Source organism: Prionailurus bengalensis, chromosome B4 (assembly GCF_016509475.1).
Source record: "Prionailurus bengalensis isolate Pbe53 chromosome B4, Fcat_Pben_1.1_paternal_pri, whole genome shotgun sequence".
NCBI lineage: Eukaryota > Metazoa > Chordata > Mammalia > Carnivora > Felidae > Prionailurus > Prionailurus bengalensis.
The window spans coordinates 92,230,854-92,302,942 of NC_057358.1; the positions used below are offsets into that span (position 1 = coordinate 92,230,854).

The window sequence follows — 72,089 nt, forward strand, 5'->3', positions numbered from 1 at the left end:
ATAGGACACCCACCTTCTCCCCCTATGTGCAATTGACCAGAATCTTCAATTTAACCAAAATAGTCTGACAGTAACACTTTCAGAGAAAAAGATAGATGATAAGAAAAGGATGTCAACCTAAATATTTTGTGAAAATAATCCCTAAATGTCAAACGTTTTTTGAGGTCCATATAGACATTTATTCTCCTACTGCTATAATTCTAGAGGTTGAAAGTTGGTATAAGGAATGGGAATCCTTGGTCTTACAAAATGCTTTATCAGAAAAAAAGACAGATTTAGTTCAGTTTATTAAAATGAAGTACAGTATAACATCTGGAAGTCATTAAAATTTTTTTAATGTTTTTTTTTGAGACAGAGAGAGAGGGGGGTGGGAGGGGCAGAGAGAGAGAGGGAGACCCAGACTCTGAAACAGACTCCAGGCTCTTAGCTGTCAGCACAGAGCCTGATAAAGGGCATGAACTCACGAACCATGAGCCGAAGTCCGATATTTAACTGAGTGAGCCACCCAGGTGCTCCTCTGAAGTCATTTTCAACATGAGCATTGGTTAAAAATCATTTTTATATTAATCAAAATGTATTCAGGGAACAAAAAACTGACTAGAGAATCCTTCATTCCCCTAATTGAGAGTATCTCTGATTAACAACCTTTGTGTGTGTGTGTGTGTGCGCGCGTGTGTGCATGGTAGGGAAGGAAAGGGGTGGTGGTGAAGGGGGCTTCCCATAAGAAAAGTTAACAAGTAGTTTTTGTGTTTGATATTAAAATCCTCCCCTTCTGGAGTCAATGCAGGTGAGAGAAGCCCGTTCCCATTTTACCCATTATATTTTCTGTGAGGTCCAAAATTATTCAATAAATGATAGCACTGTGGCAATTATGAAGTTACTGCTAATTATTTGCTATTGCCAATCTCAAGCTGATAAATAGAACAGCACACTGATACTTACTGAAGCCGGGGGCCAAGCAATATGGAGTGCTTCTGTTTTTGTTGTTGTTTAAGAAAAAAATAAAATAAAAAACACCTACAATGGTGAATCAAGCATAAACGTCCAAATGTAGCTCATAAACCCATCTATTCTCTGCCAGAAGATATGCTAAATGACACTGAAGGTTCGGGTTATTTCTGTTGTGTGACCAACCCCAACTTAGTCCCCGGAGCATAAGATTCAGAGGGTGCTAACTCTTATGCAGTGCATCAGTGTTTGCAATTGCACATCCCTAACGTTTAAAAACAACTGAGCACGTTCCTCCCAACTTATCTAAATGCTTTTTTTGTTTTGTACAAATTGGATACATATGTTATGATGGTAACCAAGTATGCGCAGGATGAAACAACGTATACAAGGAGAATGTAAAAAACATGTATGTAAACATAAGTTCTCATATTTTCGAGCTGTATCTCGGTGGTTTTGAGCATGCCTGCATGCACAAACCTCCCCCCACCCCCCACTTGGTGCACTGCTAGTCTGAACTAGACAAGTACAGGCTGGCCTGTCCTTTCTTTGGAATCCACAAGTCCCCTGATTAGCAACTATCTTAATGTATTTAACTTTCAGGAACAAGATTAGGGAACATTAAAAAAAAAACAAAAAACAGCGCATTCATTTAGGAACAACATTTCTAGAGAGATTGTGTGCAATAGTGAAAAAACAATTTCCCTACCGTCTAAGCTATTTGTCACGTGGTGAAGCGTTCTGCTTAAAACAGAGTTGCACCCAGTTTGAGAGAAGCCAGGAAAATAGATTTTGGGCTGTGCAAGGTTTTAACACAAGGTTAGTAATAAAGACCCCACTGGATAAAGGTGGGACTAATGTACAGAATTCCTTAATTATTTACTTTAAAGATCATTTTTGGTTAACTATATACGATAGTAGGTCAAAAAGTGGTATATGCTTTGGGTTTTATCAGATTATAACATTTTCAAAGCATATTCACTTGGATGTGTCATAAAATATAAACAACAAAGTAGCACATTTATGTACAGTGGTAAAACAACATGTATGCTCATTATGTATAGTTAATTATTACATTTATATTATATAATTAATATAATATAATTAATTATAGCATTTAGAACCCTTATATTAATTAAATGGATAGGGCAAATAAGAAGACACAAATACTTTTAAACTTTGGGTGTTTTATTTATAAACCAAGGAGTATTCTTTTTCTCCTGGCCCTGCCTTAGTTTCACCCTCTGCAGTCCTACTCATGTTTGAAAGTTTCCCTCTAATTCCATTTCTTTGTCAAATATTTTGAAATTCATCCTTACTAATCTCAGAACTAGTCACTTCCCTTCAGTGCACACGCTGAACATTGTGGTACTTTTCATCAGCAGCCTGAATAATAATAATAATAATAGCTATTTTGCCCAATATCACAGTTTGTAAATGGCAGATCAAAGAAGAGCTGAAATCGATCTGACTTCCAAGTCCATGCCCTTCTGCCATACTGTATCTTGTGAATTATAATAACCAGATTGGGGTTGTTAAAGGGTTGGTGTGGTATTGCAACAGCTAACACAGCACCTTGTACAAAATGTGGAATCACAAACGTTTGGTAATTTGAGTCAATAAATGCAAAACAGCTACCTTGAATGTATACATTCAAATTATATATATTCATATAATTTAATAAGTCCTTAAATTGACATTTAAAATTCATATTGTTTGGGGCGCCTGGGTGGCGCAGTCGGTTAAGCGTCCGACTTCAGCCAGGTCACGATCTCTCGGTCCGTGAGTTCGAGCCCCGTGTCAGGCTCTGGGCTGATGGCTCGGAGCCTGGAGCCTGTTTCCGATTCTGTGTCTCCCTCTCTCTCTGCCCCTCCCCCGTTCATGCTCTGTCTCTCTCTGTCCCAAAAATAAATAAACGTTGAAAAAAAAATAAATAAAATTCATATTGTTCTTTAAATATATTTTTGTCATCTTTTGAAAGAAAAGAATGTTGAAAGGAATGTGGGAAGAGAATCAGTGGACTACAATAATGTACTGTTCTAAAGAAAAGTACTAGGAGCACCTGGGTGGCTTAGTTGAGTGCCCAATTCTTGATTTCGGCTCAGGTCATGATCTCACAGTTTGTGAGATGGAGCCCCCGTGATGGGCTCTGTGCTGACAGCACAGAGCCTGCTCATGCTCACTCTCTCTTTCTCCCTCAAAATAAATAAGAAAACATTAAAGAAACAAAGAAAAGTACTAGGAAATAAAAGAACACAATTTAAGTGGGAAAATACTGAAAAATTCATCACTTGAGAGAATGGGCTACTTTTGTGATCTACATTGAAAATTTTTGTTCTTTTTTGGCTTTTCTCAATTCACAGTATATGGTTAATGATACATATTAAAAATATAGAAGAATTTGACAGGAAATTCACTGCCACATAGTAGTATTTGCACACCCTTGTCAACAATTCTGGATGTCAGAATAGGCCATCAGAAATCCTCTTTGACTGGAGCTTCCCAGGAGAAACCATGAAGATACCTTTGTTGAGACCCTTGGGAATGCCGGTGTAGGGGATTACAGGATACTAGCAGATGCCTAGGGAGACAGAAATTCCTTCCAGAGATAGGAGAGAATTATGTCATGGAAGATGAGTCTGGCCTTGGGAATTTCAGCTTGGATACAAGAGAGCTTTTTTGAGAATAAACTCTGGAGGGTTTCTGAATGCCCTCCAGGGCAGCTCTTGAGAAATTGTTCTAAATGTCCCGCAGAGAAGCTTCTAAAGCTAAAAGAGTATGGCTAACTCATCAGAGCCCCAAATAGCTGTATTCATCATGTAAAGTCAATTCAAGGTCTTCTAAGAGAAGTAAAGACAAAACAAAACAACTCTTTGCACTTAAAAGACACAAAGCTCAACACGTTAGGAAAGCTCTCAAAAAAAAAAAATTAAGTTCTGATAATAAAGTTATGAATGACTCTGTTGTAGAACTATTTTGAAATGTCTTCTGGTGTATTTTCCTTTTTCAAGAACTCGTCTTTACCATCCATGGTCCTTCTGCCAGGTAGAGTTGGCTTACCTGTGGGCATCTTATCTCTGGGAAAAGGAAACAAGTAGAGTTTTGAAAGAAAAAGTCATTGATCAGCCTTTAGTTCCAAATTTGACTTGTAAAAATTTATAGGAAGACAACAGTCTTGAAAGATGGTTTTTAACAGAGAAAAAAGGATTGTCTCACCATCATCAAAGTTTAAATTTTATTCTAGAACAAAAGTTTAAAGGATTGACCAGAGGGGTGCTTGGTGGCTCAATTGGTTAAGTGTCTGACTCTTGATTTCAGCTCAGGTTATGATCTCACAATTCATGGGATCGAGCCCTGTGTTGGGCTTTGAGCTGGTGGCTCAGAGTCTACTGGGGACTCTCTCTTTCCCTCTCTCTCTGCCCCTCCCCTGTGCTTGCTCTCTTTCCCTCAAAATAAATAAACGTTAAAGAAAAAGGACTGACCATAACTTGGATATACAGAAGAAACAATGAGAATGTAATGTGGAAAAGTTCTTGCCACCCTGTAAGGGAAAGAAATAGTCTGCCTGCTGCTGAGGGGTGGAAACAGGAGAGCTGTGGCTTTCTCCCTCCCTAGCCCAGAGGTGAATTTCAGAGGAGAACACAACAGTAGAAGCAACCAGATATGTTTAGGAGAATTCCAGGTCAGAAGTCTGTAGCTGGCTTCCTCAGGTGAAGACTGAAAACACTTTCAATGCCTCCCAAAGAAAGCCGTGGTTAATATAGCATCACAGACTTTAGGCTATAGAAATGGTAGAGTAGAAGGCTGAGGGAGGGCCCTAGATTTGTGGGTCGGAAGGCAGCCTCCCAGTGTCCAGCACCGTCTGACTTCATGCAAAGAAAGTATCTCACTGAGAGGTCCTGAGCCTACAAGAAGATAGCATAAATAGAGAAGAGACAATGATAACCAAACAGGCTTCATTTGGGGCAGGCCATAGAGAACAGGCACTTTGGAATAAGAGTCAGGGGAAAGGTCATGTTCATCATCAATGGCTGCCAGTGTATGACCCCAAACACTAGGTAGGACCAACTATACCTCAGTCAGGAAGACAAAGCTGTACCATAGTGAAGGAAGTGAGATTGGACACAAGGGTATAGAGACCCTGGGTTAAGAAATCTCAGTTGGAAAAAAAAAAGTCTCAGTTGGGTTAAGAAGTCACAATTGACATCAACCATAGGTCATAGAAGACCAGGCCCTCCATCCCAAATACAGCCATGACATATAAATGTTCCTTGTATGGCCTGATGCCATTTTGGAAAGCAAGACAGCATAGAAGAGAAGAGAGAGAACCCCTGAGGAAATAAACAAATATCCAGAAGAGACCTTTACGAACCTTGAGGCTGAGATACCATCATTTGCAAGGTGAATTTGTATGTGTTTCTATTTTCATTTCCTATGGCTGTTGTAACAAAGTAAAACTAACTGTGTGGTTCAAAACAACAGTAATTTATTCTCCCATGGCTGGCTAGAAGTTCAAAATCAAGGTGTTGGTAGTACCATGTTCTCTCTGAAGGCTCTGGGGAAGAATCTGTTCTATGCCATTCTCTTAGCTTCTACTGCTGCCGATAACCCTGCAGGTAATGCTCTGCTTCTTTACAGAAAAAAATCTTGTACCTCTGATCTACATTGATGGGGGAGAAAAAGGGAGAAAGATAAAGTGATGGATATGAATGCATGGAGAAATCTCCAGGAAGTTCATATTTAAAGGACTCTTGAAAAAAATGAAAAAAGAAATACGATCCAAAGGCAGAAGGAGGAGGAGGAGGACAAGAAGAAGAGGAGGAGGAGGAGGGGAAGGAAGAGGTAGAGGTGAAAGGAGGAGGGGGAGGAGGGGAATTTGTGGAGGAGGAAGAAGGGGAAATAATTGGGAGGAATAGCAAGGAATATATGGAAATGTCAGTGAAGCTGAAAGTTCACAAGATACTGAGGCTTGTGAAAATTATGAATAGCAAAAAAAAAAGACTTGTAAGTTAAGGAAACAAGAATGGGGTACAAGGCTACACCTGGGGGTGAATGGCACAATGCTACTGAATAGAAAAAAATTAAATTCAGCTACAGAACTCTCTTTACTAACTTTACTTTTACTAACTTTAAAGGCGTTTCCATTTTTTTTTTTTCTGTGAAGATTTATCATTGCTTGGAAAGGACAAAATAAATAGTAACAAGAAGCAAGGGAGATCAAGAGAGTAAAGTAGCAAAGAAATACCCATCTGGTCAAGTTTATCTCAAGGCCTGGGTGAACAATATCTCAAAAAGATACCATCATATCTATCCATCAAAGAGCTGTGGATGATTACTAAGTGGCTATTGATAATCTTCAGGAATTTTGAGAGAACTGAAGGGTGCTTAAAATATTGGAAAATAAAGTCTCAAATTAAAAAGAAAAAAAAAGAATCTGCAAGCTATTGAGTTGAGAGCGTGCTATAACTCCCAGTGAGACTCTAGGATGAACTGTTGAGTCTTTACCAACTGAGAAAGGAAACTTGTGATCAGGAGGAGAGCAGGTGTACTAGAAAAATCAGGCCATACAAACTTCATATCATTTTTAGATAGGATCATGATATATATATTGCTTTTAGAGAGTCCTTAACAAGGTCTCTTATAGTACCCTTAGTAGGAAAAGATTTAGAAGGAATGATGTTTGCACATCAAGAAATATTGTCAGTGTAGTTATGTGGATTTATAATTAGAGTAATCGATTAATGATATTCCCCAAAGTGCTGACTAATGAGTTGATGCCAAGTTATGGAGAATTCTCCAGGAGTATGTTAGGGTCTTATTCTCGAATTTTTATGAATGATTTGGTTAAGGACGTTGCTGACATAATGCCTAAATTTGCAGAAACTGGGTAGTACAAGGGGTAGGTAGCATGTCTTACGGTAAAACCAAGATCCAAAAATATCTTCAGAAATGGACGCAAAATTCTACAAGTAGGTCCCAAACAAAACCAAGCAAACATGAACCCAAACCAGCAAAACAAAGTTGCGGTTCTCAATGCCAACACTGCATGTTAGAATTGACGTAGAGAGATTTTTATTTAATTGGTCTGAGTGTGGCCTGAGCATCAGTATTTTTAGGGGCATTCCAGTTCATTCTCAGTTGAGCCAGCTGAGAATCACTAACTATGCAAGGAGAGGAAGACGGTATGTAGAATAACCAAAGCCCAGTGTGTGTAGGGAAATGTTTGGAGGCTTTGTGGACTGTAAAATCAGCAAAGCAACAGTGAGACGTGGTGACTGAAAAAGCTAACATGATCTTAAGTTGTAAATATTGAACAGAGAATTAGAAAATGGTAAAAGTAACCCCCCGTTTGTCAGATAATTACTCTTGTACGAGCACCGTAAAAAGGATTTTTAGTCCTCGCATAACTCTACGAGGTCGATATTACCACCCCCCACCCTGCATTTGTAGTGGAGACACTGAAGCTTGCTGAGGCTAAGTAACCCAGCTAATGCCTCAATCACCCAGCTAGTGTCTACTGTGGTTATGGTTTGCTGAACAACTGTATAGCAGAGTTCAAGAGGGTCTGGAGAGACCAATTGTACTGGGAGTTGATTAGAAAAGAAAAATCCAAGTAACGTTCTCATGAAAACTTGGTGTTCCAGTGAATGAAGATAATGAAGGGAACACAAAATTCAAATATTTTCCCAAGATTTTCAGTCTAAAAGATGCGAATATTTGCGGGAGCTACAAAAAGAAATATGGTGATAGGGAAGGAGGGTTAAATTTTTAGAGAAAACTAATTTTGTTCTTAAATAAGAATGGGTAATATTGATTGATTGATTGATTGATTTGTTTATTTTAACAAATTGTCAATGTAATTTTATTTTTTTCTTTTTTTTAAGTATATGAAATTTATTGCCAAATTGGTTTCCATACAACACCCAGTGCTCATCCCAAAAGATGCCCTCCTCAATGCCCATCACCCACCCTCCCCTCCTTCCCACCCCCCATCAACCCTCAGTTTGTTCTCAGTTTTTTTTTAAATATATGAAATTTATTGTCAAATTGGTTTCCAGACAACACCTAGTGCTCATCCCAAAAGGTGCCCTCCTCAATACCCCTCCCCGCCCCCATCAACCCTCAGTTTGTTCTCAGTTTTTAAGAGTCTTTTATGCTTTGGCTCTCTCCCACTCTGACCTCTTTTTTTTCCCCCTTTCCCTCCCCCCATGGGTTCCTGGTAAGTTTCTCAGGATCCACATAAGAGTGAACACATATGGTATCTGTCTTTCTCTGTAGGTAATATTTATTAAGTACCTGTGCCAGGCATTTTATATAGATCTAGTTTAAGCCTCATACAATCCTAGGTACTATCAGTAGTATTCTCGTTTTAGAGACCTTGCCCAAGATTACAGGATAAGTGGTATAGCCAGGCTTTGAATCCAGGTTTCTGTGAGGTCGAGTCTGCTCTCTGAATCACCTGGCTATACAATATGGCAACTTGGGTTTAAGGTGAATGTGCAATTTGTAAGCAGAAACATGCCAGAACACTTGGACCTATGGGGATGGAGCACAGGCGGAATGGTTTATGTTTGAGTAGTGAATAGTTTTTAAATAAATGTATATACTAAGTTATTTCAAATGAGGCATTAGCACATAAATATTTTTAAGTGTCATAAATATAGTATCACTAGTTTCTAAAATTTTTTTATCAAGACTGTAAATGTATTTTGTTTGTGTTTGAGAGAGAGAGAGAGTAGGAGGGGCAGAGAGGAAGAGAGAGAATCTTAAGCAGGTTCCACGCCCAATGTAGAACTCTATCCCACCACCCTGGGATTATAACTTGAGCCGAAATCAACAGTTGACGCTTAACCAACTGAGCCACCCAGGCACCCCAAGACTGTAAATAGGTATATGGTCAATATATACTCTTTTTTCTACAATTCCTGGTTCCTCCTTTGTAGTAAGTATCTCTTGCTCTCCAGGGGTGACAATACTGAATTATTCTTCTAATGTCTTGGAGTAAATGCTCTCTTTGAGGGAAAATCCATGAAAGAAACTGAAGTTATTCTGACGCTTGTATTTTTAAAAAGTTTGTTTATTTTTAGGTAACTCGCTTCTATTTTAATCATTATTTTGGCATCTTTGTTGAGGTATAATTGACATCCAATAAACAGCACACATTTAAAGTGCACACGTTAATGGATTTTGACATATGTATACACTTGCAAAATCATCACTACAGTTAAAATAACACACATTTCCATCAATTCCAAAACCGTCCTGGAGTCTTAATCTGTCCTCCACCCTCATCCCTTGGCCACCCATTGATCTGCTTTGTGTCTTTACAGATGAGTTTGCAGTTTCTAAAATTACATATCAATAGACTCAGAGTCTGTACTCTTTTTTTCCTCTGATTTCTCTCACGTAAAATGATGCTTTTGAGATTCATCCATGCTGGTGGGTTTATCAGTGGTTCGTTCCACTTTGCTGCTAGGAAGTAATCCACTGTGTACATATATCACAGGTTGTCTTTCTGTTCGCCTGTCGGCAGACATTTGGGTTGTTTCCAGTTTGCACTACTACAAATAAATCTGATATTAACATTCATGTTCTTCTCTTTGTGGTAGACACCCAGGAATGGAGTGGCTGGGATATATGGTAGATGTGTGTTTAGCTTTTGGAGAAACTGCCAAATTGATATCCAAGAGCAGTGTCTTAATGTTCCAGTTGTGCTGTATCCTTACCAACACATAGTATGAGCAGCCTTTTTGATGTTAATATTCTAAAAACTTTGTAGCAGCATCTCTTTGTAGCTTTGATTTGTCCTTTGATGCTAATGATATTGGGCACGTTTTCATGTGTTTATTTGTCATCCTGTAACTTCTTTTGTGAAGAGTTTGGTCAAATCTTTTGTCCATTTCTTTAATAGGAATTTCTGTCTTCTTATTGAGCTCTATAAGTTCTGAGTACAAGTCCTTTCTCAAATGTATCTTCTGTAAGTATTTTCTCCTGTTTTAAGCCTTATTTGGACTATTAAAAGTAATAGTTTGCCCCAAACAAGAAACATTTTCCTTAAACCAATTCTAGATTGTGACATATGTTAAGAGTTAACAACTGCTTCCATTATAATAAAGCTCTCACACTTGTTAGGAAATGATGCAATTTTTTTTGTAGCATTCTCCACGAAATGTAAAATGAATTTGAGGTTTTTTTGCTTAGATCATACAGAAAATTTTGTATTTTCCAAAGTGATATAAATACAATAAAAAAGTATTTTATATAATCAGCCTTTTCTTTCTAGAATGTGTTATTTCTATCACTTCACCTATTAGTACATATAATAATGGTGGACTAATTTCACTGTATAAATACCCACTGTTGAAAGAATCCCAGTACCATTTCATTTAATTTATTTTTATTAAAATTGCCATTTTTTCCAACCTCATTTGACTGTACCTTTTTTTTCAATCTCTGATCCTGTGGACTCATTATTTCCCTTTAATTACTTTTTCACACTTTTTCTCAAAAGTCAAAACTTGCATCTGGTGGTAAGCAGAATACCATTTTAAACAACGGGATCAGACCTCATCAGTACAACATCCGTATTTAAAGCAAAATGCAGCGTTTGCTGAATTCTAGCACTTTCTTCTGCATCCTTCTGTAAAAACTGATAACCAGATTTACATTTGTAAAGTTATATTTTTAGTTGTCTGAAAATCCTGGACAGTGTTCTTATAAATTTAAATCAGAGGGTGTTATGATTTTAAAATGCCAGACTTATGAGTCAAAAGTAATAATGCAATGGTAGATGTTCCAAAGGAAACACCTCTGTGATATAAATAATCTTTGTAATGTTCTCTAATACGCTACAAATGTATTTCTAACTCTAAAAGAATAATCCCTTCATAGAATAACAATTCAGTTTGATTTAGAGTGCCACTAAAAATTAACCAAGAGCGTCTAGCAGTTGTTTAGAAGAGAGTAGATCATAGAAAAAACTCTAGCTGTGGAACTGTTTCCAAACAATTGGAAATAAATCTTCTTAAGATCAGTCTTCTACAGCATTTACTTCCTTTTGCATCTAAGGTGAATTCATTATTAATGAATGATCTGTTACAGGTGCATTTTGTGTTTATTTGTGTGCAAAGCTGTCTATGCTGACACACAATGACAACCACGCTTTTCCTCCACTATTAACACATCAGCTTTGACATTTTACGAAGAATTATATTTCAGAAATTAGTAACTGGTTGAATAAGTATAGTTCTGTTCTCTTTATTTCCTTTAACTCAGTTTACAGCAAATCTATGAATTAAGCACAATCCACATTTATTTGGCAGAAGGCTGTTTTAAAATGAATGTCAAATAAACTTATTTTCTGCCAAGATTGTCTTTTTCCCCATCACCCATGCAGCATTCAATTCAGAATAAAATTCACCAATGAAACAAGATTTTCAATGTTTCATGGTACTCATTCCTTGAAATGGTAATAGGTAGGACTCTAAAAAAACCTCTATGCTCAAATGTGTAAAGTACCTGCATACTTGTATTAGTCAGCTTAAGCTGCTATAAGAAAATACCATAGACTGGGGTGGCTTAAAACAACAGAAATGTATTTCCCACAATTCTGGAGGCTGGAAGTCCTAGATTAGGGTGTCAGCATGGTTGAGTACCAGTGAGAGCTCTCCCCCTGGCTTGTAGTTGACTGCCTTCTTTCTGACATGACCCAGAGAGAGAAAGAACTCTTGGTGTTTCTTCTTAAGGGCATTACTCTCATCATGAGGGCCCCATCCTTATGACCTCATCTAAACCAAAACACCTCCCAAAGGTCCTGTCTCCAAATACCATACCACTGGAAGCTGGCCCTTCAGCATCTGAACCTGTCACCCCTGTAAGGGTGGGGAGTGAATGAAACACACAGGTCAGTCCATAGGGATTCTATATATTCTTCTTGGGTATTCACATCACATTAGCATATGGAATGTCCTGAGATTTGTCTGGATTTAATAAAACTGTTTCCTAAACTTTTTTTTTAAACCAAAATGCTACCCGCCATAACACACACCCCCCAATAATATCTGCTTCTATTGACATCTTATGGAACTAGTATTTGGGACCAGTACATGGTTTGGGAAATGCTATGTTATAGCCCCCTTGTAATAATGGGGAGCCTCCTTGTAGTAATGGAAACTGATGTAAAGCCCTGAAGCATCTTTTGGAAAATTAACCTGAACTGAATAGCATTCCTCTCAAATCACTGGGAAATTGTACGGTACTTATTAAGGCTTCAATAGTCATAAAACAGAAAAAGAAAGTTTCATTCTTTGTCATATCACTCCAGTCCTATAATTTCCCTATAGAAGAGTCATTGTCATTTTAAACTTGTCTTTGTTGCCCTTCCACATTCTCAGATGTCTCTTTCCACACATTCCCTCCACATATGTATAAAATGAGACACTTCTATTTTCTTAGAAGCCCTTAGGTTGAAAATGTTAGGCATAAAATATCCCATTTTTAAAGAGACCCACCAAGCCATCCCTCTTAGAAGTGACTTTGTTACCATCATCCTAGCAACATCCTCTCAGTCCATAGAAGAGGGCTACCATGGGATAAGAGAACATTCTAAGAGAAATGTGGAAATCATCAGTTGACAGAAAGTGCTCGGTGCTGGGTCTTTCATCCCCTTCCCGTTCTAAAAAACCAACCAACCAACAAAATATCCCCACCACACAGAAGAAATGAGAATCTCTGAAGGAAGAGAAAGTTCTGGAGAGCTTTGAGGTCTGCCCAAGATGTGTTCTTAAGGGTAAAGGAAAGTATTTGACGGAGTGTATTTGAGAGCAGTGATGAAAAAAACCAAAACAATAAATAAATTTCATGTTGGTACCCCCCCAACTCCCCCTTGGGTGGTCGCCTACTGATTTGTGCCCTTTTGAGGAGAGCAGAAGAAAAATGGTGAGAAATGGCAGTACAGGAAGAGGTCTTGCGGTGCAGCAGCCTGAACCCCCTCCATAGTGGTGAGGATGCCTGAGTTTCAGCAGGCGAAGTAAGCAACTCCCTTCAAAATAAGATAGGCAGGAGCCTTCGTGAGGGACTCCATCTGTGAGTGCTATTTGCCACCTGGAGGACTAGGGAATGCTCAGATGTGTTAAGTCATGGAAGTGTGCAGAAGGAAGACCTCTGAAAGACACGTTAAAGAACTTACAACCTTGACCCTCATGAGCCAGTCGGTCTTTGGGTATCTGCGATCAACAGTCAAGAGAGAGGTAGAACTATAGGCATGTAAATAAAGAAAAATTTCCTCTTTCCCCTTATCTTCTCCCTTGTCATTCCCTTTAGCTGTAAGGGGTATAGAAGCAGGAAGTGGTGTCAGGATGGACATTGAACAAAACTAGACTGAACTTTGAAGACTTCAAAGGTAAAGTTCTGGGATCTGCCCAATATGTCATTAAGAGTCATGTAAAAGAATTAACAGCGTTTGTTTGAAAAACAAAACACAAAACATTTCATGCTTGTACCCCAACAACTTCATATGACTTCCTAAGTCAATTGTATTGTTTCCATTGCCTTCTCTTTACTGATATTTATCTTTTAATAGTTATTTACATTTTACCATATTTACCTTTCATCATATTTACATCTTAAAGGCAATTTCAGGATCCATTCCTTTAGACAAAATACAAAAAAAAAATTGTATGAAATTTAAGATTTGGTCAACATGAATGCCTCTCCCAAACGAAGGAAAATGTCTTCTTGCTCATCTTTGCATCCCCAGTATCTAGTACACTGCCTAGAACAGTGTAGTCACTCAATAAATGTTTGTGAATTAAGCCAACCTACTGGTTGATATTTGAAGAAGCTTCGAAGAGCTGAAGGACACCATTTTTCTTCTTTTCTTGTCTCACTTTTCCATCATGACCATTGACTAGAAAGACAACTCTTGGACGACAGCCTTGTCTAGGTTTATTTATTTCCTTTTGCACTTAAAATTAATTTAGCATTTACAGATCCTTAAAGGAAAGCATTTTCCCACTGTTTAATTACAAGCTATATTCAACAATACACAGATCAAATCTCTAAGAGGTCAAGAATACAAAATAGAATTAAGTATTTTTTGTGTGTGTGAAAAAGAAAGAGAGCGTGAGCAGGGGAAAGGGGGAGAGAGAGGGAGAGAGAGAGAGACAGAGAGAGAGAGAGAGAGAGAGAGAGAGAGAATCTTAAGAAGGCTCCATGCCTGGTGTGGAACCCAACACAGGGATCTATCTCATGATCATGAGCTCATGATCTGAGCTGAAATCAAGAGTCTAATGCTTAGCTGACTGAGGCACCCCCAAATTAAATACTTTTGAGTGTCTCTTATGAATTTGGCATGGGCTAAGTACTTGAAAGAAGCAGTAGTTGTTTAAAGTTGGTATACGCTCTTAAGAAACTTACGCTCTTGTTGGAGGCTAGAATATAAACACTATTATAGTGGTTCAAGATCCTAGAAAGAAACAGGGGAGATGAATAGCATTCCAGGTGGGGACAAGCGTTTTAGTACCGAGATTTGGAGCATAGGCTCTGAAACCACATTGCCTGGATTTTAATCCCAACTGTACCTTATTGGTGACCTTTAGCAAGTTACTTCAGCTGTTTGTGCCTCTCATACTTAAAATGTGGATTAAATGAATTTAGCACCTGACCTATAAGTAAGGGCTTATTTTTATAGTGATGATTGTACAAAAACTTGGAGTTGGGTCTTTGAGGGACTCCAAAAATTGATGGGAGCAATTCCTATATTAGAATAGTGGGAGAAAGTTCAGGAAAAAAAGGGTTAGGGACAGATGAAGGGGGCCACTGATTGCCAAAACATTTGGACTTCATTCAGTAGTAGAGAGCCACTGAACTTTTTAAATTGCTGAGTGGCACTCTAAAAACAATGTTTTAAAACACTCTAAACTGGCTACGCAGAATGGTTTGGGATAGGACAAGTAAACGACCGAGAGAATATACTACTAATAATAGCTGACTTTTATTAGATGCTTTCCACGACCTTTGTAATGCCAGAAATATTATTTACAAATATTATTACGTTCCAAGTACTGTGCTGAACAGTTTATATGGGATATCTGTTATAGACTGAACTGTGTGCCCCCCAAAATTCAAATGTTGAAGCCCTAACTTCCAGTGTGACTGTATTTGAAGACAGAACCGCTAAAGAGATCTCTGAGGTTAAATGAGGACACAATTACAACTGAATGAAGTTAAAAGGGAGGGACCCTAATGCAATAGGATTGGTGTCCTTAAAAGAAGAGAAGGAGATACTAGGGGTGTGGGTGCACACAGGAAAGACTACATGAGGACACAATGAGAAGGCCACCATCTGCAAGCTAAGCCCTTAGGATAAACTGACCTTGCTATTACCTTGGACTTGGATTTCTAGCCTCCAAAACTATGAGAAATCAAGTTCTTGTTGTTTGAGCCACCCAATCTATGGCATTTAGTTATGGCAACACTAGCTGGCTCAGACAATGGCTCCTTTTACTTTTTTTTTTAATGTTTTAACTTTATCTTAGAGAGAGAGAGAGAGAGAGAGCATGAGAAGGGGAGGGGCAGAGAGAGAGGGAGACACAGAATCTGAGGCAGGCTCCAGGCTCTGAGCTCTCGGCACAAAACCCCAACCGGGTCTCGAACCCACAAACCGTGAGATCATGACCTGAGCTGAAGATGGTCGCTTAACCTGCTGAGCCACCCTGACTCTTAAAACAGCCAGATTGGATAATACTGTACTCTGATGATTGTAGTGTTAGCCATAAAGAAACGAGGCTCAGAGACCTTAAAATGAATTGCCTAAGACAGCTAATAAGTGTCAGCAGAATTTATATCCAAGCTGTCTGGCAACAAATATCATAGTTCAGTTGGAAACTGAAAAATGAAAGGATTTAATACACAAATGGAGAAAACGTGAGTTGGTGTCTGACTAGATTCAGGCTAAAAAAAAAATGTTATCACCAGATGATTGAGATTTTAAGCCTTGGGGTCCACCCGAGGTAAATGACCAGCTTGTTTGTGTGTGATGTGCAAAGCATAGTTTGTATAAATATTGTGGAAAGGTTGTTCAGAAGGGAGTTAACTGTGGCTGAAACTCTTAGAGAATGATGGTTGACTTGGGTAAAATGAGTGAAAAGATACGGTGCTACTAGGGAGGAACACAGCATTAAAGCAAAAGGACATGTGGGGGTAAACGAGGGGAAAATTTAGGTATGAATTATGAGGCCAGATCACATTTCATCGGTTTTAACCGTTATTGATTATAACAGTGCCTGACTTTTAGAAAAGACAGCTACAGGAAAGAACAGTAGGGAAGCGTCAGATTTTATAGTTGGAAGGAAGGAGCTTTTTCTTTTTCTTAACAAGAGCAGTAAGAGAGACCATTTTTGTTGTCGCCTGACTGGGCTTTCCCATTCTTCTTTTAGAAAGGCCTGTCAGCTAGCTCCAATTCCAATTAAACAGATAAAAACGTGGGTACTAAAGCAAAAGATTTGGTATCTGATCTCCCACTGCTGTGTGTGTGTATGTGTGTGTCTGGAAACAATAAAATACACAACTGCAGGATTATTAAATCCGTAAGAGCTGACTACAGAGGATAGTCCTTTAGGTAATCTGAATAAAACGAGTAGGCCTGAATACAATCGTTGGTCGTTGACCTTCCTTGCTTTAGGGAGCTAGCTAGCTCTTTCATGCACTGAGGGAGCTAGCAGAGACTCCGCTGCCTTCAGAGGATGAGACTACCATCATTCTCAAGGATTAGCGCTAGGAAATCTCTATTACATCTCTGCCAAGAACACTAACTGATCCGCAATGCGCCTGCCCAAACCGCAGCAGCCAAGCTCTGCAGACACCCCACAACAGCAAAAAGAGCTGCAAGAGGAAATCCGAACCCGCGGCAGAAACCAAGGGCGCGGGGAGCTGAACGTTTTATCCACCACAACTGCCTCGCTAGACTACAAATCCCGGCATCCACTCCTCTCACGGAAGCCAATGAGGAAGCTACAAGTTCCTTCAGCCAATCACATCCTGACTCAGTGTAACAACCCCGACTGCATTCTGGGATTTGTGGTTTTCACGTGGCAACACTGTTCCCCCGTGGTGAAGGCGAAGTAGGCCACGCGTCCGATTCGAAATGAAAGCTCCTTTTAATAATTCTTATGTTGGTTGCCACGCTGCACCTTAATTATCAGTACTCTATGGCCTTATACTCCTTAAGAATCGTAAACCTTCCCCAGTACTGTCGTACAGAAAAAAAAAAAAATCAAGTTATTCTCAGATTACAGCATGCTCTTCCCCCTCACCCCCCCCCGTCCTTTAACCGTCGCTTTCAAGTCTCGCGAGAACAGCCCCTTTTGGTCGTTGTCATGCTTTCTGAAAGGCGGGTCACGCGAAGACTGACGGAGTCTTCAGCCAACAGGATTGCCTTTTAACTAGCGTCTCTACAGCGTGCGTGGGGAGACCTTCGTGAACCCTGACCTCAGCTCTCCGTGGCGTCCCGCGTTCGCTGCCCCCGCCCCTGGAGCGAAGGAGGCGGGTTTTGGCCTCTTGCCCTAGGGAGCGAGTGCGGAGAGAGTGGGAGCGAGACGGATCCGAGTAGAGGCGTCTAGCTCCCCGGAGAGGCCCTGCTGTATTCCTCGCTGCCCATGAGCTCGTTCTCCTGCGAGCAGCGCCGTCGTTAGGCCGGCCCCGAAGCCTCTGCTTCCTCCGGGACAGGCCCGCTCCTCGCCGAGGAGGAGGCAGCCTGTCGAGGCGCCTCCCTAGTCCGCGTCGGCGTCGCTCTGCGACCCTGGAAGCGGGAGCCGCCGCAAGCGAGAGGAGGAGCCCCAGCTACAGCGGCGCCGGCAGCGGGCAGCAGCACCAGCAACGCCAGCGGGCGGGATCGAGGCCGTCAACATGGCGAGCGCCTCGTACCACATTTCTAATTTGCTGGAAAAAATGACATCCAGCGACAAGGACTTCAGGTGAGGCCGAAATCCGACCCTGCGCCCACCTTGGGGTGCCCCATCCGCGGCCCTGGCCCTCACACAGGCCTTGCCCCACCCCTTTGGCCTTGGCGGGTCCCTCTGCCTTCCCGAGGTCTCCGGCCCACCACCCCGCTCCCGCAGGCTCCTGTGCGAGCCACCTTCCAGCCCCCTCCCCCCATTCTTTACTCTAGGCGGTTGCCCGCCGCTGGTCTGAGGCCCCTTCTGCGTCCCCAGACGCCGCCACTGCATTCCCTGCCCCCACCCCCAATCCCGAGACATGATTCTCGCGTCCCAGGTGGCGTGAAGGGGCAAAATCACCCGCCGTTGTGGGGAAGGGAGTTGCTCTAGGCTTGGGGACCGGGAGGCCGGGCCTACCGGCCCGCCCGCCTCAGGCACTAGGCCGCCCTGCTCGCTGGGGCTCTGGCTGCTGCCCACTCCGGGCCCCAGGTGCCGCCTCTTTTCCCGCAGCTGGGAGTGGGCCTAGGTGCATTCAGCTTCAGTGATGTGCTTGTTTTGGGGTGGCTGTTCCTGGATTGGGTTATAAACTTTTTCTTTGGACCATTCCTTTCGGGAAGGTGGGAAGAAGGGGGTGGGGTGGAGGGGAGCCAGGCTGGGGAAACTTGACTCGCAGGGTTTTCCCGCCAGCGTCTCTTGTCATTTTTCCTTGTCAGGTAAAAACTAAGCAGGAATTGGGGATTCCAGTCTCATTTCCTTATATCCAGAATTACTGCCAGAAAGGTGAATTCCTGAACCTTAAACAGAAGAGTAAAATGAGCAAATGGATCTTACTGATAGAAGTTTTCAAATACGAGGGTGGTGAATATGAAGCCTCATTTATTAGCAGTTCTGTTCCAGAAGACTTGTACAATCGTTTCCAAACCTTGTAGCATGCATATTGAAGAAATATTATATTTTCACGGGTTATCTTGGTTTCTCTCTCTCTCTCTCTCTTTTATTTTTATTTTTTGCATTACAGTAATTGTTGGATTTCTTCCTTCCTACCTCCTATCCTTACTTATCACAGAATAAATAAGCTCCTGGTCTAAAAACAAGCTTTATATTTCTTTGATACCTGTTTTGTTCTCTAAGGCTCGTCGATTGTGTTTTGTGTGCATTTTAAAGAAAAGAACAGATAGTCTTCTATTAAAATCGTGGCTGAAGTCAAAGTCTTAAGGCTATAAGTTATAAGTCTCCACAAGTTTTATGTAGATATGAACAGTACCCTTTAACACCTGAAAACCCATCCAGACCTTACCTGCCAGGAAGAAATTTCCCCATTTGTGAAAAGAGAACCATGAAAAATGTAATGATCACGTTCCTAATTAAATTGATGTGCTGGCGTATTCAGATGCCCAGTGAAATACAGTTCTGGTTCTGTGACTTCAAAGCCAGAAATGAATTTTTTAAAGTTTTGCTACCTAGGGAGTTAAGTTTTGCATTTGAAACTTTTTAAACCTGGTTTGCTAATACCGAAGATTTTAGTGTTGTGACTTTTTGGAAGAGACGAGTTTGTTTGGGGTAGTGTAGATCAAAATCAAGATTATTGGAGAAAATAAAAGGTGGTTTTTTTTTTTTTTTTGCTTTTTTTAGAGTTAGAATTCTGTTTACTTCCCTTTGGAGCTTTGCTTGCTCCCAGTGCAAGACACTGAAATTGAAATACATATTTGGGTGATATGTACACACACACATTTAAGTGTGTGTGTGTGTGTGTGTGTGTGTGTGTGTATTCATACTTACGGCTGTGTAGAGTGTGTGGTGAGATTTGCCCCCTTCCCATTTCTGTCAGTTTGGCTCATTCTGTAAAAGTACTCAATATCATTCTGATTGTATGCAATTTCATACTAGAGGTAGGTAGCACTTTCCTATAATGGCACTGTTTTGGTCAGCCAGTGAGACTTGTGTATGGGTAAAATGTTTGATATAAACAAATCAAGTCATGTGAATGTTGCATATGTGATTTTTGACTGAAGATACTTAAATTTCTTATAAAGATAATACATACATGCTTTCATGTTTTCTTTTTTAAATAAACTATATGAAAGAAATATTGCTCTGATGTTAAGTTATAGTCAGTGTTGAACTTGATAAGGATTATCTGCCAGTTTCAGCCAGAGTAAATCAAAACACTGCTTGGTGGATTATTTTTCTAAAAGTGTAATATTGATATATTTCTAATAGTTGGTGAACATTATAGAAAGATAAGTGTGGAAACCGTGACTTGAGCAATTTGGCATTAAGATTTTTTTAAAAAATTTTTTAATGTTTATTTTCGAGAGAGAAAGACACACACACACACACACAGAATGTGAGTGGGGGAGGGGCAGAGAGAGAGGGAGACACCGAATCTGAGGCAGGCTCCAGGCTCTGAGCTGTCATCACAGAGCCCGACGTGGGGCTCAAACTCACTGAGTGTGAGATCATGACCTGAGCTGAAGTCGGACGCTTAACCGACTGAGCCACCCAGGTGCCCCTTGACATTAAGATTTTTATTAACTCTGTTCTAAAGACATGTCTTATGTTAAAGCCATCTAGTTAACAGACAAGTCTTTGGAACTAAAGCACTGTGTATATTAAATTACAGATATTTAACAGATTGATTAAAATAGTGAGCACTTGAAGTCAAGTATTTTGAACATTTTTCTGTATAATTGCAGTACAGACATTTGAATGTATGTGTTCTATTTTAAAATTATGCCTTTAACTTCTCACTTGAAATTTATTTTGGTATAAATATCATACTTTGTTGCTACATGTTTTAAAATATCTACCAACAGAAAGATCTTGAGGACAAAGTTAAAAGTCTGGAATATCAAACATGTGCAAGGGCACTTAGCACTACTTGTGCTAAGGGCAGAAGAAAACAGTGCTATATCTAAAAAGAAAAAAAAGATTATTATTCTCATGGTGGAATCCATAGAGAATATGACCTGCTGGTCACAAATTATGGGTTCTAGTCATGGGTTCTAAGGAGTCTTTTCTGTGAACCATCTGTGAAATCTTGGGCAGGCTACTTTATTTGGGATTAAATTTTCACTTTGTACATGAGTGATTACAAAAGGTCCCTAATAGGCCTGAAATTTTAGGTCTCTGGATAACTACATAGTCCGTTCATGTAAAGAAATGGGTACAGGCTTCAAAATTTTCAGATGTCAGCATTTTTAAAGAATCATTTTGTAAGATTTAAATCATGGGTTCAATTGGGGGGCGTCTAACGTCTTTTTCTTTCGTGTTTTAGTATTCTGTATTCTTTGAAGGTGGTATCTTTTTTTTAATGTTTATTTTTGAGAGAGAGAGAGCGAGTGCACGAGCACGAGCTTGAGAGGGGAAGGGCCAGAGAGAGAGGGAGACACAGAATCCGAAGCAGGCTCCAGGCTCTGAGCTGTCAGCACAGAGCTCGATGCCGGGCTCGAACTCACAAACTGGGAGATCATGATCTGAGCCGAAGTTGGACGCTTAACCAACTGAGCCACCCAGGCATCCCTGAAGGTGGTATGTTAAGGTTTAGTGCCAGTAGTTAGGTAATTCTGTAGATAACAAAATGAAAACTTTAGTGTTCACGAATCATGTGAATGCTCCACTTATGAATATTAATGTTGAAAATTCAGTGAGTTGAGGTAACTAAAGTTTTGCTTTTATTTTCATATGTTTCACCACTAACTGAATTATGGTATTACGAGGAATCAAGAGCTAAAGAAAATTTACCATTATTTTATTTTTTTCTACATAATAGTTAACATTAATGCTTACTGTCGACTTCATACACTTGATCCTGATTATCTTTATTATGATACTAGTAAGGTGAATACTAACAGTCTCTCTTCCAGTTGAGGAATCTTAGATGTGGTGATATTAATTAAGTACTTGCCCAAGGTGGGTTAGACATTAGATCTGGGATTTCCAGACACCCCCAGAACATGAACTCTTAGCTACCATGTTATGTTACTTCTCCAGAATTTTGAGTAGGGTACATTTAAGACTAAGAACTTAAATTTCAGTTCCTTCTCAGGCTTATGGAATATTTTGTGCTAGAAGATGCTTTTAGTAACTCCCTGAGAAGGACTACAAAATGTTTAAGATCTAGTGCTTGCCCTCAGTAATACTCCATGCTTGTGGAATGGTTAAGACATTTTTATAAAAAGGTGAAGAACCCAGGGCAGTATGTAGTTATTAGGCTTAAGTGGCAGAGAAGATGAAAGCAAGGAGGTTGATGTTCATAGGGTGATCTGAGCTAGGCCTTGAAATTGTAGGTAGAGAAAATGAGTATAAGTATGAAAGCACACTGTACAAAACGCCATTGGGGGAGAGGGAGTAGGTAATTTTGACTGGAGCTGGGGGTCAGTATTGTGTAGGGAACTGATTGAGGGTGGGGACCTTGTTTCACTGAACTGAATCCTGTACTGTTTTGGCCTTGCGGGTTCTTAATAGGTGCTTGTTTTAGTTGAATTGGATTTTAATTCCAGAGTCGAGAGAAAAGCGTGTAAGGATTTTGGGAAATGTCTTCCAGAAACCACTGTAAAATCTCCCAATCTTTTTTTTTTTTTTAATATCATTTGATACAATTTAAAATAATTTTTTAGTGCGTTGCAGAATTTCCTAGCTTGATAATGGTTTATGTTACCAAATTTATTTATTTATGTGTTGTTTTGGACATTAGAAGGTATTTTCTCTTGGAAACTTTAAAATGCTAATTAATAAAAACCTCAGGTCTGGTATGGAATCATAGCCTTTCAGAGCTGGAAGGGACCGTAGAGGTCTTACAGCTGAAAGTACTACATGGGCATTTACAATAATGTAACAATAAATACTAGCTAAGTTCTCTGGACAACTTGTACTTGCAGAAAAGTAAGTTTAATCAGAAGAAATAGATTTGTAGAGGTTAAGAAGGTGATGTCTGGGCACTTTTTACGTACTTTGCTGGTTGATGGCAGTAAGCTACTGGATTTCACTTACGTGATTTTTCTTGATAAAGGTGTACTGCTAACGCTGATTATCAGCAATGATTAAGGCTCACCACTGAAAAATAGAAGAAAGACCTCATTGAGGAAACTGGGAAGAAGAAAGAGTACTAAAAATTAGTCTTATTTACATGAACAATACTAAGACTGTCCTAAATTCATGTTGTAAGGGAATAAATAAGAAAAAATGAGATAGTGGTAAGTTCTTTGAAAGATAATTGGTTCACTACATGATGCACTTGGCCGGTATTATTTAGCTTTCTTTTGGTAACAAGGGTAAAATTGTGTTTGTACATGAGGGGAGGGTTGTGAGAGCTGCTCATTGTGCAAAACAAGGTGTCTGTTTCTACCACTGTTTCTGCATCTCTACCTTGGATTTACTAGAGATGAATAACTCACTTCAAGGAACTTTCAGTTCAGTAGAATAAGCCAGGTGTTCCTAACTGTTTGCAGAGCCTGGCACGGTTCCTAATGATGGTACCCCCCAACTGCTTATTGAATAATGAATGAAATGGCACTGCCTGTAGGTTACATCCACCTAGGACTCCTGTAGAAGCCTGGAAGTTAACGTTCTAACTTCCCTGTCTCCCGTCTTAAGCCATTTTTATTCTTATTTTGTCCTGTTAGATTACCATCTACCGGATGGCCCAATTTGGAAAACCTTGATGTCACCCTTCTACCTTTCTCTGTCTCATTTAGTTCCCTGATGAGTATTTCTCAAATTAGTCTTCCCGTCTCAGGCCTCTTTTTAATCCAGTCTGTTGGTAACTCTTCCATTGGAGTTTTCTTTCCAAATGTCACAGCTGATCATTGCCTTCCCCACTAATTCCCATTGACTGCAAGACAAACTCTAAACTCCTTAGCTGTTGCCCACCTAAGATCACCGATGCTACTTTTCCCCAAATTTCTAACAAGCTCTATGTAACTAATTCAGTGGATATTTTCTTTGTTTATCTACTTGATAGACAAGGACTGTTTACCACTTGTTACTCCTTGAAATTCTCTTGTAGAGTCATCCCTGACACAGGTTGGGTTTATTACCATTACAGTGAGGGAGAACACACACTATGCGAAGTCTCAGTAAAAAGATGTTGGGTCCTATTCATTTGGGTAATTTTGGGAAGGGTCTGAGGAAGTGGAGTATTCACATTAGATTGGATTGTTGGAGAGTGGGGCAGTTCCGTCGTTGGACATCCTTATACACGGAGGGCAAGACTAAAGCAGAGGCAAAACTAATTGAAGAAGAAGCAGTCACTTAATGAGTTAGAAAGGGGATGTTCCGTATTTTGTGCTAAGTGAACTTGTCTGAGATGGATGTTCTATGAGGTTGTTTATGTACAGGAAAACAATATGTTTTAGCTGTAAGCATCAGATTGGTTTGAAATAACATTGAGATAGAGGTATAAGCCTCAGATCAGTTCCTGAAGTGCAGAGCTACAGTTTTTTTCCTTCTCAGTCCTCACTTTTGGCTGCAGGGCATTGATTTATGGTGTGCACACCTTCACTCTTGCCGAGATTTTGTTGATTAGGATTCTGAGGAATGGACATTCAGTGTAGTCTGTAGTTGAGCCAGGTTTCTTAATCCTTTCTCCTGTTGTAAGATGAGTGGTTGAACCATCCAATGTGGCAGTGGCTGTTAAATCACAGTAAGGCTCCTGAAGGGGTACATACCTGACTGTAACACCCAAGTCCTGTGGTTTTCCTCCTCCTCCTTTGTCCATTTTCTAACTCATCCCTTACCATCCCCATATCTAATCCATTTCAAAGACTTACTTTAACCTTTTAAATCTCAAATGATTGGTTCTTATTATTCTCAGTAGTTAGTACTATAAAGTTACTATGAATGTTGAATTAGTGATTCTAAGCCTTCTAGAAGTACAGTGGTAGGTTCCTGTGAGCCTCTAGTCACAACATTCTCATAGTTGGTTAGCTCATAACCTTGTTTTGTGTATTCCTGTTTAAAGACACCTTATTTAAACTACGTTGTTGATTCATTCACACATGCTCATGACCAGCAGCCCTAGCTTCATGCTTGAAAGAAGCGTATCTAATACATGTATTTTTTTCGGGAAGGTACATCACAGCCTTCTTGTAGTGTGGTAACACTAGACAGTACTTCACTATGCTTGGGGTTCATTTTAAACAGCAAAATTACTAACAGAAAGCACAAACATGTGGCAATACATAGAGAAGAGGATACTCTACAGTGTGTGAGCTGAAACAAGAATGCATTTACTCTGCTAATAATGAGGATCGATTGTATGTCCAATTTTCTTCCTCCATTGATTGTCATAACCCTGATTCTGGCTACCATCATTTCTCACTTAGACTGCTGCACGAACTCTCCTAACTGTTCTCCATTCAGTTTGGCTGAAGGAAGCTTGGTTCTCTCCAAACTCTTACCATAGTGTATGTAGCTGGAGGAATGTTTCTGAAATGCACATTTAATCATTTCCATAGTCTCCCCATCTCTACCTCAGATGCCTTTCAGTAGCTTCCCATTGCTTTTAAAATAAAGACTAAAATCCTAATAAGACCCCCAAATCTCTTTAACCTCCTGGTCCCTGCTTACTTGGCCATCTCCCTGCTCCCCGCCCCCCCAAAAAAATTTCCTGCTCATGCTTCAGGTCTCACTCTTCCCTGGTGCACAACCCCCAATGCAGTCTACATCAGGTTATTTTGTTATACCATTGAGTTCTCTTTGTGCCATATTCCTTTCCTTCCCTTCTTAGCATTTATCTCTGTTCATAATTACATATATAATTAACCCATATATGTAGTTTTTTTTTCTAATTAAAATGTCTCTATTTGTATTGTAAGCTTCAAGACCGCAGAACTATGTGCTTTTACCATCTCTTGTTTATACAGAGCCTAGCATAGTACTTGATACATAATAGGTTCTCACTACATAGTGAGCATGTAAGACCTTTCTTATCCTGACCTCAACCTACATTTCCGTCTTCTTCCTGTTAGGTTTCTTTCTATTTGTGTCCCAGCCATTCTTAACTGCTTCTTGGCCCTTCACTCATGAAGCGTTACATCCCTTAGCATTGCTGTTGGTGCTACCAACCCCACCCCACACTAACACAGACAAAAATGAAAATTTTAAATCCCAAACCAGCTTTCCCCATGCAAATTAACACTCAAAGGTGTTAATCCTTTGAGATCCAAACCAATAGTCTGTTCTTTGGTGGGATGATTGTCAAATGTCCTTGAGTATTTTTCAAAATCTGTAAGATTGGGATTTGTACATTTACCTGTCTGCCGTATTAGATGAAAAGGTTAAGAGGAAGGGACTGAGTCTATTTTATCATCTTCGTTCTTAGCACCATACCTAAAATAGTAAATGCTTAAGAGACATTTTACAAATTGTCTTTTGAATCTGCCATGGACAGATTTTAAGCTCGTCAAACAACTTTCTTATAAGATGATTTATAGTGCAAATTTTTATATCAAATTAACAGAAGGAAGAAATTCTTAGAACCTTCTGGTTTTGGGGTCACCATAAAAAGTAACTTTTGGTATAACTTAATACTATTTCAATCTGTTTTTCCTCATTTGTAAAAATACCTGTTGCTAATTTCACTGGTGCTTATTTCAACTTTAAAAAAAATGTTTAACCATTAATCATAGGTTTAAATTAAAAAATACTTCTATTAAAGTATAGTTGACATACAGTGTTATATTTCAGGTGTATGACATAACGATTCGACAGTTTTAATTTTGTACATTACACAGTCGTCACCATAAGTATAGTCACTATCTGTCATCATACTAAATTATTACAGTATTGACTATATTCCCTATGCTTTACTTTTCATCCCTGCCATTTATTTCATAACTAGAGTTTGTGCCTCTGAATCCCCTTTAATACCCTCTAGGTCCATATATGCTGTTGAAAATGACAAGATTTCATTCTTTTTTATGGCTGAGTAATATTCCATCATTCTTTATCAATCAGTGGACAGTTAGGTTGCTTCCATATCTTGGCTATTATAAATAATGGTGCAATGAAGATAGGGGTGCATATATCTTTTTTTTTTAATTTGTTTAATGTTCATTTATTTTTGAGAGAGACAGAGAGAGAGGGAGACACAGAATCTGAAGCAGGCTCCAGGCTCTGAGCTGTCAGCACAGAGCCCGACACAGGGCTCGAACTCACAGAGTCTGAGATCATGACCTGAGCTGAAGTCAAACGCTCAGCCAACTGAGCTACCCAGGTGCTCCGTGTATATATCTTTTTGAATTAGTGCTTTTGTTTTTGGGGGGCAGATACCCATCAGTGGAATTGCTGCGTCCTATGGTATTTCTATTTTCAATTTTTTGAGGAACCTCCATACTGTTTTTCCTAGCGACTGTACCAGTTTGCGTCTTAACCATCAGGGCATGAGGGTTCCCTTTTTTCCACATCCTTGCCAATACTTGTTATTTCTTGTATTTTTGATATTGGCCAATCTGACTGGTGTGAGGTGATACCTTGTGGTTTTGGATTAATCATAGGTTTTTGAAAATGAGTAGACTCCTCTGAGGTCAGGAGCCAAGGTTTATTTACTTTTTGTCCTTTGCTCATAGTCCAGCCTTTGTAGCATAATAGGCAGTGAATAAATAAGTGGTAAATAAAGGAAAGAACCTGTGTACCAGTAGACTCCCTTCAGAACCATAAAACAACTTTTTGCCTTTAGATTTTTTGCTTTTTTACCTAAGTTGAAGATTGCCATATTCTTTTCAACCAGATAATAAGCGTTTCAGGGGTCTTTAGAGCTCCTAACTACTAACTACTGACGTTTTATTTCATGGATTTTATGTAAGTTGAATGGCTAAGATGTTAAATGGCTTAAGGTGTGTAAAGTGCCTGCATTAGTGTGCTGCTCATTTCTGTTTTTTATTTTCTAGAATATCGTGTGGTTTTAATTTCATTTGTCATCATATAAAATGGAGAGGAGCTTCCAATTAGAACTGTGTTCATTTAAAAAGTGTGTGCTTACTTTACCTTGTGTAATGCCAATTTGAACACAGACTTTTCTTTATAAGCTGTTTTATAAAACTTGGTAAGAATTGTGCTTGCATTATAGTTTAAAACTTTGTCAAATCAGCATTAAGTGAATGAACATACTAACTCCTTAAATTCCTAAATAAGTTGTTTTGCTAGTCCTTATCCCATAGTTTATTGCCTATATTGCCAGACTATCTGTGTAGTTATTTATCGTTTCAGCTCCAATAGTTGTGTTTTTTAATTGATCTAAACATGGATTTGACATTTCTGTACGTAACATAAAATAACTACACTTTTCCTCAAACTGGATCTGGTTCAAATACAGGAGAAAAGCATTAAGTAATTGTTATTTAAATAAGGTTATTTCAATAAGTAGAGAAGAACCAAGAACTATGGGAAAAATTCATTTGGCCCTTAAACAGATTTGAGAGGCTTTATTTCAATGTGATTATATATTACTACGAGAAATTACTTTGAAGACCGTTGTTTGGTGAGGTATATGAGGAAAAAATCTGAATATCTGTTTACCTTATTTTTGTCTCCTGTTAACCCTTTACTTTAAAGCTGAGATTAGACAGTTGATCAATCTGGGTTTTTTGTCAGACTTTTCAGTATTAAACTTGTCTGTGGAAGTGGTTTTTGAGGGGTCTGGATGTCAGATGGAATGATGTTCTAGAATCACCTCTTTATCATTTTGAAAATACACCTGATACCTTGTGATGGGAGTTGGGGTAGAGGTGAGAATTGGTATTTTGGAAGTTTCCCAGTAATTTTGTAATGTGTGACCCACCCCCCGTGCCCCAACACACACAATAGTAAACAAGAAGGTATTCTTAATGTTTGTAGTTAAAGGCTTCCTAGATAAAATTCAAACTGCATGCAAAGAAAAAATAAAGGCACCTTTCTCCTCCTGGAAGCAATGATGCTATTAATTAGAATGAAAGAGCATTCACTGTAGGTCCTGTCAGTAACTTAAAACAGGACTAACCTGGAGGAGAATCTTTTTTTTTTAAATTAATGCTTAAAAATGTTTAATTACCAATCAATTTAATTTTTTGATAGGTTTATGGCTACAAATGATTTGATGACAGAACTGCAGAAAGATTCCATCAAGTTGGATGATGATAGTGAAAGGAAAGTAGTGAAAATGATTTTGAAGTTACTGGAAGATAAAAATGGAGAGGTACAGAATTTAGCTGTCAAATGGTAAGTGTTTTTTACTTGCTTCCCACCTCCACCACCCCATTAAAAAATTTAGTGTAATAGTTGGTAAATTATCTTAGTTTTGTGCTGTGTCTTTCTGTAGTTTTCTTTAGGGTTTGCAGGTGAGTCGTGGGTGTTTAATGTTTGTAAGTGGTACATACACACTTCTTAAAATTTCTATATTGACTACATGTGGCTTTTTATGGTATTTATTATTTTAAAAAATTTTTATTTTAAAAAAAAAATTTTTTTTTTTTAACCTTTATTTATTTTTGAGACAGAGAGAGACAGAGCATGAACGGGGGAGGGTCAGAGAGAGGGAGACACAGAATCTGAAACAGGCTCCAGGCTCTGAGCGGTCAGCACAGAGCCCGACACGGGGCTCGAACTCACAGACTGAGAGATCATGACCTGAGCCGAAGTCGGACGCTTAACCGACTGAGCCACCCAGGCGCCCCTAAAAAAATTTTTAATGTTCATTTATTTTTGAGAGAGAGACACACACAGTGTGAGTGGAGGAGGGGCAGAGAGAGAGAGGGAGACACAGAATCTGAAGCAGGCTCCAGGCTCTGAGCTGTCAGCACAGAGCCCAACGTGGAGCCTCGACCCTTATACCTAGAGATCATGAAGTTGGACACTTAACCTACCGAGCCACCCAGATGCCCCTGTTTATTTATTTTTAAAGTTTTGAGAGAGGGAGGGAGGGAGGGAGGGGAGGGGGAGAGAGAGTGGGAGAGAGAATTCTAAGCAGGCTCTGCACTGTTGGCATGGATCCCAATGCGGGGCTCAAACTCATGAACCCTGAGATCATGACCTAAGCTGAAGTTGGATGCTAAACCGGCTGAGCCACCCAAGTGCACCTATGGTATTTTAATTTGCGTGAAACATATATATAAAACTTCAGAAAGAGCGGTTCTTTCACTTGTTTGACTTGATTTTTTTTAGCTGGGTTACAAGGCCTCCCTGCCTCTATTCATCTCTGTATGAAAATTTAAGAACCAATGATCAAGGGAAATAAAAAATAAGAAGACTTCGTAAACAATAGCAGCAGTTAAAACCATAGTTAGTCCAAATTAACAGTGATGACACAGCAGTTACAAAGAATTGTTCCTAAAAATTGTGGGAATTCCAATTGTCTTTGTGTACGGTGCAGTAGGAGCATCTAATTGGGCATGATATTGACAGTTTGCCTCTTACTTTTAGTAATCAGGTACAGAATTTGAGTTCTCAGTATATTCTATTCACAAATAGTTTAATTTATGCATATCAAATACTAGAAAACCTTAACAATTTACATAGTAAGTTATTAGAAAGTATAACGTTTAGTTTCGTATGACAGATTAGGGAATTTTGTCATTTTGTATGCCCTATGATAATTAGGCATCAGTTTAAATAAAGCATTGTCTCATGATTACTTTTTTATTGCATTTTATTTATAAAGGTTTTAAGTTTGTTTTAGGCTAAGCTTTTACATACTTGCTGTAAAAACAGGCAAAAATGTGAGAAATCATTGGTCATCATAGAATTTCTAGACCTGCAGTACAATTTTCTTTAACTTGGGACATTTGCAAGTTTAAAATAAAATGTGTCTTCAAAAGATAAGATGCAGAATAATGCAAATGAGTATAATTTACTTTAATCATGATTTTTTATCTTTTATTGATTTTGCCTGTGCTTAATAAAATTAAGTTCTGTTCAAAATATATGCTGAGCATTTACCAGCTTTTGAAAGTAGTGTTTGTCCCAGGTCGAGAGTTGAGAGGTACATAGCTCTTACTTGGATGTATCATTAGGAACCTGAGCTTTTGATGTTTTGAAGACCTTTTATACTTAAAATTAACAGGTTGGGGGAAGAAATGACATATGTTCAGGAAAAAAGAAAGGAATTAAGATGTAAACAAAAGTAATACAGTAGGAGATAAAACCCAAGAGTGATTCTTGGAGGAGGGAAAATCACAGTAGATAAATTACTAAGTAGCCTTATTGAGAAATTGGGAAAATTGTTAAAGAACCTATCACCCAAAAGAAACTCAGGCCCAGAAATCTTTCACACAAGTCTTTGAAACCTCAAAGAACAGATAATTCCAGTACAGAGAGTTCTAGGACTATTTCAGAACATAAAGTATGAAAACTTCCCTGTCTTTTATTTAAACCCAACTACTGATAACAAATCCTGACTGAAGATAATACTAAAACAGAAAAGTACAAACCATTTAAATGTTAAAAGTATAACCCAACAATATAGTAAGTGTAATAGACCACGATCAAGTGAGATCAATCCCAGGAATATGAGGACAATTCAGTATTATGTGCTTGATCAGTATATCTCACCATGTTAACAGATAAGAGGAAGAAAAAACAGTTGTCAATGCGCTGGTAAGATTCAGCATTGACAATTAAAAAACAAGAACACAAAACACAACAGTTAGGTCAACAACAACAACACAGAACACTTAGTTAGGTTACTTAGTGTAATTAGAGGAGTGAAACACCTTCCAAAGACCAATATCCTACTTAATATGTCATTGGAGTGAAGAACAGGTCAGGTCAGGGATGCTTTATCTGACTAGGGAAAATTCGCTACCTGTTTCAAGGGAAACATTTAATAACATGGAGTTGACAAGACCTTTTTTAGCATTACAAGTACACAAACATATACATTCATACCTCAGCCCAAAAGCCAATAAATTACCAGATACCTTTACACTAAAATCAGCTACAAAGCAAAGATGGTCTCTATCTCCACTAGATTCTCTTTGAAGGTATTAGTCACTGTAGGACAAGTGGGTAATAAAACTGGACACGTAAGAATTGGAAGAGGTTCATGGGAACGTGGGAATAATCAAGTCAGTCAAAAAAATTTAATGCAAATAGGAAGAATTCAGTGAAGTAATACGATGTGAAAGTAAAGAACAAAAATCTGTAGCTTTCATATAAGCAAGCAGTAACCAATTGGAATATCTCATGGAATCAAATGTTCATTTATTACAGCAACAGAAAGACAAAATGCCTAGGAATGAAATGTAACAAGAAGTGTGAGGTGGTGACCTTGAGTAAGGGTATCGTATGGTGTATGTAAGGTTATAGTTTTATCTTTTTCAAAACTTAAGGAAAACTTTAAAATATTTTTGACCCCTGACAAAAATGTACTTGGAATAAATGGAAAGACATTCCATGCCCTAGGATAGGATAACTCAACAAAGTTGTTGGTTCTCTCCAAGCTTAGTGCTAACTTACTTGTAAAAATCAGTTATTTCCACAAGCTAGACAAGTTGATTCTAAAGTATATTTTAATAAATATTTTTAAATTTTCTTTTAATGTTTATTTATTTTTGAGAGAGTGAGCACGAGATGGGGAGGGGCAGAGAGAGAGGGAGACGATGAATCTGAAGCAGGGTCCAGGCTCTGAGCTGGCAGCATAGAGCCCGATGTGGAGCTTGAACTCATGAACTCTGTGAGATGATGACCTGAGCTGAAGTTGGACGCTTAACCAACTGAACCACCTAGGCGCCCCACTTTAAAGTATATTTTGATGGGAGAGGGAAGGAGGCAGGTGTTTGCCAAGAAAAGTCTGAAAAAGTATATCAGTTGCTGAAGTTGGAGAGGTATTGCTTAGCCCTACTAGATAATGAAGAGACTATTATGTTTCTCTAATCACAGTAGTGAGGCATTAATGGACAAATGGAGTAAAATAGAATAGAACCTACGTGATGGGAAGTTGAACTTTTTTTTTTAAAGACTGGTTAACCATTTGAAAAAGATAAAATTGGATCCTTATCTCACATACAACATTCCAACTTAAGGTCACCGTTGTTTTGTTTACCTTAAAGTAGTTTTGCCTGTTTTAGAACTTCATATAAACGAAGTTATACAGTATGTCCTCTTTTGTGTCAGCTGTTCTCACTCACCATATCTGTGAGATTCATCCATGTTGAGTGTATTAGTATTTCTTGACTTTTTATTACTGGTTAGTAGTCCATTGGTATCTATTTATGTATTTGGTTTCTTTCTTGGGTTTGGCTATTTTGAATAGAGATAAAATGAACATTCTTCTATGAGTCCTCTTTAGGATATAGGTCTTTCCTTATGGATAAATACCTAAGAATGAAATTGCTGTTGTCCATTTAGATTTTTAAGAAACTGCCCAGTTGTTTCCCAAAGTATTTTATCATTTTACACGAATGTCCCAGTTGTCTCCACATTCTCCTCAGCGTTTGGTTTTGTCACTTTTTAATTTTAGCCATTCCAATAAGTGTATAGGTGTAGTTTTTTTGTTTTTGTTTTTGTATAGGTGTAGTTTTAATTACATGTCCATGATGACAGTGCTGTTTTGTGTTTGTTAGACTTTTTTTTTTTTTTTTTTTTTTGCTGGACTTTTCCCAATTGAGGCGGGGAAATATAGGCAATTCATATACATGCATATATTTTATATTTTCTCCCAACTTGATAAGCTTAAGTTTTTAGTTTTAGTTTTAAATTCAGTTTTGTTTGATTTAATTTATAAATTAATTTTAACTTTCATGGTAATTGTTTTCCCTATCATAAGAAACCTTAGTTTTACCTTTTGTTGCAACAATTTTCTCTTGTTTTTTTCTAAAAGCCTAGGAGTTTCAGCTTTTACTTTTAGTCCTGTGATCTGTCCTGAATTTTTTGTGAAGTAAGAATTGAGTTTTTTTTTTTTAATTTAATTTTTTTAATGTTTATTTAGAGAGAGAGCACGTGTGCAAGTGGGGGAGGGAGAGAGGGATAGGCAGAATTGAAGCAGGCTCCAGGCTCCGAGTTGTCAGCACAGAGCCTGATGTGGGGCTCGAACGCAGGAAATGCAGTATCATGACCTGAGCCAAAGTCGGATGCTTAAGCAACTGAGCTACCCCAAGTTCATTTTTTCACATAAATTTCCATTTGCTGAAGCAACATTTCTTGAAAACACCTTCTTTTCTCTATTGAATTGCATTGATATCTTTGTCAAAAATCATTGACTATTAAAATGTGGGTGTATTCCGAGGCTCTGTTGTGTCTCTGTGTATTCTTTTGCCAGTACAAAACTGTTACATTAGTGTAGTGTATTAGTCAGCCTTGCCACTATTGACTTTTTGGGCAGATAATTCTTTGTTGTGAAGAGCTATCCTGTGCCTCCTGTGTATTGTAGGATGTTTAGTAGCATCGTGGCCATTAGCCACTATTTGCTAGTACCATTCATTCCTTCTTCCCCCGGGAGTGACAACCAAAAATGTCTCCAGACATTGGTAGCTGTCTGTTGGAGGGTAAAAATTGCCCTTTGTTCAAAAATGCTGGTATAGATCTGTAGAAGCCTGATGTAAGGTAGTGTAAGTTCTGTGGCTTCATTCTTCCTTTCCCAAGAGAACTTTGATTTTTAGTTGTTGGTTTTTGTTTTTGTTGTTTTGAATTTCCATGTAAATTTTAGAATCAGTTTGTCAATTTCTCTTCTTCAAATAAGTTTGCTCAAATTTTGATAGGGATTGTGTTGAAGCGATATAGATTTCTGAAGAGAATCAACATCTTAACAATACTGAGTGTTTTCACAGGGAACCATAGTATCTCATACTTTCCTGGTTAATAGTAGTTTTTGTTAATTCCTTAGGATTTTCTACCTAAACGGGTCATCAGTGTCATCGGTGAATATCCTCTTTCAGTTCTGATTTTGATAATTTGTGTTTTCTCTTTTTTTCCCTCAATTCATCTAATTAGGGATTTACCAACTTTACTTACTAAAGAACTAAGTTTTGTTAATTTTCTCTATTGTTTGTTGCCTATTTCATAGATTGCTTCTCTTTTACTATTTTCTTTTCATCTTCTTCCTTTCACATTTTTAAGCATTTAAAGACATATATGTGCCTCTAATTACTTCTTGAGCTACATTCTACAAATTCTGGTAGAAATCTATTTTTTAAGATTTTAATTTCATTTTTAATTTTTTTTAATGTTTATTTATTTATTTTTGAGAGCGCGAGACAGAGCACGAGCAGGGGAGGAGCAGAGAGAGAGGGAGACACAGAATCTGAAACAGGCTCCAAGCTGTCAGCCCAGAGCCTGACGTGGGGCTCGAACTCAAAAACCATGAGATCATGACCTGAGCTGAAGCTGGACGGACGCTCAACCGACTGAGCCACCCAGGCACCCCAAGATTTTATTTTTAAATAATCTCCATATCCAATGTGGAGCTTAAACTCACAGCCCTGAGAACAAGCGTTGCATGCTCTACTGAGCCAGCCAGTGCCCCTAGTCTGAAACATTTTTAATGCAGCGTGATTTTTCTTTGATCCATGGGTTATTAGAAGCAATTGTCAAATGTTTGGAGGTTATCTAGATGTTTATTTTTACTGGTATCTAATTTAATTCCGTTTTGGTCAGAGAACCATACTCTTTAAAATTTCAGGATGTTTGTTTTGTCTACTTAGGTTTCTTTTATGGTTTAGCGTGTGGTACGCCTTGGTGAATGTCCCATCTATACTTGGAAGAAAGTATATTCTGCAGTAGTTGGGTATAATGTTTTAGAAAGGTCAGGGTAGTTGATAAGGTTCAGATTTATATCCTTTGTGATTTTTTTGTTGTTGTTGGTATTAAATACCGAGGAGTGTTTAAGATTTCCAACTATGATAGTTTATCTTTGATAATCAGTTTTTGCTCCCATGTATTTTAAAGCTATATGACTTAAGTGCATATACATTTATAATTATGTCTTCTTGATGTTTGACCTTTATGGGCATAGAATGTTTCTCTTTAAATATACCTTATTGTGAAATATATTTTCTCTTATGTTAATATGGAAAAGCCACCCTAGCTTTTTTTCAAAGCTTTTTAAAAAATGATTTATTTACTTTAGAGAGAGAATAAAAACAGGTAGGTAGGGGAGGGGCAGAGAGAGGGAGGTGCCGAGGATCTGAAGCAGGGTCCGCACTGAGAGTAGTGAGCCGGATGTGGGGCTCAAACTCAGAAACCATGAGATCATGACCTGAGCTGAAGTTGGACACTCAACTGACTGAGCCACCCAGGCGCCCCCACCCGAGCTTTTTTAAGATTAGTGTTTGCATAATGTATCTTTTTTTTATTTTTCAGTTTAATCTGAATCTGTGTTTTTATCTTTAAATGATGTGTCTTGTAGACAGCAGATAGTTAATTCTTGCTTTTTTTTCTGATTGTTTCATGGTTTTTGCCCTTTAATAGGAGTGCCTATGTAGTCCATTGACATTTATTGTAAATATTTGATTTGTTTGGATTTAGGTGTGTGTCATTCTTCTTATTTTGTTTATGTTGTTGTTCTGGGTTCTTCTTTTTTTTTTTTTTCCCTGCCTTCTTTTGGGTTAATCACATATATTTTTTAAAAATGTTTATTTACTTTTGAGACAGAGACAGAGACAAAGTAAGAACAGGAGTGGGGGAGCAGAGAGAGGGAGACAGAATCCCAAGCAGGCTATGCACTGGGCGATCTCAGGACTGCAAGATCATGACCTGAACTGATAGGAAGGGTTGACACTGAACTGACTGAGCCACCCAGGGGCCCCTGGATTAATCAAATATTTTATAGCAACAGTTCTTAAAGTTTGATTCAGGGGACCTTGGAACATCCCATGACCCTGGAAGTGTCAAAATTATCATGTGAATAATTCTAAGGTGTTATTTTCCCCTTGGCTCTCCATTTTCTTTTAAGTGCATGGTTTAATTTTCCAGAGGCCACATGACATGTGATATCACAACAGACTGAATGCAAAATCAGATAATGAGATCCATTTTTTTAAGCGCAAACATATAAAACAGTGCTATTATTCTCACCTTTTTTGAGAGTATAGTTTATTTTCATTGCTTGTACTTTTTAATATGGTATAAACATCGACAGATACAGTGCACATAAAGAAAAGCTCTTTGGGATCTTGATTGATTTTCAAAGTGTTAAAGCCAAAAATTTGAGAATTGTCACTCTAGGGGTTATAAATTGCATCTTAAATTTATGGCAATCTATTAAAAGTTAATATTGTACTAGTTGATATAAATTGTATAAAAACCTTGAAACATTTTTCATTTACTTTCTTCCTGTATTTGTGCTTTTTTAAAAAATATATGTATGTGTGTCTATAATACAATATTATAATTTGAAGAAAAACTATATAGTCTTTTTAAATTTTAAATTTATTTGCTTGTTTTTTAGTACTCTATACCCAGTGGGAGGGCTTGAGATCAAGAGTTGCATGCCCTGCCACTGAGCCAGCCAGGTGCCCCATATAGTCTTCTAAATATAGCCTTTTATGTTTACGCACATTTACATTTCTGGTGATCTTTGTAAATCTGAGTAACTATCTGGTTTAATTTTTCTTCAGCCTAAAGAACTTTTCTTTGGCAATTCTTGTAGTATAGGTTTGGTGGTGATAAATTTTCAGCTTGTGATAATGAATTATCTTTACAGTTTTAAGGAGTAATTTCATTGGATTTGGAGTTCTAGGTAGATCTTTCTCTGGTTTTAGTTACATCATTATCTGGCATCCAAGTTGTTGTTTTCAAAAATACAGTTTTAGAGAGTTGACAGACATTATTGCAGAAGGGTTCGTCCAACAAAACTATTTTGCCATTGCCAGAAGCTAAACTCTTTAAATTCCTTTTTGGAATCCCTTTTATTTTCACTCTCAATGTTTTCATTGTTTCACCTGGGTCTCTACATATATGCCATGTCTCTTTTGTCATTGCCATCATTTTGGATTGGACTGTTGTTGGAGAAATCCAGTCTTCCTGATTTTTTTTTCGTCCTTCTCCTAATTCTCCAAATTGCACTGCCTTTGACTTCTCTAGTCAAGTAGTTGACAGCTAATTGAGCGTCTGTATATGAAACATTGATCTGACATTTATCAAATTAAACTATTTTTATCATGTCACGTGTGCTTGACAGAGTGCATTGGCTCCCAGTTTTACCACATCACATTTAAATTTGCTGGCCTGACTTTAAAGGTTTCCATAATGTCTCAGGGGCCTACCTTTCCTGTTTTCTTTTATGTGTATTTTGTATCAAGCAGTTCTTTTCACCCCTCATTTCTTTCAGTATGCATTCCACTCATTCTGTTCTCTGATCTTTCCATTTGAAATGCTCTTCTTTTTTTAACAATACTCCATCAAAGTCCAGTACCTAAAAATCTGTCCCTAAGGTTCAGTCTCCTGTCCTGTAAATGCTAATAACATTGAATTTAAAAGTTTTTTTTTTAATTTTTTTTTAAGAAATTGTGCAGAGTAGTGAATGCCTTCATTTCTCAAGTAGTTGTGTGAATTCCTTACCTTATCAACCAGTGGTAAATGTATGGAGATAGGAGCCATACTTTTCTTATTCAGTATAGTCTTGAATACAATGGCTCTTCAGTGAAAATTCATGCACCAAACAACTACTATCTTAAATTCTATGGGAAGCATGCAAAGGAAGAACTTTTCTTCATCCTCAAACAGTTGACCTGCATGCAAACCTATAATAATAGTGTAAGATACTAATATGGAAGGAATATACAAGGAAGGTTCTTTGGGAAGACAGAGTAGTACTAACTTTTTGCAGCAGATTATTTAGTGCTTTAAAAATTTAAACAAGAAAATAAGAGGGATGTAAATTTTTTTGGTTCACAAGATAGAGTTGGTGATGATAGGAGGAAGGAAGGGTTAAAATTGGCGAAGTGAAATATTGGATGGCATTGCTATTTCATTTAAACCGTAGAATCCCTGTTAGGAGCAGACTCCTAATTAGCCTTTTTATTACTAAAAAAATGTGTTGTATTTGAAGGGTTGGGGGGGTGGTAAGCATCTTGTTTCATGATACCATGGTAGAAATCAGTGGGGAGATGTGGGAAACCCATCAATCAAATTTGTTTTAAACCCTTATTCATATACTATCTGTGATTCAGGCATAGTGTATTTGCTTTGTGCCGGTAGTTGCTAGGCAGAAGAAATTCTTTTACTTGTCTATTTTTCTGTTTTTGTATTTAATGTAAATTAAAAACTTTATTTTCTATTTTATATTACAGTCTTGGCCCCTTAGTGAGTAAAGTGAAAGAATACCAAGTAGAGACAATTGTAGATACCCTCTGCACTAACATGCTTTCTGATAAAGAACAACTTCGAGATATTTCAAGTATTGGCCTTAAAACAGTAATTGGAGAACTTCCTCCAGCTTCCAGTGGTAAGCAAGAGCACCATTTTCTTCCTAGTTCCTTTTTACTTGGAGGTATTTGCCCTCCACCTTTTTTTCTCCTGGTCAGGGAGGGAGAGCAGTGCCTGTCAAAAGGTCTTTGTAAAGATCCCATTGAACAATCAAGGGAAAAAAAAGCCTGAAGTCCTATTTTTGCTTAAAAATAAATTCAATTTTCAGTTTTAAATGAATATCTTTTGATTGAATTTAAGTATCTTGTAGGAATACCAAGATTTTATATTGTTGTATGTACCATAACTACAGTTAATGCCAACCTATGCAATGAGGGAAAAGATAACCAAAATTTTGAGTTATTTCTGACTAGTTCTCTATTTTCAGTATTAATTTTGCTTTGTATCAAAATTTATGATGTGTAATACTTAACACCGTTAAAACAGCTGTGAAATAGTTGAGTTTACTAGTATCTTTAAGGCTGAATCTACAGCTACCTTGGTAATTTAAAACTACAATTAATGAATTTGTCTATTAATTAGATTTTGGTCTCTGGCACAAATATTTAGGTAATGCAGATTTTAGAATTGGTTTTGACTACTAAGCTATCAGCTAAAATCAGCAGGCTAAGGTTTTTGATGGTCTGATTCACAGATGGGGTGAAATTATTACCTCCCTATTTCGTGGAAAGATGGAGACTGGTGGTAATGTAGTCTAAGTGTGTAGGTTTTAGTCCTTTACTTAACAAGTATTGATTAATCATTTGCTCTACTAGCTACCACGCTAGATGATTCACGTGTATTATTTCAGTTAGTCTAAATATCAGCCATATGGGAGGTCTTAATATTTCCAGTTTATTGTTGAGGGAACTGAAAGAAAGACTAGGTTAATTCACCCAAAGTTTTGATTACCTGTTTGGGTAAAGATTCAAATCCTCCATTATCTTTTAATCCAAAGCTGATGCTTTTTCTATTGTATCTTACCAGTTTGTCCTTACTCTTATTAATTATTTCAATAAAATATATCTTATATTATTACATTGATTAATTATGTCAGTAAAATATCTCTTGTATTAGTTAACACTGATAATCATCCTTAGTTCTTTTCTCTCATTGAAACATGTTTTAGTTGGTTTCTGGTTCTAACAAGAATTCTAACCATTTAGATTATTTCTTGTTCCTTTTTTTCTTCCACTTGCCAGTAACAATATGAATCTACTTCAGAATAGTAATAACCTTGATTTATGAGTTCTTTGGAACAGCATTTCTACTTCATAATGAAGTTTCGGGATCTTTGGATTGGAGTACGAAGGATCTTATTTTAGGTTACAGCTCTCTCTCTCTCTTTTTTTTTAAGAGACCATGTTAGGTATTGGAGGTTAGAATATATTTGGTTTTTAGTTCACAGAAATTTTAAAATATCTAGGTTACTAGTAATAAGAGTATTCAAGTAGAAGAATAATCATTTCTGCTTTCCAGTCTAGAGGTGCAAACACTATAGCCATTACTGGCTCCACAGGCGAGTCATTTTTGTATATAGAAGTAGTTGTCCAGGAGAGTCTGTTGAATTGGTATTGTTTTGCCTATGTCGTGTACTCCTTCTGCAGTTACTATCTCTTATTGTTTATGTCTAATAAATTATTTTATTGGAAAACAATCTGTTTTGAAATACATATTTTTCTGACATGAATCTCTTGAGTCAGTCTTGATTATAATCAAGTTTTGAGTTGTTGAATATCTGGTAACCACCATAAATACAAGGTGGAATCAACATACTTACTTGCCTTGAAATTATAATTGGTTTATTATTTATGCAGGCTCTGCATTAGCTGCTAATGTATGTAAAAAGATTACTGGACGTCTTACCAGTGCAATAGCAAAGCAGGAAGATGTCTCTGTTCAGCTAGAAGCTTTGGATATTATGGCTGATATGTTGAGCAGGTAAACATGCCTGTGATTTATATTACTTACAATACAAAAACTGTGCATTTATTAAAACGCCTTTTGATAAAAATAAAATTTGGCCTAAAATTGTTCATGTTTGTTTATTTTTAATATTGTTATTTTTTAATTGTTCATATTTAAATTGTGGCTGTTTTATAGATATGTGGTTAGGGGTAAGAGGAGAAATAAGCTAATTATTTATCATGTAATCCTGCACAGCAAGCATTTTTTGTAGTTTTGAAAAGTAATAAAATTTGTCATTTGAATGTTTCATCACAGTTTTTATATTTAGTTTTTTACTCTTATATTTTGAATATAATGATCTATTTAGATAAGAGTTGTGTGGGTAGAAGTAACAAATTTTCCAGTTAAAATAATGCTGGTATACATTTTAGCACCCATGATTATACTGCATGTTTTGGGAGGAGGGAGCTTGACTTTGTACATTTGTTCGTGTTTGCTTTCATCTGGAGGTCAAACTTGGGAAGATAGGAAGATCTAAGCAACTCTTAGGGGGAATATACCTTAAAAGACCTGTCAATTTCATTTTGTCCCTAATTCTCCAAATCATTATGTCTTCATTATATATTGTTTTTGCCTGATCCACTGCAACCTGAAAATAATCAAATGCCTTCGTCTGGTACATACTTATAGTGAAAGGTAAGAGCAGTCATCCTGGCACACACAAGAGCTTATATGGTACTATAGGAGATAAGGACAAAAATGACTACAATGTAAGATTGAATGAGACTAAATACTGAAACTATTAAGTGTATTTTTGGGTTTAAAATGGACGATTCCAAGATTCCAAGAAAGACTGGCATTTGAATTTAATTTTGAAGAATGGATAGGACACTGGTGTATGTGCCCAGGCTTAGGATATATTAGCATTAAGTAATCTTGGAGTTGGGAAACATTGTATTCTTGTTTTCCATCATATATGAAATGAATAGAAGAGTAGTAGGAAATCATTTTCATAGGTTGTGGTTATGTTGAAGAGGGTGAGGGATTTATACTTAATTTGGTTAAGTAGGAACTATTCAGTTAGACTTCTTGTCCTGTGACTGGATCAGTTGCAGTGTCCTGGCACATAGATGCTTAACTGCTATTGACTCCCTGACCTGCCCATGTGAAATGATTTAGAAGAGGGTTGAATCAACAAGATCAATGCAACTTCGTATATAGATGTGTTGAGGAAGGCCGCAGGGATAGTCAAGAGATGCTGAGATTTTGAGTGTTGTGAACTCCCAAAAAGCTATAATAGAGAAAAAGCTGTTAATAGAGAAAACAATTAGAAATCTGGGAGGGGAGAAAGGGACAAGACCATTGGTTTTTTCATGTATTCTCAAGCTTGTTGGTTGGATAGGGATACAGTTCTAGATTGCAGAAGGGAATTTTGGGATACAAATTTCAAAACTGTATTTACTTAACTTTTTAGTTGGGTTGGTAGAGAGAGTAAGAATTTAGTTTTACTTGAATTCTGAATTTGAATTAGTGCCTTCTAACATTTTTACTCTTTGACTACATTGGGGTCAGAGGCCAGATATTTAAGTAGTGCTCAAACATCTTGAATTTATTTATTGTTTTCTTTTTTATTTTAAGGCAAGGAGGACTTCTTGTTAATTTCCATCCTTCAATTCTGACCTGTCTGCTCCCCCAGTTGACCAGCCCTAGACTTGCAGTGAGGAAAAGAACCATTATTGCTCTTGGCCATCTGGTTATGAGCTGTGGAAATATAGTTTTTGTAGATCTTATTGAACATCTGTTGTCAGAATTGTCCAAAAATGATTCCATGTCAACAACAAGGACCTACATACAATGTATTGCTGCAATTAGTAGGCAAGCTGGTCATAGAATAGGTAAGAAATATTTAAATACTTTAAAATTTTCTTTAAAGAAAAAAATGAATATTTTTAAGAACCAATATGCTTTTCTTAGGTGAATACCTTGAGAAGATAATTCCTTTGGTGGTAAAATTTTGTAATGTAGATGATGATGAACTAAGAGAGTATTGCATTCAAGCCTTTGAGTCATTTGTGAGAAGGTAAGTCTTAAGATCTCTATTTTTCAAATAAAAATGTTCCCTTAGAGTAATAATTACACTCTAGGTTAGGTGGGTGTGGAGAAATGGATTGTTTTGACAGTCAGGATTTGAGTTTTGGATTTCAGATGTATCTTGATTAAATTATTAAGCTGATCATATAGTATTTGAAGTGGATATCATCTTATATTTCAGAATACAGTCTTTATTTTGAAATGTTTCCATTTCATTCTTAGGACTTGAACTTAGAAAGTCATTTATCATTGTCTTTTCATTTAATTTGATAATGTGTACTATCCTAAAGGGCATTAGGGTAAATTAATTATCTGGCCAAAAATCAATAGTGAATTTTATATCTTTTCAGCAATTGTTGAGGTTTATCACCTCCATTTTGCTAGGACAGTGGATCTCAATTTGGAAACCTTGGTTCTAATAATAAAATCTGCATTTATGTGCTAGAAGGCCATACTGGCTAAGTAGCAGATTTTTTTTTTTTTTTTTTTTTTTTTTTTTGCCTTTGGTGAGAATTAAGTTTGGTAGCACAGTGTCTTGAGACTTCAGTTGTTATCTGCAATAATCCTTTGTCCCGCTCATGGTTTTGAGAAGCAGCTTCATGGTCATACCAAATTTTTTTTTTATGTTTATTTTTGAGAGACAGAGCATGGGTAGGGGAGGGGCAGAGAGAGAGAGGGAGACACAGAATCCGAAGCGGGCACCAGGCTCCGAGCTGTCCGCACAGAGCCCGACGCGGGGCTCGAACTCATCAACCGTGAGATCATGACCTGAACCGAAGTCAGACGCTTAACCAACTGGGCCACCCAGGCGCCCCCATACCAAATTTTTAAAATCAGTGGGATTTGTTTCTGTTCTTTTAATTATTCCTTTATTGTGGGGCATTTCTATGTTCTGTCTCAGAACATATAGCCAGAGCTAGAACGTATAGCATATAGCTGGAAGACCTAGCCTAGAAGAGCGTGCACTGGCATTTTTACAAACAGTCCTAGTTGCTGAAGAGCATGTTCACTTGGGCTTGGTCTTCTAGTCGTATGTTCAGAAGATAGACATAAATATACAGATTTCTATTCCACCCTAAATTAACCACAGTATATCATTTATTGTAAGAATCATCCTGATTTCAGAGATGTGAAAATGTGAGGGGGAAAGTTCATCTTAAAATTAAGTGTCATTTGAAAAGTAAATATTTTAAAATATGTCGAGTCATTGCTATTGAAAAGGCTAAGAACCACTTTTTCTGTGCTACGTTAAAGGGAAGAAAGAAATCTGGTAATAAAGCAAAATGTGTCAGATATTAAATGAAGGGGAAAAATAGTTATTCAAGGGAGCTTTTATTTTTTTTCTTCAGATGTCCTAAGGAAGTATATCCTCATGTTTCTACCATTATAAATATTTGTCTTAAATATCTTACCTATGATCCAAATTATAATTATGATGATGAAGATGAAGATGAAAATGCCATGGATGCAGACGGTGGTGATGATGACGACCAAGGTATTTCAAATTATATAGAAGCAGTGTGTTAAATTTTCATCAAAGAGCCAGTGTTATAGATGGAGAGGATTCTTAACCCCAAATTGTACCATTTATTTATAATAGTGAAAGTGGAAATGACCTCAGTATTCAACAATAGCAAGTTGATTAAATAAATTATGGGGCATCTATGTATTAAACTGCTATACAACATTTTCAGAGTCCTGCTCTAGAAAAATATTAAGGCACTTATTAATAAGCTTTGTGAAAAAGTGGGACAAAGTTATGTCCCAGTTTTATTTTTTTTTAATATACAGAAAAAAAAGATGTTAGTATTTTCCCCTTAGCAATATAAACGATATTTGTGTTTTGTGTGTGTGTTTTGTTTTGTTTTTATTTTTCTTTATTCAAATTTCTACAAAGATTTTGTAAGGAGGGAAATGAATGTTATTTTAAACTGTGATGTAGATATACATATTCAGTTGTTTGGCTGGTTGTATACATTCATGAAAAATCCTAAATATTGTTTGAGGCTCCATTTAACTTTCATAAATAATCTAAACATTACTCAGGGTCCTAAGATTGATGTCCTCATGCTGTGATTTGTAGTATTTACTCTGGAAAGGGATAGCACTTTTAGGAACATAGATGTTTGTGTTAAGTTGTTTCTGCTAGTATTAAAAGAATCATAGTGGAGATAATAGGTAAGTTATGTGGTATATGGGTTGGTGGATTTCATGATAGTTTTCATACTTTTGATTTTTGAATTTATGTCCTCTTAAGTCTATAATTTCATTTGTCTTAAAACAACAAGCGACTATAAAAAAAAATCTCCCTTAACCCAATATTACACGGGCAGCTAATGCCCAGTTGTCTTTTACAACCGAACTGAAAAGAACGCTCTCCACTTCCTTTTTTCTTCTCTCTTAAATCTAGTCTTCAGTGATGGACAGGATCACCAGTGATCTCAAATGTTTGCCTATTACTAAGTTCGGCAATGTTTCTTGAACTTCCAGGGTACCACACTCTCCTGGGTGTAGTCCTGTTTTTGTGATTATCCCTTTTCAGTCGCTGTGCTGGTTGCTCTTCATAATCCTGACCACTAAACTTCAGAGTATTCCAGGACTTAGACTTCTCTGTGAACTCGTATTCTTGTTAATCTTACCTAGTCTCCTAGGTTTAATATCCTTAAATGTCATTTAATATCATTATGCTGAAAACCCAAATTTTTCTTTATTCCAGATCTTTCCTGTGACTTTTAAGTTCATGTATACATCTGCTTAATTGATTCACTGCTTAGATGTATAAAATATCTTCTCCCTACTTTTCCCCTATCTCCTGCCTAACCAGTTTATTCTTTAGCCTTTTCCGTCTCATCTTAGTCTCTCAGGCCAAAAACTTTGAGGTTATACATAATTACTTTTTCTTGTATACCCCCCTCATTCAGTCTCTCATCTCCGGGCTTTCCTCTTTATTTATTCCTTCTCAGTGTTTTTATTTTCATTGCATTTAATCCCTTTTGACATATTGTAATTATTTTCCACATCTAGGATGTAAGTTTCATGAGGACAGAGAGTTTTAGTCTCTCTGTTGACTGCTTTATCCCAGTGCCTAGGGTAGTGCTTGACACACAGTAGGCACTCAGTAAATGTGTTGTATTAATGAAGGGATTATAATAGAATATCCTTTGGAAAAAGCAGTAGCAATATCTTCCAAGTTTTGATTGTTGGTTTTTAGTGTGCCAGGTACTTATGTTGAATAACTAACCAAGTCCTTTAGCCGTTACATTAGTTTTCATGGGTTATAACTAATGACTGTCTTTGCACCATAGTGTTACTGTAACATAAAAGCACCATAATTTCAGTGATTAGGATATTTAATGTTTTAATAACCCTTTTTTTCCAATAAAGTATATTTCTACCAAATAATTCACATGGGTTGCCATGGGGAAAACTTCATTTATTTGTTTGCTTTTAAATATATTTTGATACAGTACCTTTTAGTTTTCAAATATGTATTTGCAAATAAGTCATATGCCTTGGGTTTAGTAGTATTTGGTTAGGTTTTCCTATAATGTGCCAAAATGAAATTAAGTGAACAAAACTTTAATATAATCCTAGGATTTTGTAAGGCATAGCTGGCCACATTTAGCTGTCACTAAGCTAATTGGAATATAAGCCCGTGAAGAGATGACATCTTTTCCCCCCACTGAGGAATCAGCGTGTCAGGGCTATAATCTTATCTAATAACAAAATTATTGTTAATTTTAGACTGTTCTAAGAACTGCTAGCATTTTTGCCATCCTCCTGACTTTATGTTGCCCAACTGATTCAGTCTGATAGTGTTGGAAGGAAATAATTTTCAGAGATTTCACACACATTACATATGTATGTAATGAAGCATACATAAGTGAGGTGGAGTTGATAATGCTTATACTTGGAATGCTTATTATTTTAAGGTTTAACAGGAATTTGGAGAAGATGGTGCTTTGTTGTTAGAAGGATTTTCTTGTAATTGAGGAAGTATTGTGTTTTTAAACTGTCATGAGAATACGTTGAAAGGTTGAAAATACACATATTTTTTCCTAAGAGTCCATCATTAAATGTAGTGAAAATCCTTGTAATCCCAAAGAAAGCTGATGTCAGTCAGGATTCTTTTTCTCCCCAGAAAATTAGTCTACAGCATGTCCTAGGATTGTAACCATGCTTTTTAATATATCATCTATAGTGACAAATCATATTTGCTGGTTTATCTTATTAACGCCTTCTGTGATTGATTGATTGCTTTTCCTATAGTGTCAAGTAAGTAAACATACTGTTTAAAAGGTTGGGATGAGAGATTTATGTTTTATAAGTATTTATTTTGGAAAGAAGTTTCATGTGTTAATAACTTAAAAATGATTTTAAATGATTTAAGCTGCTCATTACCCGTAATAAGTGAGAAGATGATTAACGAGTTAAAAACAATTACGATTATTTTCTTTAGAGGTTAATTTATATGTAACTTGGTATAATTTCTGTTTAAGTACTTGCTCTTTTAACACTTGCTGTACTTAAGTGAAAAGTTTTAAAACTGTCTTAGTCTGAATATCAATTCACTTTCTGTATTAAATGATAAACTTTTCTTACCTGTTAACATTAAAACTTCTCTTTAGGGAGTGACGACGAATACAGCGATGATGACGACATGAGCTGGAAAGTGAGACGTGCAGCAGCTAAGTGCTTGGATGCTGTAGTTAGCACAAGGCATGAAATGCTTCCAGAATTCTACAAGACTGTCTCTCCTGCACTGATATCAAGATTTAAAGAGCGTGAAGAGAATGTAAAGGCAGATGTTTTTCATGCATACCTTTCTCTTTTGAAGCAAACTCGTCCTGTACAAAGTTGGCTGTGTGACCCTGATGCTATGGAGCAGGGAGAAACACCTCTGACAATGCTTCAGAGTCAGGTCAGTTTAAAAGTATGATTGAGGGGCGCCTGGGTGGCTCAGTTGGTTAAGCGGCCGACTTCAGATCAGGTCATGATCTCGTGGTCCGTGAGTTCGAGCCCTGCGTCAGGCTCTGTGCTGACAGCTCAGAGCCTGGAGCCTGTTTCGGATTCTTTGTCTCCCTCTCTCTGACCCTCCCCTGTTCATCCTCTGTCTCTCTCTGTCTCAAAAATAAATAAACGTTAAAAAAAAAAAAATTAAAAAAAAAAGTATGATTGAAAGTCATGTTCATAAATATGATCTTGTAAAATTGGGTTTTTATATGGAAATGTGAGTCTCAGAACATCTTCAGAGAAGCAGAGTTCTGGGATATACTTCTATAGGAGTTTATGTATACTCATTCATGCTATGTCACTTATAGTTTACCCTGATTGAGGTATTCTTGATTTATTAGATAAGCAATATTAAAATAATTTTAAGATTCAGTAAAATTATCTCTGATGTTAACAGAGGAATCTTAGGAGTGAAGCAAAGTATGAACACAAGTAGTGTGACTCCACAGCTCTAATTTAGCTGCATGATCCTGGACAAGGTAGTTATTTTTTTAAACCTCACTTTTCTCACGTGTAGTAATGGTTTACTTAGAATTGTCTACCCAGGGAAGTAAGAGATGAGATGATCTATGTAAACATTTAGTGTAGTGCCTAGTACACAGTAAGTACTTACGGATTTTTATTAATAAGAGCTGGCATTGATATTTTTCATTTTAGAACATCTCTAAGATTCTAAAGATCAGAGCTAGATAGCTCCTATTGAATGTTTGGTGCACACTAGGCATTTTCCTATCTTGTATTTAATCCCTACAGCAGCCCAATGGTGTACACATTGGTTCATTTTTATAAATTACAAAACAGATGTTGAGAGGGACTGAACAACGAAACTATGGGAGATGTACATACAGTATGTCTCTTGCTTTCAAGTAGTACAAATTAACAGAAAATTCCTGGTGAACTTAAAGGTGAACATTGAAGAATGCACTGTAGAAGGAAACAGATAAAGTGTATGGAGGACACTAGCCATTAAATAAATGTATAGAAGTCAGGTAAAATCATGGGACATTCTGATGGTTTGACAAATCAGGTTGTTGTCTTTTGTCTCTAGCCCTCAGATCACTCTTCAACATGGTTTGTGTCTGTATGTATCCTCCCACCCAAATACCCTATTTATGTTTAACCAGCTAACAAAATGGTAGAAAGTTTAGAAGCAGATGTCTTTGAATCATAAACTTGCTGCATGTAGCTATATTTTGAAGTGAGGTCTTATTTCATTGTGAGAGCAAACTAAAAGCAAAAATAAAGACCTGTTGTTTAATGGTTTATTTTCCATAATTTGTCCCTTTTCGTTTAATGCGTATCTGTGCTATTTTTGTTCAAAAAGCCATTTATAAATTATGTTGCTAAAATTTTGGTTGAAAATTTACTATTTGGTTAGATTTCTACTTAGTCTTATGTATTTCAGAATCAAAAATTAAGGAAGACTTGTTGCTCTGTTAGAGAGCTAATGCTAGCTTTTCTCTGTGATCAGTATAAAGCAAATACAGTTCAAAGAAAACAAATGTAGTGGGTACAACAAAAGCTGCATCAGACAATCTTGTTAGTAGATAGCAGAATTAGGAATTTGACAAAAAAAGATAAACTGTTCATTCTCCCCGTCCCCTATAATTTGTGGTAAGTGTACTGAGGAAATACCAATAGCTAATGAGTGTGTAATAATTACAGGTTCCCAACATTGTTAAAGCTCTGCACAAACAGATGAAAGAAAAAAGTGTCAAGACCCGGCAGTGTTGTTTTAACATGTTAACTGAACTGGTAAATGTACTACCTGGAGCCCTAACGCAACACATTCCTGTACTTGTACCAGGTATGAAAGATAAATCACTTTGGGGACTTATCACAGACTATTATTAAGTCTTCGATAAGCTTAAATCGTTGTTTCCTTCAAAAGCGTAATTTGTGACAACTTAATTTGCATGTACAACCATCTTGAACTCAAGTTAGAAACTTTCAAGTACAAAGTTTAAAACCTTACTCTAACTTTCTTGGCTGTCCTATTTATCGTAGATTGTGGAGTCTCTACTTTAGAGATAGTATGACGAAGTGGGAACTTTAGTAATATTTTAGGGATTAGGTTTTAATTTTTTTCTTTCATGAAACTAAGAATTATTGGACTTTTTTTTTGTTGGCTTTTTAGGAATCATTTTCTCACTGAATGATAAATCAAGTTCATCAAATTTGAAGATTGATGCTCTGTCGTGTCTGTATGTAATCCTCTGTAACCACTCTCCTCAAGTCTTCCATCCTCACGTTCAGGCTTTGGTCCCTCCAGTGGTGGCTTGTGTTGGAGACCCATTTTACAAGATTACATCTGAAGCACTTCTTGTTACCCAACAGCTTGTCAAAGTAATTCGTCCTTTAGATCAGCCTTCCTCGTTTGATGCAACTCCTTATATCAAAGATCTATTTACCTGCACCATTAAGAGGTTAAAAGCAGCCGACATTGATCAGGAAGTCAAGGAAAGGGCTATTTCTTGTATGGGGCAAATTATTTGCAACCTTGGAGACAATTTGGGTTCTGATTTGCCTAATACGCTTCAGATTTTCTTGGAGAGACTAAAGAATGAAATTACCCGGTTAACCACAGTGAAGGCGTTGACACTGATTGCTGGGTCGCCTTTGAAGATAGATTTGAGGCCTGTCCTGGGAGAAGGGGTTCCTATCCTTGCTTCATTTCTTAGGAAAAACCAGAGAGCTTTGAAACTGGGTACCCTTTCTGCTCTAGATATTCTAATTAAAAACTATAGTGACAGCTTGACAGCTGCCATGATAGATGCAGTTCTAGATGAGCTCCCACCTCTTATCAGCGAAAGCGATATGCACGTTTCACAGATGGCTATCAGTTTTCTTACCACACTGGCGAAAGTGTATCCCTCCTCCCTTTCAAAAATAAGTGGATCCATTCTCAATGAACTTATTGGACTTGTGAGATCACCTTTATTGCAGGGGGGAGCTCTTAGTGCCATGCTAGACTTTTTCCAAGCTCTGGTTGTCACTGGAACAAACAATCTAGGCTACATGGATTTGTTGCGCATGCTGACTGGTCCAGTTTATTCTCAGAGCACAGCTCTTACTCACAAGCAGTCTTACTATTCTATTGCCAAATGTGTAGCTGCCCTTACTCGAGCATGCCCTAAAGAAGGACCAGCCGTAGTAGGTCAATTTATTCAAGATGTTAAGAACTCAAGGTCTACAGATTCCATTCGTCTCTTAGCTCTGCTTTCTCTTGGAGAAGTTGGGCATCATATTGACTTAAGTGGGCAGCTGGAACTAAAATCTGTAATATTAGAAGCCTTTTCATCTCCTAGTGAAGAAGTTAAATCAGCCGCCTCCTATGCACTAGGCAGCATTAGCGTGGGCAACCTTCCTGAGTATCTGCCATTTGTCTTACAAGAAATAACCAGTCAACCCAAAAGGCAGTATCTTCTGCTTCATTCCTTGAAGGAAATTATTAGCTCTGCATCAGTGGTGGGCCTTAAACCATATGTTGAAAATATCTGGGCCTTATTGCTAAAGCACTGTGAGTGTGCAGAAGAAGGAACCAGAAATGTTGTTGCTGAATGTCTAGGGAAACTCACTCTAATTGATCCAGAAACTCTCCTTCCACGGCTTAAGGGGTATTTGATATCAGGTGGGTACCTAGATTTTCTTACTTAAAATTTTATTAGCAGTTGGTAACCTTGAAAGATGCCTAATGCAGAAGCTAAAACAATCTTGTGTTATATGTAGAACCTATTGCCATATTCAAGTGACATTTTGTTGTTTAAAAAGATAGAATAATAAGATAATGGTTAAATGAATCTGTTCTAATTTCCAGTGTTCATTATATTTCAGTGCTACTTTTTAATCTTAAAATTGTGGAAAAGACAGATGTTTGTTGAATTAACGTCTCCTAAGGAGCTTGGTAGTACTAATTATAATACTAAAATTAATGAATTTAGTTTAAAGGAAAGAACCTAGGAGAGTTTTGTTTTCAGATTACCAGTGTCAACTCCTTTTGACCAAATAGGGGATAATAATAGCCATTGCTTTTTTTAGAAACTGCTTTTTTAAGAAATTGTGGGTTTAAACACTTCCCTTTTGTGAGGGCTCAGATCCCCCACTGCTGTTCTTCCAGCCCTTCTCCTTCCCAGAAGACATTATTTCTTTTGAAACCTAATGGGATTATAGTTTACGAGTAAAACTTTGCTTCCCTGAGAACAGTAAGTGTCACCCCTCTGGACCAAAGAGAATTCTAAGGAACTGAAGACACTGGTGTTAGTTGAAAGTGGTTTGAAAATGATAAAGATGCCCGTGGATTTTAGTGAATTTACATACCAGTAGACTTAAAATTTATTTTTAATTAGGCTCATCGTATGCCCGAAGCTCTGTGGTTACAGCTGTGAAGTTTACTATTTCTGATCATCCGCAACCTATTGATCCATTGTTAAAGAACTGCATAGGTAAGTGGAAACAAAGATGAACATACTGATTAATAATTTCAGTAGCCAAAAATACTACCAAGGAACTAAAATGCTTTTAAGGGTCTGGTAATTATTTCATTAAAAAGATAATTGATAATGTGTGATTATCTATCATCCCTCAGTTTGCAGTTGTTACCAGATAATTTTGCAAATCACTGAAATTGGTAAATAACACTAGGATGTCCTTCAGAGTCAACTGCATATTTGGTCCTTGCTTTATCTGTGGGAGCCCCGGTTTTCTGTTATTACTTGTAAACCCTCCAGCTCCCAGGGAGATCTGTGAAGACTTCATATGTAAGGTGGAAACGGTGGAAGAATAAAAAACTGAGTCGGGTAGAACTAAGATAGCCAAGAAAGACTAGGGCTGTCTCTGTTTCTGTGACATCAAGAATTAGCTTCTAGGATTATTAGTAATGATTTTATAATTTCTTGTGTTGATTTCATCATCATCAATTTTCTTAGAGTTGGTAAAACTAAAAACCTTTAGAGCTTAGTTTGGTGTTTTCTTGGAAACAGAGCAATGACAATAACAGCAGAGAGAATAGAGGGATATGGCAAAGAAGCTTTGTAGTTTCGTGCCATTGTGCAGTAGGCCAACAAAGGGAAAAAACACAATTTAAAAGAATTACAGTGGATTACCTGGTGATCAAAAAGAAGGAGATCTTGTCTTTGTAACAACATGGATGGAACTAGAATGTATTACGCTAAGATAAATCAGAGCAAGATGAATATGATTTCACTCATGTGGAATTTAAGAAAACAGATGAACATAGGGAAGGGAAGGAAAAGTAAGGTTAAAACAGGGAGGCAAATCATAAGAGACTCTTAAATACAGAGAACAAACTGAGGGTTGCTGGAGGGGTACTGGGTGGGGAGATGGGCTGAGTGATGGGCATGAAGGAGGGCACTTGTTGGGATGAGCATTGGGTGTTATATGTAAGTGATGAATCACTAAATTCTACTCCTGAAACCATGATTACACTACATGTTAACTAACTTGGATTAAATAAAAATGAAAATGGATTTTCAGTTAAGAAATGGATTACCAGTTAATAAGAGGGATGCAGGGATAAATGGATGCTATCGCTGGGACCTAGAAATAATTTAAAGAAGGTCTGTATTGGAAGATTCTTGCCTTTGTTCTCCTCACCTGTTTTTTTGCTTTGATATATTTGTTGACATTTTTTGTGTTGTACAAGATAGGACAAAGAATCCTGTGCCACATCTCTAGAGACATATTTCCAAGTTGACAAGTCAACTATTGTGTATCGTTGGTGTAGTTATTTGATCAGATGATTGTCATTCTCTTTGAATTATGACCTAGTTTAGTATTATTTGTGACTAATATGAACATCAGAACCACCTAGGAAGCTTTTTAAAAATTATAATTTTTAAACTGAAGATTTGGGGATCTTTGATCCTAGTCCATGTCATCATTTGTCGATAATAATAGCAATATTTTAGATGCTTTTCTGAAAGCAGATAATTAGAATAAAGTATTATTCTCATTTACTGTCTTAGTAATTCTAAGCAAAGAGAGAGATGAGGAGATTTAGTCTGGTGTATTTGAATTCTTTTTGAATCCAAGGTATCTCCTGAACTTTTTTGTGATCAGAAGTTTCCTGGGGGGTCAGCCTTGAGTTTGCACCCCAGTGTATGGTGTCTGAAGTATTACTTCCTTTCCATTTTTTCAAATTGCCGTTGTGATACAGTCAAGTGTTGGCACTGCTCTTTTTCCCCTTGTATTCCAAAAGATTGCTGATTGTAGGGTTGAGACTGCATAATGAAGAATGGTAGCTCCATAAGAATACCAGGTATGTCCCAGACTATTCAACAGTGTACATGCAGCTTATTCTACTCATGTAGTCTTAAAAGGTTTGGAATGCTCATTTTTATAAGCTGAGAAACTGAGGCTCTTGCCTAAAGTACCTTGCCAAAAGTCATAAAATTGGCAAATGAAGTGATTTGGATCCCCCTCTGTGTGACTCCAAACATCTTTGCGCTATAATTTCTTCCCCACGTTTGCAGTTTCTACTTTTTGTTCTGTGTTGAGTTTCAGGTTCCTCCTTCTGTATTCTTAACCTCTTACCAATTCATACATTCGGCATTAAAGATAGAAATCAAAGTATTTTGAAGGCGCATGTCTCCTTATCATCCGATAAATTGTGTTCTTGTTAATAGTGTTCAGTTTATCAAGCAGCGGATCTATCTCAGGCTAACTATTTTATTTGAACTCAGTTTTTTCTATTTTTGTTGCTTTTAGTGAAAATACTAATTTTGAACTCTTGAGTGCAGCATTCGCAATATTTTTATAGCTGCTGGTTCCGTCACTTCTCTGTGCAACCTACCTTTTTTTTAAATTAAGTATCTGTAAACGTAATTGAAGAACTTTTGGGGCTTACTCATTCCATACCCTCTGCATTATATAATAGTGCTAAGAATCGGTTATCGTGTCTGAATGTGAGTGGGTCTAATTGATTACCTGTTGCCAAAAGAAGTTATGTATTTCACTTATCGTGTCCTTCTGTCACCTGCATGGAAGAAATAATAATATCAACATAAACTTAGCCATTTAGAAAAAATATATAATGTATATTGTATTTTAAGCCTACCATGACTATATGATGTTGCTCTTAAAATTTTCAGGTGATTTCCTAAAAACATTGGAAGACCCAGATTTGAATGTAAGAAGAGTAGCCTTGGTCACATTCAATTCAGCAGCACATAATAAACCGTCGTTAATAAGGGATCTTCTAGATACTGTTCTGCCACATCTTTATAATGAAACAAAAGTTAGAAAGGAGCTTATAAGAGAGGTAAGTTAGTTACATTACTGTTTATCTAAGCTTGTCCTTTACTTTTAAGTATATCCACACATTCTTTTTTGTTTCAACAGGTAGAAATGGGTCCATTTAAGCATACAGTTGATGATGGACTGGATATTAGAAAGGCAGCTTTTGAGTGTATGTACACACTTTTAGACAGTTGTCTTGATAGACTAGATATCTTTGAATTTCTAAATCATGTTGAAGATGGTTTGAAGGACCATTATGATATTAAGGTAAGATATTTGTGCCTGTTTATAAATTGCTTTAGAGGAAGACTTTGCTATAGTGACTTTCACCCTTGCAATTTACTCTTGTGTATTAAGAAAAATTGATTTGCTTGTCATGATTTAATAAGTGTACTATAAACTAGAATATGCAAAAGTAATAGTAATACAGTGTAACATTACAGGGAAAATCCAGAAACCTCATTGGAGGAGGAAGTCAAGTCTAAGTTATGGATGGAAAATTCTCAAATTCTGTATGCCAGCTTGCTTTAATGCATAGACCAGAGATCTTTCCATTGCTTAAAAGAAGAGTCCAGGCAGGTTTTGGTGTTCAGAGTATAAGGAGTGAAATTATTACTACTACTACTACTACTATTTTTTTTTTTTTTTGGCCTGTCTTAATATTGGACAGTAATTTTCTCAAGGGAGTTTTTTCTTTTCCTTTTTAGTTTTCCATCAGTGTCTTGGCTAATTCTTTTGTCTGTCTTTAGAGCTGTTCTATATGATAACTGTTTTACTTACATGAATGGGGGGTTTTTATTTTCCAGTATAATAGGCTTAATATCAAAAGTATTGTTAAAGGATAATACAGAAGGACTGTTTCCACATATACATAGCAATCTGTAGAAATTAGAAATACCCTTCAAAGTTTTAGAGTAGGAACTTTGCATAGCTGCTCTTTGTTTTATTTGCTCATGTCCATTTTAAATATGAACTATAAAAGGGTGATTTAAAAAACGTTCATTGTCTCTTCTTCAGGCCCTTTAGTCAAGCAGGGCAAAAGTGGTAGTTGAAAAGTAATTCAGCCATACTATCAGAATTCCAACTTGTTTCCTATGTGGTAGTAACCTGACCCTCCCAAATTCAACGAAAAGAACCCCAAAAGAAGTAATAGGATCCTCCTGTTTTATTCTGTAGTTTATAGGGTAAGAGAAAAAGAAGATAATGAGTTACTGGGCTTTATATGGATAATATAAGGATAATATAATGTATATATTCTCTACATATATTCTATAGATTATCTGTATATATAGATTTATATAGAATATATATGTAATCTATATATTATAAGGATAATATAATATATGGATAATATATAAGACTGAATAACCAGTCTTTTTGATTTTTTTAGGGATATCTTCTAAGACAGTGGAAACTTATTACAGAGCTTTTCTTCTAGTTATTTTCTTGTTCAATGGTTTCCATTCTGTTACACACAAGGCTTTTTAACAAATACTGTATCTGTGATCCTATCCTGACAGGTTAAGTAAAAATCTCTGGGAAAGGGGTTGAGGAATTGGGCAGATTTCTAAAGATTTCCAGTGCTAATGTGCAGCCAGGATTGAGAACCACTTTACTAGTTTTGGACTCTAGGACTACACTCTAAGGTCGATCTGCCTAATGCTCATAAATTAATATTCCTCAGAATAAAGTTTGAAACAAATTTATGTGATTCCAAATGGCAGATTACATTAAAATGAAACTTGATGGTACATGCTATGCATTTCCTCTTAAAAGCTTTGTCAGGATTTGGAATTTTGTCTTTAGAAAATAATGCAAAGTCTAAATTTTTTGTTTTAATTTCTAATAGATGCTCACATTTTTAATGTTGGTGAGACTCTCCACCCTTTGTCCAAGTGCAGTGCTACAGAGGTTGGACCGACTTGTTGAGCCATTACGTGCCACATGTACAACTAAGGTAATCACTGATAGACATCACCCTAGGCCAGACTTGGTATACTCAAGAATCCTAGTTGATTCCATACTGTAGTTTTCCAGATTTAACCATGCTAACACCCTATGTATTCGTTGGCTTTAAAAGTGAATCTTTTAGGGGCTCCTGGGTAGCTTAGTTAAGCATCTGACTTTGGCTCAGGTCATGATCTCGAGGTTGGTGGGTTTGAGCCCCGCGTTGGTCTCTGTGCTAACAGCTCAGAGCCTGGAGCCTACTTCAGATTCTGTGTCTTCCTCTCTCTCTGCCCCTTCCCCACTCACACTCTGTGTTTCTCTCAAAAACAAACATTAAAAAATTTAAAAAGTTAACCTTTTAGATGTGGATGTTTTAGAAAACGTAGCACCATTAAATGCCATTCTTAAAAGCTTTTATTTAATGTTATAGTTATGTATCATATGTTGAAGTATCGATTCTGAGACCATAAAGGAGGAAACGGTGTATTCTGGTAGAGGAGGTGGTGAGTGGGAGTCCTAGAAAACTTCATAGGAGCACGATGACATATAAAATGGACCTTGAAAAGTTAGAATTATTTTTAGATTCAGAAGGAAACAGGACTTTTCACAGAAGAAATACACAGTTCATGGCAGTACATGACATGTTTGAAGAAAAATGAGTGAACAGGGTAGCTAGAAGAATAGTTTCTTGGAGGCCAGAGTAGGACTTGCTTAAGCAGGTAAGGCTCTGGGTCCCATTCTATTTTCAACCATGAGGGCTCTGGATTTTGTTTTTATAAGGGGGCTTTGTATAAAATGTTCCCTCAAAGGAAGAGAGCTACTGCTCAACAGTTTAAAAATAACTGTGTTTAGGTATAATGTATCTTTTGGACCTATAAGACAGTGGCTTTGCTTTATTTACCAGAAATTTCTACATGCTTAAATTTTGTTCAGGAGCTGTCTTTATAACCTATAATATAAATTTACTCAATGTTACAGGTGAAAGCAAATTCAGTAAAGCAGGAGTTTGAAAAGCAAGATGAACTAAAGCGATCTGCCATGAGAGCAGTAGCAGCATTGCTAACCATTCCAGAAGCAGAGAAGAGTCCACTGATGAGTGAATTCCAGTCACAGATCAGTTCTAACCCTGAGCTGGCGGCCATCTTTGAAAGTATCCAAAAAGATTCATCGTCTACTAACTTGGAATCAATGGACACTAGTTAGATGTTTGTTCAACATGGGGACCATTACTTTGACCATATGATGCACTGAATTGACAGGTTAACCATAAGATATGGAAAGAGAAGTATTTAAGGCTTCAAAATGTTCCATTTTTTTCCCTCTTCTCATGGAGACAGTTTGGCTTTCTTCCATTGTTGTTTTTGTAGCATTTATTTCAGAAACATGTATTTCCACAATCTCCAGAGGTTGTAAAGCCACTAATGTTTTAGTGGTTAGGGCAACATTTAAAAAATGGAAATTAAAATTTAGGATTTATGGAGATAGGGTCTAGTATCTATTTGCCCTGTAATGTTTAGGATTAAAATGTTGAAATTTTGTGACCATGAATTTCTTTCTTTTATAATTTTTCTTTAAAAAAAAAAAATCAAAATTTTACAAGACGAAAACCATGTTTTTCTCGTATAACTTTTTGTTTCAGCAACATAAATCGATTTTTAGCTGGCAGACAAGAATATCTGTGTAAGATTTGTTACGTTTCAGAGGGTTTGGCAGTTTAAAAAAAGATAAGGTATCATTTTTTTTTAAGTATGGGGATTAACAGTATCCCTATTGTGCACACTAATTTTGCATGAGCAAGTTTACAAATATGTATTGTCTGTAAAGCAGCATGTGCAGATTATTCATAATAACAAAAGTTAAAATAGTATTATTGTATTAGTGCAATTTTCAGATATTTATTTTTGCACAGAAAACATATCTGGAGAAAGAGAGAGAGAGGGGTAAATTTTTGAAACTTTGGTTTTCTTAATGCCAGTGTGAATTTGCAGATGTTTTCAGCAAATCAAGTCACAATAACAGTTTGCCACTTTTTCTATTATAAATTTTCTTACACATTTAAAATTTGAATATTTAAGTACTCAGTTTTTCTCAGTTACCCATTTGTGTGCGTGTGTTTCCAACTTAGAAATTTTTAAAGCCAGATGTTTCTTTCATTCCCTTTGGATCCCTACATTCCTTATTGAAGGATACAAATACTGTGTACGCTTTTGAATTTTATTTTTAGGAAAATTCTGAAGCTGTCACAGGTTTGTTAGCTAATACAGTGTTTTCTTTTAGTTGAGTTAGATTTTCCCCCCTCTTGTAGCGCTAATTCACATATTGTATTTGGTAAGTGTTGACTACTTTTCCTGATTAAGGGGTCTGTGCTGGGGGGAAGCAAAGCTTTGCAGTACCTTATATTGTAGTGAAATTTTTATTTAACATATCCTTCAGTGAGCTCATTTCACACTGTAGCCTCTTCCTTCAAATTTGTGGTGCTCCTGTAACAGTAAGAACTAACTTCTGAAATAAAAGACATCTCCTAATGCTGTGCAAACATAGTTTACATGTATTGAAGGAGGCAGTTGTTAAATCGACCAATTTAAGCAATCAGATATTTGAAAACTGCACCCTTTATTTTTGAAACTGTGAATTAGAAATATTTTTCCTGCTGTATAACTTCCTGCTTTAACATCTGAATATGCAGTGATTTTAATTGATAACATACTGTGGTTATTCGATTAACAGCTTGATTTCAAATGTTCAGGTGATAATGCATAAGACATCATTACCAGTAAGGATTTTAGTACATTAATCTAGAACGTTACATGAAGTTGGTGCCATTTCAAAATGTGGCAGGTGATAATCTTCTACCATAATTTGCATAAAACTGTAATAGAAATTTATTTTGAGATGTTAGTATATTATGTACTATGCATTACCGTGGTATAGATGTTGTGGATATATTTAAGTATTTGGTTACATGGTTTCACAATAAATTACAATACTGCAGGCTCTAGGACCACATAGGAGACTGACATGCATATGTTGTGTGACTGTCTTAGTTAATTGTCTAACGTTAAATCCAAATACTTCTCATGTATTGGATTTTTTTTTTTTAACTTCCAAGATGCATGGTTTTTTTTGTCTTGGAAGACGGCTGATTTTTCTAACAGCTGAAATTCTATCTTTTAATATGAAAGTAGATTACACTTTTCTAGTAGATCTGGTTTTAGTAGTTTTTAAAATATATATATTCACATATATATATTTACATACATGACAAAATTAGTTAACAGAGAAGAATACTCCGATTTTAAATGTTGAGTCATACCGATTAACTTGGTACTTCTAGTGGCGATGTACTAATTCTGGAACCGAGGTTGCGAGGTGTGGGGTCTGGTCGTAGTCTGCCATTCATACTACTTACTGGTCTTTTACCTACTATGGACAACCATTAAGCAAAACCTCCTTAATATGTAGGTTTCTCTGGAGAGCTACAAGTTAATAGAAAACAGCTGTTTGCCGATTTTCTTGAGGACATATAAACTGTTTAGATCTGACTCTTTAAAAAAAAGTTCAATACAGGGTTGCATTTTGAGGCTATTTTATGAAACCAAGGCAGAAAGGAAATTTGGTATGGCAAGGCCTAACCTAAAAATTTATATATAAAATCAATAGCACTGAATAATTTTTAATTTTGGAGAGCATAAGCAGGGGAAAGGAGATGAGAGAGAATCTTAAGCAGGCTCCATGCTCCACGCAGAACCCAACATGGGGCTTGACTCTGGGATCACTACCTGAGCTGAAATCAAGAGTCGGATGCTTAACCAGGCACCCCTGAATGATAATTTTTGCAAAGGTGGTCATGTCTTCAGTAGTGATGGCTAAAACTTTCTGACCATTGGGAATTAGAATGCTTAAAAGATTGAATAGTTACAAAAAATTTTATGTAACCGTAATTACTCAAATCAGGTTTTTTTTTTTTTTACATTTTTGTTGGGTAAATAACATGAGCATATCTATTTTAACCATTTCTAAGGGATTTTTGTTTATACCTCGTTCAGGCTCGGGGACAACAAACGAATATGATTATACAGTCATGGTTGAAGTTCAAAAGAATGAGATATTTAAAATCCCTAGTCACTGAAACATTTCACTAGTTAATAAGCCGTGAGCTTTATTCAGCCACGTGACAAAGTATATAGCAATACTTCACAATTAAAATGTTGAAGTAACATTTTCTGCCCACATTAAATTTTACCAAAAATTTAAATTGTTAAAGTTAACTGCCATTCTTTACATATATTATGCTTCGTAAATATTTTGATATTAAAGAGCTTAAAAATTTCAGCATGTTTTGGATTCTAGCTCTATCTTAAATTGAATCCGGTTTTTCAAAGCAGTGCCACCCCAGATCCATCTTTTTAAAATCTCATTTAATCTGTAGAATGGAAAATGGAGTAACACTTCATATTACTGTTTGGGGAAAGGATATTCTGGTTTTAAATGTGATAAGTTTTCCTTTGATACCTTTGGTTGTAAATATGGAACACTATGGAAGTCTTTGGTGGCGAGCTCCCAAAGGGCTCACCAGAGGAGGCCATTTTCTCAAGCATACACAGTAAAATTACTTCTTTTCCTATTCCTAGAAAAGATGTTGTGAACACCTATGCTACACATTAGGACGAGATCTATCAGCAACACGTTTCTGCTTATAAAGTTCTAATTGAAAGTGGGATTTTTCATTGGGCATCATAAAAAACCAACTTCAATTAAAACTACTAGAGGGGATAGTGCAGGTTTTACTTTATTTAGACCCTGTGATGTCAATGTGTGTCAGATTTCAGAATAGAATAAAATTTTTACTAGAGGGAATCTTAATACCCTGACCTCCTCCTACCACTTAATTCTGATCTTAATTTTTCTTGATGATTTTGGCAAATTGAATTGTTTCACTTAGGTCTTAGAAAAAGCTTACATTCTATCAACTGAAAATTTTCCAGATTAGGTAGTATTGGAATTAGTGTGTATTTAGCCATTATCAGTAACTAAGGACATTGAGTGATATTATTCTAGAATGCTCACACACACACACAGAGATGTAAAGAATTGTACTCCAGAACTGGTTAATGTATGGCATCATAGTAACCTCATGTTTTAATAGCCTGGACTAATAACCCTGTTATTCTGAAAAGCTGTTTTACTTGTTTCACAGACATTTCACTTTTAATAGAAGCCCAACTGCTTTCTTAGGTAAGGGCAGCTAAATGTGTGTGATGGTAGCTTACTATAATCCTAGTGTAGTATTTTTAGAAGACACACAAGTGTGTGATTCTGTTTGGAATCATTACCATCTATGAACTCAGTTTAGTTAGGCTTTCCTAAAAGGGCTGGAAATAAACTCCTGGCTCTTTATTCTAGATCTAAAATCCGTGCTTTCCTCCAAGGTTTAGATTTCAATGGAGAAAGACCTGTTCTTTTTTAGACCGGGATTTCTTATCCCTGGCACAATGGACATTCTGGACTAGATAATTCTGTAGCATGAGGGCTGCCCTGTGCAGTAAGATATCCCCTTGCCTCTACCCACTTAGATACAGTAGTACCATCACCAGCCCCAGCTGTTAACTACCAAATTGTCTCCAGATATTGCCAAATGTCCCTCCCCCGTGTATGCAAAATTGCCCCGATTAAGAAACATTGTGGCAGAGATTTCTTTCTAGCAGCTAAACCCAACCGACAACTGTACACGTAGAAGCTTTCAGACCTTCTTGTGTCAGTTCATCTTCCTAAGTACTACTTCAGATGAACCTATTTTCTTCCTAATCGTTAAGTTCAAGTCTCATGATTTAGTGAAAATAGGTTTCTACTCTCTGTACTGTTCGCGCCTCTGATTGAAATGGGTGGTCTTAAATCCCTTAACACACACTTTTTCTCTGGCTGTAAAATGCTTTCTGCACACCTAATAGAAATACGAACATAAAGGGGCTGCTACTATACAGGGGATGTGAAGCAGTTTGAACGCTTTGGGATCAATGCGCTGTATACAAAAGTTTAGGGACAGGAGCCATGAGCAACTGGTACGTTTTCCTTAATTCTTACAAAAAGAATAAGATTTGTTCATTTTCTCTTCAAGAGAGTAGTTGATTAATTTACCTTAATGAACTAATGATTTCTTTCCCAGTACAGGCAATTTCCTATTTAGCTAGAATATGTGAAGACCTGCCGAATAGTGCTGTTTTTTGTAAGTCCAAGGCAATATCTATTTGAACCTTGAAAAGCTGACTATAGCAGATTTTTGCTATTTTTCTGGCATTAGTTGATGTTTGGAGACAACAAAATGCTTCCGTATGAATCTTGATACCCACACATGGGATTTTAAAGACAGATGGTGGTAGGCAAGTGGCAGAAGAACGACCACAAGGTTGCCTGTTCTTTGAAACAAGACTACTGTGTGAGTCATCTTTCAAGTACCACTTGGGGGAATTGGCATGAGCAAAAATAAGAGTTTCTCTCCTTTTACATGATACTGAAATATTAATGAGGTCATTGGTTCACAGCGTAGGTCCAGAATAACCTTGACAAATCAGTCTTCAAAATTGCCATTTAAAAGATGCAGAAATTTGTTTCAGCATCAGTTGTCTTCTAAGATGCAGTCAAGGATTATCAGAGGACCATGCGTTGCTCTCCAGATAAGAGCCCTGACTGATAAGTGTTCTGCAATAGCCCCTACTCACAGAGTTCTACATGTCAAGATTTATATAAAATATACTACCATGCTTCCCTTCCTGTAAATGTATCAGAGGCAAAGCTAATTACCTCCCCCTCCCCCCCCCCCCACCTTTCCTTGGTACCTCCTACTTTTTAGTACTATGTGCTTGGTAGTGGAGACAGTACCTACAGGGAAACACACTGCATAATTACTATTAGTGTTATAATAGAGGAAATACAAGGTTGTGCATGGTTTGTACCACAGTGGTTCCTGGTCTGGGGTTCAGAACAAGCCTAAGCCAAGGAAGCTGTGTACTCCAATGGGAACAGAACTGGCAAAAGCGTAGAGACAAGGGGTCATGGCATATTCAGAAGCTGAGTATGGCTGTTCTTGGCAATATAATAATGAGAGGCTAGAAAGGGCAGATTATATGGGGCCTTGTAAACAGTTTGGATTTAATTTCAGGGATGATGGCAAACCACAGAAAGACTTACAAGCTAGGGAGTCATGTGATCAGATTTGTATTTTTTTGAAAAATTAGTTTAGAGAATGGGTTAAAAGGAAGGTCAGACATTTGTTGATGAATTAGGACATCTGGTATAAACAGGTGAGAAGGAATGCTAACGCTGAACGAATAATGAATATAGTTTGGAATGGAAGTCAGGATGTTTGAAATCAAATGGACAGAAGTATATAAAATAATACTGCAATATGAACAGTCCCCCAAATAGGGAGTCTGACAACTTGTTTATTATTCTACAGGTCTACTGTAGATAGCATGGGGGGGGGGGGGGGGGGTCGCCTTCCCATCTCACTAGGACGCAGTATGACCGGGCTACCTGTCCATTGCTGTGACGGAGGGAAAGTGAATCACATCTGTCTCCTATTGCTTGTGCCCAACCATGACATATCACTTATCACATTTTGATGGGCAAGAAGTCATGGCCATATGTAACAGCTCAACGTTCACTCTCGAGGCAATTGTGATAGTAAGCTGAGTTGTGATTTTTGTTTGTTAAATAGAGGCAAGGGATGTAGAAGAGTTGTCACTTTGCATGCCCCACCACAACTCAAAATTAGATGTTCCTACCTATAACAAGTTCTTTTCAATCAACATGCCGAGTTTCTCTGAAACTTTTTATTCACTCAGTGCCAGTGTCTGACTCCTCTCCATCTTTTCTCTTTATCCTCTATGACTACCCTCACCCTTTCCAGAATAAAATTTTACCCGTTTTCAACACTGGCACCCAGGGCCATGGGAAATGGATCGCCTACCTCAAGTCCCCTTCATCCCTCCCCATTTCAAGTGTATTCAAATAAAAGTACCAGCAATGTTGGTTATTTTCTAACAGACGTATGTAGATAACCAACCCTATGATCTCTCCTTTTGTCAACTTTCATCTTTACTATTTCAACCAACCCTTCTGAGGGATACAGCTTAGATATTTTCATTTAGAGCTATTTGAACTTAACCCCAGATATCCTACTTCAACTACAACTTCCTGTCCATCAAATTCTGTGCTCACTGGCTCTAAACTGATCCTGACCTCATAGAGCCCTGCAGTCTGTATTTCCCACACTTTTGTTCTCAGTCCTTCCTAACCTGTTTTCCACCCAGTATTGATCTCCTGGTTTGATTTTCTAAATGGCTCACTCATAAAATTATTTGCGTTTAAGGATGCTCACTCACTCCCTAAATCTTGCTTTAAGTTTTATGCTTAGCTTTCGTCTCCATACCTACTGGATTACCATTAGTTTAATTTTATTGGTAAAATTAAGGTCATCCTTCCATCTAAAATTCTCACATCCATTCCCATCTTCACTCATGCCCTCATCTCAGAGACTGAGTTGTTACCCATTAGCTCAAGACCAACCGTTAGCTCCCAGAGCCCTGTGCTCTCCAGCCTTTCCCAGGTTTTGGTTAAGTTGGTTCATTTCTTCCCTTTATTCTCAACACCACTTCCACTGGTTCCAGCCGCTGGCCGCAAAAGTACACTGAAGTCTCATCTTAAAAACTTCATTTTAATTGCATCTTCCACAAGATATCCTGTTATCTATAGAGAAAGAGGTTTGCTTTCCCAATTTTCTTGCCGCCTTTCCACTGAACATAGTCTAATCTGGCTTTCATCCCTTTATTAGTGACGTCTTAGATGCCAAAAGACGAATGGCCTTCGTTCTTTTGGCCAAAAGATGGCCTTCGTTCTTTTTCTTAGTTGAATGTATGGATACTAATACTGTTCATCACTTCCTTCATGAGACTACCTGCTGCCTTGGCTTCTAAGACTCTGCTGTCTCCTGGGGTTTCCTTATGAGGCCCCTGCATCTCAAGATTCCCTCAAATATTGTTCACTAGGGCTTTCGGTCCACATGTCTTCTTATATACACAGGTTTCCCCTTCTACCAAAAGTTGAGCCTTCTATCAAAGCTTTCATAAGACGAAATGGCATAAAGTGAAGATGCAACTATCGTTGACTTACATGGAAACATTTCTGAGTGTTCCCAAAGCCAAAAACTAACCTGCCAGCTTTTCTGACACCTTTGAACACGTCTTTCCAACAGAATGAATGAATGGAGTGAATGAATGAAAATGAATGGAGACAAAGCGCATCTGCCCACAGACACAGTTCAAAGCTCTGGCAGCTTGTTGCTGAGCTGCTGAGTGTGGTTCCAGGGAAGGAGTTGGTGGCGCCACTCTCGGAGCATTCACTGCCTCTATTAACTGCTGCAAAGCAACCGCTGAATGCTGTTTTTGCTTTCTTTCATAAAAGCAGAAACCCTCTTGGGGTTTCTTTTTGTTCGTGAACACACGTACTCATGTAGGCCTCTCATAAAAGCACAGCGGCGTAACATTAACTTTTGAAAAGTGGGGATACCCGTAACAAATACTTCCTAGGTCACTTCATCCATTCTCATTGTTTACATGTTGGTTTTAAAATCCATATACTGAGCCCAGTCCATGCCCCTGTATTTCAGACTATTACATCAAACCACTGGCTAGACCCTCTGCCAAGGTATGTGAAACACAGCATATCTAAGGCTGACCTCAGCATCTTCCCCGAGTTTTTCCTGTCTTTATGTCTTTGGGGAAGGCCCTCCATTTACCCAACCACTCAAAATAGCACAAGTTTGGAGGCAGAATAATGTCAAGCCCAAGGATTCTGCTGCCAAACATTGCCTGGGTTTGAATGTCGGCTGAATATTAGCTGCTCAACTTGGGTAAATTTCTTAGCCTCAGTTTCCTCATTTATAGCATGGGGATAAAAATAGTAGCTACCTCATTGGGTCATCGTGAGGATGAGTAGAAATACTTGTAAAGCCCATAAGACCGCTTGGTACAAAGTAAGTGCTATGTAATTGTTAGCTCTTATTAGCATCTTGCCCATTTGTTTTCCTGAACACTTCTCAGGTCCATCCCAACTCCTCTTGGCTCAAGACCTCACTTTCTCCTTAGCTCGATTGGACTACTGCAAATGCCTCCTAATAGGTATTTTTTGTGTTCATGCATTCAGCAAGCTAATTAAGTGGTTTGCTAGGTCCTGCTGGCCTGCAAAGGCGGGTGAGAGACAGTACCTGATACGAAGAAGTGGGCTCATTGCCACGACAGAACAGACCTACAGAAGCACCACAAAATTCTCTATAAGGAGGGATGGGGACTGAGAGGATGACAATGGAGAATATGATCCACTCTACCTGGGCAAGGCAGAAAAGGTTCATAGGAAATGCTTCAAGGTAAGAGGTCTTTCTTAGAAGAGTGGTTTCAAGTGAGTATGCGTCACAATCACCTGGAAGGCTTAAGACAGATCGCTGGGCCCTACCTTCAGAGGTTCAGGTCCAGTAGGCTGGTGTGGGGCCCAATAATTTGCATTTCTCATAAGTTGCCTGGCCCGGATTCTGCCTCTCCAGACCACACTTTGGGAACTACTGTATTAAAATACCCGGAGAGCATGCATTCCCAACTCCTTTCTCTACACAATTGCCAAAACAGCGGTCTTGACCATTTCATATCCTTGCACTACATCCCTCAGTGGTTCCCTTCTGCCCATAGGGCAAGTACAATCTCCAGATGTGGTTACTTACTGTCTGTCCCGCTAGCCTTAGCATCTGTCACACCAAGGACTGACCTTTATCCTCTGGCAAGAAAGAACTGTTTTCCTGAGCCACCACACTGTTCTTTACCTTCGTATCTTTGCTCAAGTTTAAAAGATGCCTTTGACTAGAATATATTGTTTTCTCTTCCCTTTAATATGACTGGATACTGTCTTGTAGGCTGAGACAAGGAGTCTGGGGAGTTTTCCTTGCTGCTGAGTGACAAAGAGGGCATAATCTAGTGGCCGACTCCCATGTTTGGAGCCTGTCCCATTTCCACACATGTAGTATAGTCCAATTTTTTTTTTTTTAAAGCACCTCTGTTACCGTTGTGCTGACACTGCTATTCCTCATGCCATTGCCTATGATTGCTGAGTAGGGGAGGACAAAGGGAAGAGTTGACTGAATCAACTGTTCGCAGACAGTCCTTTATGTATAAGCTAATACTACCAGCAACCCGAGCCTCCTCTGTACCTAATGTCTCACAGTTTGGAGTCCTCTCTAGGGACTTGGCTGCCCTAAAAGGATTCCTGTTTTGTCTGGTTTGTGACTTCCTTTATTCCATTGCCCACCCTGCTTTCTGTCTTCTAGAAATTTGCCAGAATTGCTGAAATACTTGGATGTTCCCTTTTGCTCTCTATATTGTTTGGATTTATATTTTACAAATGTTTGCTATCATTTCAGCAGAATTTTGAAACTGAATAAATAGTCCGTGACATATGTCTGCCATCTTGAAGCTTCTGTTATTTCTTGTTCTTTCTAATGGATTAATGGGAAACCTTATGACACAGTTGGTGAAAGCTCAGGCTGTGATCCTGAGTTCAAATCTGATTCTATCTTAATTGTGGGACTTTGGCCAAATTATTAATGTCCTCGGGTCTGTTTCTTCATCAGTAAAATAGAATCAGGCGTACCAGCCTCAAAAGATTGTTAAGAAGGTTAACACACACATACCCACACCGCAGAGGATGGCACACAATTTAGCACTCAAATATATTTTGAGAAATACATTTATTCATACATGAATGACTATGAGAGCTTAATAGTCCACCTACAGATTTTCCTTATATTACTCCCATTGCTGACTAGTTGGATTTTTCCAAATGGGGAGGAAGGGATATACTTTGAGGGGGAACATTTTACACCGAATTTTGAACCTACTAGTGTGGCTTAATATGTGAAGCCATAAAAACATAAGTCATTATACTAGAAAACCAAAATAATAAAATTATAGAGTAGTTACCAGAAATGATAATAAATAGTATCCTGAATGGTGAAACATTAAAACAATTTGATTTAAAGTAAGGTGCTAGGCCATCAGCATAATATAGCGTTTTCCTGGAGGCTTAAAAAAAATGAAAGAAATGGTAATGAATGTTATTAATTAGAAAAGAGAGGGGCACCTGGGTAGCTCAGTCAGTTAAGAGTATGACTCGATTTCGGCTCAGGTTATGATCTCATGGTTGCGAGATGGAGCCCCGCATCAGGCTCTGTGTTGGTGGTGCAGAGCAGGCTTGGATTCTCTCCCCTTCTCTCTCTCTGCCCCTCCCCTACTTGTGCTCTCTTGCTCTCTCTCTCTCTCTCAAAATAAATAACTTCAAAAAGAGAGAGAGAGAGAGAGAGAAGAGGGTGGTTCCAGATGGCAATGGAGGAAGATCCTAAACCCAACTCCTCCCATAGACACATTGAATCTACAAGTACACGTGGAAAAATTTGCTCCGAAAAAGATCTGAAAGCTAGCTGAGCAGCTCATTCACATTGGCAAACAAGAAAGGGGACCACATCGGGGGGGGTAGAAGAGGCTGAGACATGGTCTCACCATAAAGACCATCCCTGGTGCAGCAATCTACAATCGAGAGGGAAATCACAAATGAGGAACATCTCCCCGAAGAGTGAAGGATTTGTACCCCACATCAGGCACCCAAATTTGTATCTCCTGCACAAGATGACCCCTCAAAATATCTAGCTTTAAAAACCAACAGCAGGGGGCTCCTGGGTGGCTCAGTTGGTTAAGCACCCAACTTTGGCTCAGGTCACGATCTCACGGTTTGTGAGTGAGTTCCAGCCCCCAATCGGGCTCTGTGCTGACAGCTCAGAGCCTGGAGCCATTTTCAGATTCTGTGCCTCCTTCACTCTCTGCCCCTCCCCCACTTGTGCTCTGTCTCTGTCTCTCAAAACTAAATAAATGTTAAAAACAAACAAACCAACAGCATACATGCTGGTGAGACCCAAAGGAGACAGAAGTCACTTAAAGGGCTAACACGTTAATTACTCATCCCAAAGATCAGCACAAAAGCAGCCATTTGAAGGGTCCCAGACATTATGGGGAAGAGATTTATTGGCTAATTTTAAAAATGTTTTATTTTATTTATTTTTGAGAGAGAATGTGGGGGAGGGGCAGAGAGAGAAGGAGACGGAGAATCTCAAGCAGGCTCTCTACTATCAGCAGAGAGCCCCACGTGGGACTTGAACTCAAGAACCGTGAGATCATGACCTGAGCCAAAGTCAGGCATTTAGATGACTGAGCCACTCAGGCACCCCAAGATTCATTGGATAATCTTAATGTATAATCAGTAGGGGCAGGGACACATTGGGATACTCTCTGGGAACAAGGGAAATAGTAAGAGTCAGCTTTTCTTTTTTTCCTTTGTCTTAGGAGGTGCCATCTTCACAATCTACTTCTGCCACTATCACACAGTCAGTATATCCTGAGGGAGCGAATGCACAAAACTGATGTTCTGATTTTTACGGCCAAGGCTAGAATACACCACCTGTCACCTGATTCTGAAGAGCAGGGAGGTTAAAATTCAAAATATATAAAGAAAGCATACAGCTCAACACCAAACACCCAAATACTTCAACTAAAAACAAAAATGGGCAGAAGACCTGAACAGATATTTTTCCAAAGAAGACATACAGAGGGCTGACACATGAAAAGATGCCCAACACCACTAATCATCAGGGAACTGCCAGTTAAAACCACAATGACCTATCACTTTACACTGTCAGAATCACTAAGCTTAAAAAGCACAGGGTATAACACGTGTGGGGCAGGATATGAAGAAAAAGGAACCCTCATGCATTGTGGGTGACAAGGCCATGTAGTGGAACTGCTGTGGAAAACGCTATGGAGCTTCCTCAGAAACTTAATAGAATTACTGTAGGCTCCAGTAATTTGACTCCTGTGTATTGACCCAAAGGAGATGAAAAACACTAACACCAACAGGTACATGCACCCATATGTTTCTTGCAGCATCATTTACAATAGCCCAGGAATAGCAGCAACCCACATGTCCAACCACAGGTGAATGGATACAGAAGATGTGGTGTCTGCCTAATAGAATAGTACACAGCCACAAAAAGGAATGAAATCTTGCCATTTGCAGCAACATGGATGAACCTAGAGGGTGTAAGGCTAAGCGAAATAAGTCAGTAGAGAAAGACAAATTCTGTATGATTTCACTCAAACGTGGCACTTAAGACCCAAAACAGAGGAACACACAAAGAAAAAAAGAGACAAGCACAAAAAACACAGTCTTAAATACAGAGAAATATTAATCGTTGCCAGATGAAGGTGGGAGGGGGACAGGTGAAATGATGAAAAGGATTAAGAGTACACTAATCTTGAGCACTGAAAAATGTGTAGGACTGTTCCATCATATTATAAACCTGAAACTAATATAACACTGTTAATTGTACTTCAATTTAAAAAAATCATCAGGAGAAAAATCCAAGTCTAAGTGGACCCACGCAGTTCAAACCTGTTGTTAAGGATCCACTGTATCAGCACAGTACTAAAGAAAATCATCAAACCACAAAGGAACAGAGCAAGGGAGAAAGAAAGGAATAGAGAGATACTATGAAAACAGCCAGAAAATAGTCAGTAACAAAATGGCAGT

The 72,089-nt window shown here is 37.6% G+C and overlaps 1 protein-coding gene across 2 annotated transcripts; it reads left to right on the forward strand.

Annotated features, from left to right (window-relative positions):
- The first annotated feature begins 17,373 nt into the window (after positions 1-17,373).
- On the forward strand, positions 17,374-59,949 carry CAND1 (cullin associated and neddylation dissociated 1). 2 transcript variants are annotated; one of them, XM_043564816.1, is made up of 15 exons: positions 17,374-17,921; positions 28,935-29,078; positions 39,083-39,237; positions 41,015-41,138; positions 42,744-43,000; positions 43,080-43,185; positions 44,546-44,691; positions 47,825-48,117; positions 49,875-50,016; positions 50,347-51,840; positions 52,556-52,651; positions 55,319-55,488; positions 55,569-55,733; positions 57,316-57,423; positions 58,392-59,949. In XM_043564816.1, the coding sequence occupies exons 1-15, from the start codon at positions 17,854-17,856 to the stop codon at positions 58,614-58,616; spliced, it is 3,693 nt and encodes a 1,230-aa protein (XP_043420751.1). In that variant the 5' UTR covers positions 17,374-17,853; the 3' UTR covers positions 58,617-59,949. The 2 variants fall into 2 exon arrangements, with proteins under 2 accessions (XP_043420751.1, XP_043420753.1); XM_043564818.1 differs by lacking the exons at positions 17,374-17,921; positions 39,083-39,237 and having other exon boundaries at positions 28,967-29,078.
- The last annotated feature ends 12,140 nt before the right edge of the window (positions 59,950-72,089 follow it).

Coding starts and splice junctions, on each gene's coding strand:
- CAND1 (XM_043564816.1), top strand. CDS start 17,854: ATGGCGAGCGCCTCGTACCACATTTCTAATTTGCTGGAAAAAATGACA. Junction 29,079..39,082: donor CAGAATTTAGCTGTCAAATG/GTAAGTGTTTTT, acceptor TTTATATTACAG/TCTTGGCCCCTTAGTGAGTA. Junction 39,238..41,014: donor ACTTCCTCCAGCTTCCAGTG/GTAAGCAAGAGC, acceptor TTATTTATGCAG/GCTCTGCATTAGCTGCTAAT.